Consider the following 60948-nt stretch of genomic DNA (forward strand, 5'->3'; position numbering starts at 1 on the left):
ACCACGAGATCGCAATGGCTAAACCCTAGAAGTCTAGCCTGTATGATTATGATTGTCCTCTCTACGGACTAAGCCCTCTGGTTTATATAGACACCGGAGGAGACTAGGGTTGTACAAAGTCGGTTACAGAGAAAGGAATCTTTATATTTGGACACCAAGCTTGCCTTCCACGCCAAGGAGAGTCCCATCCGAACACGGGAGAGAGTCTTCGGTCTTTGTATCTTCACAGCCCATCAGTCCGGCCCAAGTCCAATAGGCCAAATGCCCGAGGACTGATACGTCTCATCTATAATTTATGAAGTATTCATGCTGTTATATCACATATCTTGGATGTTTAATGGGCTTTATTACACACTTTTATATGATTTTTGGGACTAACCTATTAACCTAGAGCCCAGTGCCAGTTTCTGTTTTCTCCTTGTTAGAGTATCGCAAAAAAGGAAAACCAAAGGGAGTCCAATTGACGTGCAACTTGACGGAGACCATTTTTGGACCAGAAGAAGCCCACGGAGTACCGGAAGTAGGCCAGAAGAGTCCCGGGCTGCCCACGAGGGTGGGGGCGCGCCCACCCCCCCGGGGCGCGCCCCTGCCTCATGGACAGCCCGGAAACCCCCCTGACGTGAAATCAACGCCAACACCTCTCATATATACCAAAACTTCCAGAAAGAAACCTAGATCGGAAGTTCCGCCGCCGCAAGCCTCTGTAGCCATGAGAAATCAATCTAGGCCCTCTCTGGCACCCTACCGGAGGGGGCCATCATCACCGGTGGCCATCGAGGAGGATCCCGGAGGGGCCATCATCACCATGAAGGCCAAGGACGAGAGGGGGGAGGCCATGGAGGAAGAAGCACAAGGGGGAGAACCTCTCCTCCTCTCTCTTGTTGGCACCGAAGTGCCATCGAGAGGGGAATCATCACCGCAGTGATCATCTTCATCAACATCATGCCCTAGAGGCAATAATAAAATGGTTATTATTCTATTTCCTTGTTCATGATAATTGTCTATTGTTCATGCTATAATTGTATTAACTGGAAACCGTAATACATGTGTGAATACATAGACCACAACATGTCCCTAGTAAGCCTCTAGTTGACTAGCTCGTTGATCAATAGATGGTTATGGTTTCCTGACCATGGACATTGGATGTCATTGATAACGAGATCACATCATTAGGAGAATGATGTGATGGACAAGACCCAATCCTAAGCATAGCACAAGATCGTGTAGTTCGTTTGCTAAGAGCTTTTCTAATGTCAAGTATCGTTTCCTTAGACCATGATATTGTGCAACTCTCGGATACCGTAGGAATGCTTTGGGTGTACCAAACATCACAACGTAACTGGGTGGCTATAAAGGTGCACTACATGTATCTCCGAAAGTGTCTGTTGGGTTGGCACGAATCGAGACTGGGATTTGTCACTCCGTATGACGGAGAGGTATCTCTGGGCCCACTCGGTAATGCATCATCATAATGAGCTCAATGTGACTAAGGAGTTAGTCACGGGATCATGCGTTACGGAACGAGTAAAGAGACTTGCCGGTAACGAGATTGAACAAGGTATAGGGATACCGACGATCGAATCTCGGGCAAGTAACATACCGATAGACAAAGGGAATTGTATACGGGATTGATTGAATCCCCGACATCGTGGTTCATCCGATGAGATCATCGTGGAACATGTGGGAGCCAATATGGGTATCCAGATCCCGCTATTGGTTATTGGCCGGAGAGGTGTCTCGGTCATGTCTGCATGGTTCCCGAACCCGTAGGGTCTACACACTTAAGGTTCGGTGACACTAGAGTTGTTATGGGAAATAGTATGTGGTTACCGAAGGTTGTTCGGAGTCCCGGATGAGATCCCGGACATGACGAGGAGCTCCAGAATGGTCCGGAGGTGAAGATCGGTATATTGGACGAAGGGTACTGGAGTCCGGAATTGTTCCGGGGGTACCAGGCTATGGCCAGCATGTCCGAAAGGGGTTTCGGAGGCCCCGGCAAGCGTTGGGGGGCCTTATGGGCCAAGGGGAAGGGGTAAACCAGCCCACTAAGGGGCTGTGCGCCCCTCCCAACCCCTCTCACGTAACCAGGAGAGGTGGGGGCGCCACCCCTAGGGCAGCCGCCCCTCCCGGCTTGGGGGCAAGTTTCCTAGGGGGTGGGGGCGCCCAAACCCATCTAGGGTTTCCTCTGGCCGCCGCCTCCTCTAGATCCATCTAGAGGGGCCGGCCCCCTCTCCCCTTCCCCCTATATATAGTGAGGGGGTGGGAGGGCAGCCGCACCCCTTGCCTGGCGCAACCCTCTCCTCCTCCAACTCCTCCTCCTCCTTCGTAGTGCTTAGCGAAGCTCTGCCGGAGAACCACGAGCTCCATCGCCACCACGCCGTCGTGCTGCTGGAGTTCTCCCTCAACTTCTCCTCTCCCCTTGCTGGATCAAGAAGGAGGAGATGTCCCCGGGCTGTACATGTGTTGAACGCGGAGGCGCCGTCCGTTCGGCGCTAGATCGGATCTTCCGCGATTTGAATCGCCGCGAGTACGACTCCATCAACCGCGTTCTTGTAATGCTTCCGCTTAGTGATCTTCAAGGGTATGAAGATGCACTCCCTCTCTCTCATTGCTAGCATCTCCTAGATTGATCTTGGTGACACGTATGAAAATTTTGAATTATTGCTACGTTCCCCAACAGTGGCATCATGAGCTAGGTCTATGCGTAGATTCTATGCACGAGTAGAACACAAAGTAGTTGTGGGCGATGATTTGTTCAATTTGCTTGCCGTTACTAGTCTTATCTTGATTCGGCGGCATTGTGGGATGAAGCGGCCCGGACCGACCTTACACGTACTCTTACGTGAGACAGGTTCCACCGACTGACATGCACTTGATGCATAAGGTGGCTAGCGGGTGTCTGTCTCTCCCACTTTAGTCGGATCGGATTCGATGAAGAGGGTCCTTATGAAGGGTAAATAGCAATTGGCATATCACCGTTGTGGCTTTTGCGTAGGTAAGAAACGTTTTTGCTAGAAACCCATAGCAGCCACGTAAAACATGCAACAACAATTAGAGGACGTCTAACTTGTTTTTGCAGGGTATGTTATGTGATGTGATATGGCCAAAAGGATGTGATGAATTATATATATGTGATGTATGAGACTGATCATGTTCTTGTAATAGGAATCACGACTTGCATGTCGATGAGTATGACAACCGGCAGGAGCCATAGGAGTTGTCTTAATTTATTGTATGACCTGCGTGTCAATGAAAAACGCCATGTAATTACTTTACTTTATTGCTAACCGTTAGCCATAGTAGTAGAAGTAATAGTTGGCGAGACAACTTCATGAAGACACGATGATGGAGATCATGGTGATGGAGATCATGGTGTCATGCCGATGACGAAGGTGATCATGCCGCGCCTCGAAGATGGAGATCAAAGGCGCAAGATGATATTGGCCATATCATGTCACTTTATGATTTGCATGTGATGTTTGTCATGTTTACATCTTATTTGCTTAGAACGACGGTAGCATAAATAAGATGATCCCTCACTAAAATTTCAAGAGATGTGTTCCCCCTAACTGTGCACTGTTGCGAAGGTTCGTTGTTTCGAAGCACCACGTGATGATCGGGTGTGATAGATTCTAACGTTCGCATACAACTGGTGTAAGCCAGATTTACACATGCGAAACACTTAGGTTGACTTGACGAGCCTAGCATGTACAGACATGGCCTCGGAACACAAGAGACCGAAAGGTCGAACATGAGTCGTATAGTAGATACGATCAACATGGAGATGTTCACCGTTGATGACTAGTCCGTCTCACGTGATGATCGGACACGGTCTAGTCGATTCGGATCATGTATCACTTAGATGACTAGAGGGATGTCTATCTAAGTGGGAGTTCATTAAATAATCAGATGAACTTAATTATCATGAACATAGTCAAAAGGTCTTTGCAAATTATGTCATAGCTTACGCTTTGGTTCTAATGTTTAAGATATGTTCCTAGAGAAAATTTAGTTGAAAGTTGATAGTAGAAATTATGCGGACTGGGTCCGTAAGCTAAGGATTATCCTCATTGCTGCGCAGAAGGCTTATGTCATTAATGCACCGCTCGGTGTGTGAACCTCGAGCGTCGTCTATGGATGTTGAGAACATCTGACATACATGTTTTGATGACTACGTGATAGTTCAGTGCGTAATGCTAACGGTTTAGAATTGAGGCGCCAAAGACGTTTTTGAAATGTTGCAGAACATATGAGATGTTCCAAAGACTGAAATTGGGATTTCAGTCTGGTGCCCACGTCAAGAGGTATGAGACCTCTGACAAGTTTCTTAAGCCTGCAAACTAAGGGAGAAAAGCTCAATCGTTGAGCATGTGCTCAGATTGTCTGAGTACTACAATCGCTTGAATCGAGTGGGAGTTAATCTTCCAGATGAGATAGTGATGGTTCTCCATAGTCACTGCCACCAAGCTATTAGAGCTTCATGATGAACTATAACATATCAGGGATAGACATGATGATCCTTGAGCAACTCGCGATGTTTGACACCGCGAGAGTAGAAATCAAGTAGGAGCATCAATTGTTGATGGTTAGTAAAACCACTAGTTTCAAGAAGGGCAAGGGAAAGAAGGGATACTTCATGAAACGGCAAATCAGTTGCTGCTCTAGTGAAGAAACCCAAGGTTGAACCCAAACCCGAGACTAAGTGCTTCTGTAATGAGGGGAACGGCCACTGAAGCAGAACTACCATAGATACTTGGTAGATGAGAAGGCAGGCAAGGTCGACAGAAGTATATTGGATATACATTATATGAATGTGTACGTTACTAGTACTCCTAGTAGCACTAGGGTATTAGATACCGGTTCGGTTGCTAAGTGTTGGTAACTTGAAATAAAAGGCTACGGAATAAACGAAGACTAGCTAAAGGTGAGATGACGATATGTGTTGGAAGTGTTTCCAAGGTTGATGTGATCAAGCATCGCATGCTCCCTCTACCATCGAGATTGGTGTTAAACCTAAATAATTGTTATTTGGTGTTTGCGTTGAGCATAGACATGATTGGATTATGTTTATCGCAATACGGTTATTCATTTAAGGAGAATAATGGTTACTCTGTCTATTTGAATAATACCTTCAATGGTCTTGCACCTAAAATGAATGATTTATTGAATCTCGATCGTAGTGATACACATGTTCATGCCAAAAGATATAAGATAGTAATGATAGTACCACATACTTGTGGCACTGCCACTTGAGTCATATTGGTATAAAATGCATGAAGAAGCTCCATGTTGATGGATCTTTGGACTCACTCGTTTTTGAAAAGATTGAGACATGCGAACCATGTCTATTGGTATATATGCATGAAGAAACTCCATACAGATGGATCGTTTGGACTCACTTGATTTTGAATCACTTGAGACATGCAAATCATACCACATGGGCAAGATGACTGAAAGGCCTCGTTTTCAGTGAGATGAAACAAGAGAGCAACTTGTTGGAAGTAATACATTTGATGTGTGCAATCCAATGAGTGCCGAGGCACGCAGTGGATGTCATTATGTTCTTACTTCACAGATGATTTGAGTAGATGCTGAGTATATTTACTTGATGAAACACAAGTCTGAATTATTGAAAGGTTCAAGTAATTTCAGAGTGAAGTTGAAGATCGTCGTGACAAGAGGATAAAATGTCTATGATATGATCATAGAGATGAATATCTGAGTTACGAGTTTGGCACACGATTGAGACATTGTGGAAATTGTTTCACAACTAATACCGCCTGGAACACCATAGTGTGATGGTGTGTCCGAACATCATAACTGCACCCTATTGGATATGGTGCATACCATGATGTCTCTTATCAAATTACCACTATCGTTTATGGGTTAGGCATTAGAGACAACTGCATTCACTTTAAATAGGGCACCACGCAATTCCGTTGAGACGACACCGTATGAACTATGGTTTAGAGAAACCTAAGTTGTCGTTTCTTAAAAGTTTGGGGCTGCGACGCTTATGTGAAAAAGTTTCAGGCTGATAAGCTCGAACCCAAAACGGATAAATGCATCTTCATAGAATACCCAAAACTGTTGGGTATACCACCTATTTCAGATCCGGAAGCAAAAGTGATTGTTTCTAGAAATGGGTCCTTTTTCTCGAGGAAAAGTTTCTCTCGAAAGAATTGAGTGGGAGGATGGTGAAGACTTGATGAGGTTATTGAACCATGACTTCAACTAGTGTGTAGCAGGGCACAGGGAGTTGTTCCTGTGGCACCTACACCAATTGAAGTGGAAGCTTATGATAGTGATCATGAAACTTCGGATCAAGTCACTACCAAACCTCGTAGGTCGACAAGGATGCGTACTACTTCAGAGTGGTACATAATCCTGTCTTGGAAGTCATGTTGCTAGACAACAATGAACCTACGAGCTATGGAGAAGCGATGGTGGGCCTGGATTCCGACGAATGGCTCGAGGCCATAAAATCCGAGAGAGGATCCATGTATAAAAACAAAGTATAGACTTTGGAAGAACTACTTGATGGTCGTAAGGCTGTTGGGTGCAGATGGATTTTAAATGGAAGACGGACAATGATGGTAAGTGTCACCATTAAGAAAGCTCGACTTGTCGTTAAGATGTTTTCCGACAAGTTCAAGGAGTTGACTACGATGAGACTTTCTCACTCGTGGCGATGCTAAGAGTCTGTTGGAATTATATTAGCAGTTACTGCATTATTTATGAAATCTTGCAGATGAGATGTCAAAACATTGTTTCCTCGACGATTTTCTTGAGGAAAGTGTTGGGGAACGTAGCAATAATTCAAAATTTTCCTACGTGTCACCAAGATCAATCTAGGAGACGCTAGCAACGAGAGAGAGGGAGTGCATCTTCATACCCTTGAAGATCGCTAAGCGGAAGCGTTCAAGAGAACGGGGTTGATGGAGTCGTACTCGTCGTGATCCAGCAGCACGACGGCGTGGTGGTGGAAGTAGCGGGATTCCAACAGGGCTTCGCCAAGCGCTGCGGGACAAGGGAGATGTGTCACAGGAGGGAGAGGGAGGCGCCAGGGCTTGGGGTGCTGCTCCCATGCGCCTCCCCACTATATATAGGGGTGGAGGGGGCTGGTTTCTTGCCCTCCAAGTCCATTGGGGCGTTGGCAAAGGTGGGGTAAAGAAATCCCATCATTTCCCTTCCCCACCGATTGTTATCCCCCTTTTTTAGGGATCTTGATCTTATCCCTTCGGGATATGATCTTATTCCTTCTAAGGTGGGATCTTGGTGCGCCTTGACCAGGGGTGTGGGGCCTTGCCCCCACTACCCACGTTCATGTGGGTCCCCCATTGCAGGCGGGCCCCACTTCGGAACCTTCTAGAACCTTCCCGGTACAATACCGAAAAATCCCGAACATTTTCCGGTGGCCAAAATAGGACTTCCCATATATAAATCTTTACCTCCGGACCATTCCGCAACTCCTCGTGACGTCCGGGATCTCATCCGGGACTCCGAACAACTTTCGGTTAACCGCATACTAATATCTCTACAACTCTAGCGTCACCGAACCTTAAGTGTGTAGACCCTACGGGTTCGGGAGACATGCAGACATGACCGAGACGACTCTCCGGTCAATAACCAACAGCGGGATCTGGATACCCATGTTGGCTCCCACATGTTCCACGATGATCTCATCAGATGAACCACGATGTCGATGATTCAATCAATCCCGTATACAATTCCCTTTGTCAATCGGTACGTTACTTGCCCGAAATTCGATCGTCGGTATCCCAATACCTCGTTCAATCTCGTTACCGGCAAGTCACTTTTACTCGTTCCGTAACACATCATCCCGTGATCAACTCTTTGGTCACATTGAGCTCATTATGATGATGTCCTACCGAGTGGGCCCAGAGATACCTCTCCATCACACGGAGTGACAAATCCCAGTCTCGATTCGTGCCAACCCAACAGACACTTTCGGAGATACCCGTAGTGTGCCTTTATAGCCACCCAGTTACGCTGTGACGTTTGGCACACCCAAAGCATTCCTACGGTATCTGGGAGTTGCACAATCTCATGGTCTAAGGAAATGATACTTGACATTAGAAAAGCTTTAGCAGACGAACTACACGATCTTGTGCTATGCTTAGGATTGGGTCTTGTCCATCACATCATTCTCCTAATGATGTGATCCCGTTATCAATGACATCCAATGTCCATGGTCAGGAAACCATAACCATCTATTGATCAACGAGCTAGTCAACTAGAGGCTTACTAGGGACATGTTGTGGTCTATGTATTCACACATGTATTACGGTTTCCAGTTAATACAATTATAGCATGAACAATAGACAATTATCATGAACAAGGAAATACAATAATAACCATTGGAAATATGCCCTAGATGGTTATGGTTTCCTGACCATGGACATTGGATGTCATTGATAACGAGATCACATCATTAGGAGAATGATGTGATGGACAAGACCCAATCCTAAGCATAGCACAAGATCGTGTAGTTCGTTTGCTAAGAGCTTTTCTAATTCCAAGTATCGTTTCCTTAGACCATGAGATTGTGCAACTCCCGGATATCGTAGGAATGCTCTGGGTGTACCAAACGTCACAACGTAACTGGGTGGCTATAAGGGTGCACTACAGGTATCTCCGAAAGTGTCTATTGGGTTGGCACGAATCGAGACTAGGATTTGTCACTCCGTATGACGGAGAGGTATCTCTGGGCCCACTCGGTAATGCATCATCATAATGAGCTCAATGTGACTAAGGAGTTAGTCACGGGATCATGCGTTACGGAACGAGTAAAGAGACTTGCCGGTAACGAGATTGAACAAGGTATAGGGATACCGATGATCGAATCTCGGGCAAGTAACATACCGATAGACAAAGGGAATTGTATACGGGATTGATTGAATCCCCGACATCGTGGTTCATCCGATGAGATCGTCGTGGAACATGTGGGAGCCAATATGGGTATCGAGATCCCGCTATTGGTTAATTGCCGGAGAGGTGTCTCGGTCATGTCTGCATGGTTCCCGAACCCGTAGGGTCTACACACTTAAGGTTCGGTGACGCTAGAGTTGTTATGGGAAATAGTATGTGGTTACCGAAGATTGTTCGGAGTCCCGGATGAGATCCCAGACATGACGAGGAGCTCCGGAATGGTCCGGAGGTGAAGATCGATATATTGGACGAAGGGTATTGGAGTCCGGAATTGTTCCGGGGGTACCAGGGTATGGCCAACATGTCCGAAAGGGGTTTCGGAGGCCCCGGCAAGCGTTGGGGGGCCTTATGGGCCAAGGGGAAGGGGCAAACCAGCCCACTAAGGGGCTGTGCGCCCCTCCCAACCCCTCTCACGTAACCAGGAGAGGTGGGGGCGCCACCCCTAGGGCAGCCGCCCCTCCCGGCTGGGGGGGAGGCAAGTTTCCTAGGGGGTGGGGGCGCCCAAACCCATCTAGGGTTTCCCCTGGCCGCCGCCTCCTCCTCTAGATCCATCTAGAGGGGCCGGCCCCCTCTCCCCTTCCCCCTATATATAGTGAGGGGGTGGGAGGCCAGCCGCACCCCTTTCCTGGCACAGCCCTCTCCTCCTCCAACTCCTCCTCCTCCTCCGTAGTGCTTAGCGAAGCTCTGCCGGAGAACCACGAGCTCCATCGCCACCACGCTGTCGTGCTGCTGGAGTTCTCCCTCAACTTCTCCTCTCCCCTCGCTGGATCATGAAGGAGGAGACGTCCCCGGGCTGTTCGTGTGTCGAACGCGGAGGCGCCGTCCGTTCGGCGCTAGATCGGATCTTCCGCGATTTGAATCGCCGCGAGTACGACTCCATCAACCGCGTTCTTGTAACACTTCCGCTTAGCGATCTTCAAGGGTATGAAGATGCACTCCCTCTCTCTCGTTGCTAGCATCTCCTAGATTGATCTTGGTGACACGTAGGAAATTTTGAATTATTGCTACGTTACCCGACATCTGGCACCCTGCCGGAGGGGGCCATCATCACCGGTGGCCATGGAGGAGGATCCCGGAGGGGCCATCATCACCATGAAGGCCAAGGACCAGAGGGGAGAGGCCATGGAGGAAGAAGCACAAGGGGGAGAACCTCTCCTCCTCTCTCTTATTGGCACCGAAGTGCCATCGAGAGGGGAATCATCGCCGCGGTGATCATCTTCATCAACATCACCATCATCATCACCACCCTCATCTCTTTTACGCGGTCCACTCTCCCGCACCCCGCTGTAATCCCTACTTGAACATGGTGCTTTATGCCAGATATTATGATCCAATAATGTGTTGCCATCTTATGATGTTTTGAGTAGATATCTTTTGTCCTTGGGTTGATTGATGATCTAGATTGGTACGAGTTGTATGTTTTATTATTGGTGCTGTCCTATGGTGCCCTCCGTGTCGCGCAAGGCATGAGGGATTCCCACTGTAGGGTGTTGCAATACGTTCATGATTCGCTTATAGTGGGTTGCTTGAGTGACAGAAGCATAAACCCGAGTAAGGGGGTTGTTGCGTATGGGATAAAGGGGACTTGATGCTTTAATGCTATGGTTGGGTTTTACCTTAATGATCTTTAGTAGTTGCGGATGCTTGCTAGAGTTCCAATCATAAGTGCATATGATCCAAGTAGAGAAAGTATGTTATCTTATGCCTCTCCCTCATATGAAATTGCAATGACGACTATCGGTCTTGTTAAGAATTGTCTAGGACAATTCCGCACACCGATCCACCATTATTCCACACTCGCTATTTATAATATTTAGTATTATATTCTAACTTTGTGATAACAGCACCTACTTTTATGTTTTAGCTCTCCGATTTCATACAAAGTTATCCTCTTCATACCCACAACGTAGTTTTATTTCTCGTTGCTAGTTGGAAGCAAACGTTCGGTGCACGTAGAGTCGTATCAGTGGCAGATAGGGCTTGAGAGAATATTGATCTTACCTTTAGCTCCTTGTGGGTTCGACACTCCATACTTATCACTTCCACCTTTGGGAATTGCTATGATGATTCCCTGCACTTGGGGATTATCAAGCTCTTTTCTGGCGCCGTTGCCGGGGAGCAATAGCGTGGGGTTGATATTCTTGTGTGTGCTTGTTTGCTTTCTTCACTAAGTAGATTTTGATTTTCCTTTTTGTTTCTGTTTAGTTGTCGGTGAAACATACAATTTTTTTTAAAAAATAATGAAAATACAAAAAAATTATTACTTGCCTCTCATGCCTAAAAAGTTTTTCAAAAAGAGAAGTGATTGGAAAGTTATGCATTGAAGAAGTGAGGGTCGACCTTGAGCACTTGTGTTCATGCTCACGGAAACAATGTAGAATTTTTCATGGAAGTTTCTATGTAAATAATTACCCCCTTGTATATATCCGTTGTATTATAAAAATAATGTGCCAAGCTTTGGTTTTAGGATGATTAGATTGCTTGTTTACTATGTGCAAAACAAAAACAGAAACTTTGGCTGTAGTGCATGAATTTACATTTTTTACTAGAGAGTCAAATGGGTCTGAAACTTTTTGCACATTACTTCTGTACAAATTGTTCAAATTGTCAAATTTATTTCATAATTTTAGGAGTTACAGAAGTTTACTATACCTCCAGATTACTACAGACTGTCCTGTTTAAGACAGATTCTGTTTTTGATGCATTGCTTGCTTGTTTTGATGAAAACTATCGATTTCTATCAGTGGATTAAGCCATGGAAAAGTTATATTACAGTAGCTATAATGCAAAAACAAAATGTGAATTGGTTTGCAACAGTACTTATAGTAGTGATTTGCTTTGTTATACTAACGGATCTCACAAAGTTTTTATTAAGTTTTTGTGGATGAAGTGTTCGAAGAACGAGGAGTTACCGATGCGAGAAGAATAAAGAGAGGAAAGAGTTCAAGCTTGGGGATGCCTAAGTCACCCCAGGTAAATATTTCAAAGGATACTCAAGCATCTAAGCTTGGGGATGCCCCGGTTGGCATCCCATCTTTCTTCTTCAACAAATATCGGTATACCTCGGTTTTTGTTTTGTTCACATGATTTGTGTCCTTTGTGTTTTTCTTTTTCTTTAAGAAACATGCTAGTATGAGATTTCCCTTCATCAATTCATAGAATACTTCATGTGCTTCACTTATATCTTTTAAGTATGATCTTATAGAATTGCTCTTTGTGCTTCACTTAAATCTTTTGAGTATGGTTTTATAGAATGCTTCGTGTGCTTCACTTATACTTTTTGAGCTTGGATATTAGTTAGTCTATATGAATTGTAGAATGCTCAAATTTTAGGAATTAGTGAATAATACTATCATTTAAAGTGGGTTTGGAAGAGTGTCAACTTTAGGAATTAGTGATCCCACTATTTTGGAGGGTGTTGAATCTTAGTGTGATAATTATGAAAGTGGATTTGGAAGAGTGTCAACTTTAGCTAGTAATAATTCCACTATTTAGGAAGAGGTTCCAATTGATTATGAGAACAAAGTTGCTATTCATGATGCTACTGAAAATTGTTATGCGGGAGGAATACATGCTTGTAGGAGTTGCAATAATATCAAGTTTCCTCTCTATGTGCTTAAAGTCTTGAAGTTATACTTGTTTTGCCTTCCTATGCTAGTTGATTCTTGTTCCCATAGGTTGTCTTCTCACAAAATCCCTAGGCATAGGAAGTGGGTTAGATTTGAATGTGCTAGTCATATTCTTCAAGATGCTCTTTTTGTGTTTCAATTCTTATCTTTTATGCGAGCATCATTGAAATCATCATGCCTAGCTAAAAGGCATTAAAGAAAAGCGCTTGTTGGGAGACAACCCAATATTTACCCTTACTGTTTTTGTGTGTTTACATGATTAAGCTACTGTATTAATCATGTTTTATAGCTTTTGTTTCAATAAAGTGCCAAGTAAGACCTTTGGGAAGACTTGGGTGAAAGTTAATGTGATCTTGCTGTAAAAAACAGAAACTTTGCGCTCACGGGATTAGCTGTCATTTTTTTACAGAAGAGTGATTTTGAGTTGATTATTTTTTCAGAAGATTAATAGAAAAATTCCTCACGTGCACCAATTTATTTCATAATTTTTGGAGTAGCAGAAGTATGGTTTATGTTCAGATCATTACAGACTGTTCTGTTTCTGACAGATTCTGTTTTCATCGCATAGTTGCTTGTTTTCTAGTTTCTATGACTTATATTCCTCAATATAAATTGTAGAAATGATATGGTGCAGTAGGCATTGTGTGACAACAATTATGAACCTTGTCTTTGACAGTACCAAAGTGAATGGTTTACTCTTTATCATACTAACCTATCTCACGGAGTTTCATTAAGTTTTGTGTGATTGAAGTTTTCAAGCTTTGGGTGAGATATCGATATGAGGAGAACAAGGAGTGGAAAGACCCTAAGCTTGGGGATGCCCAAGGAACCCCAAGGTGATATTCAAGGAAGACTCAAGCGCCTAAGCTTGGGGATGCCCCGGAAGGCATCCCCTCTTTCGTCTTCAAAACTATCGGTATACCTTACTCGGAGCTATATTTTTATTCGTCACATGATATGTGTTTTGCTTGGAGCGTATTTTCAATTTTACTTGCTGTTTGAATAAAATCATTGGATCTGAAATATTGAATGAAAAAGAATCCTCCCATGGCTAGTTAATTATTTGACTACTCAGTGTTCTTCACTCATATCTTTTGGAGTAGTTTGTCATTTACTCATGTGCTTCACGTATATCCTATGAGTAAATGGTTAAATAAATTGAATGTCATAAATCTGAATTTATATATGTTTCATATGCTTATAACATGGGGAGTAATGACTTCACACATAATAAGTATAGGTAGTAAACTTATTGAAAGTTAGCAAACGTAGAATTGGTCACTTGAACAATTCATGAAAGAATATTGAAGGAAGAGGGATTTCACATATAAATATACTATCTTGGATATCTTTTGTAATTGAGCACTCATTAAAATATGACATGCTAAGAGGTTGATGTTGGACAAGGAAGACAACGTAATGGGTTATGTTTTCTTATATCTGAAATAAAGTATATTGTCATGGATCACCCAACACGTTGAGCTTGCCTTTCCCCCTCATGCTAGCCAAATTCTTTGCACTAAGTAGAGATACTACTTGTGCTTCCAAATACCCTTAAACCCGGTTTTGCCATGAGAGTCCACCATACCTACCTATGGATTGAGTAAGATCCTTCAAGTAAGTTGTCATCGGTGCAAGCAATAAAAAATGCTCTCTAAATATGTATGATTGATTAGTGTGGAGGAAATAAGCTGTGTACGATCTTGTGATGTGGAAGAAATAAAGGCGACGGACTGCATAATAAAGGTCCATATCACAAGTGGCAATATAAAGTGACGTTCTCTCGCATTAAGATTTTGTGCATCCAACCCTGAAAGCGCATGGCAACCTCTGCTTCCCTCTGCGAAGGGCCTATCTTTTACTTTTATCTCTTAACCTTATGCAAGAGTCATGGTGATTTTCACCTTTCCTTTTTACATTTTATCCTTTGGCAGGCGCATTGTGTTGGAAAGATTCTGATATATATATCCAATTGGATGTAAGGCATCATGAACTATTATTGTTGACATTACCCTTGAGGTAAAAGGTTGGGAGGCGAATCTATAAGCCCCTATCTTTCTCTGTGTCTGATTAAAACTTTGAACCCATTAATATCGCGTGAGTGTTAGCAATTGTGAAAGATTAAATGATAGTTGAGTATGTGGAGTTTGCTAAATCAAATCTCTGACATAGACACTTCCTGAAAATAAGATGAATTGCAATTGTTTGATGACTGAGAATATTGTTTGTTAGTTTCAAGAAAGTTTATGATCTATACTTTAACATGTGAATAGCTTGTTACTTGATCATGAAAAGTTTTATGAGATGAGCTATTGTTATGACATATAATGATGCTAGAAAAAGTGATTGGAATTATCATTGGTCAAACTTAAGCACTTGCTAGCATTCACACTTCAGAAATTATTTCTTTTACCATTTACCTACTCGAGGACGAGCAGGAATTAAGCTTGGGGATGCTGATACGTCTCCAACGTATCTATAATTTATGAAGAATTCATGCTGTTATATCACCTATCTTGGATGTTTAATGGGCTTTATTACACACTTTTATATGATTTTTGGGACTAACCTATTAACCTAGAGACCAGTGCCAGTTTCTGTTTTCTCCTTGTTAGAGTATCGCAGAAAAGGAAAACCAAACGGAGTCCAATTGACGTGCAACTTGACGTAGATCATTTTTGGACCGGAAGAAGCCCACGGAGTACCGGAAGTAGGCCAGAAGAGTCCCGGGCTGCCCACGAGGGTGGGGAGCGCGCCCACCCCCCTGGGGCGCGCCCCCTGCCTCGTGGACAGCCCAAAAACCACCCTGACGTGAAATCAACGCCAACACCTCTCATATATACCAAAACTTCCAGAAAGAAACCTAGATCCGAAGTTCCGCCGCCGCAAGCCTCTGTAGCCACGAGAAATCAATCTAGGCCCTCTCTGGCACCCTGCCGGAGGGGGCCATCATCACCGGTGGCCATGGAGGAGGATCCCGGAGGGGCCATCATCACCATGAAGGCCAAGGACCAGAGGGGGGAGGCCATGGAGGAAGAAGCACAAGGGGGAGAACCTCTCCTCCTCTCTCTCTTGTTGGCACCGAAGTGCCATCGAGAGGGGAATCATCGCCGCGGTGATCGTCTTCATCAACATCACCATCATGATCACCACCCTCATCTCTTTTACGCGGTCCACTCTCCAGCACCCCGCTGTAATCCCTACTTGAACATGGTGCTTTATGCCACATATTATGATCCAATGATGTGTTGCCATCTTATGATGTTTTGAGTAGATATCTTTTGTCCTTGGGTTGATTGATGATCTAGATTGGTATGAGTTGTGTGTTTTATTATTGGTGCTGTCCTATGGTGCCCTCCATGTCGCGCAAGCGTGAGGGATTCCCGCTGTAGGGTGAAATTGCAATGACGACTATCGGTCTTGTTAACAATTGCCTAGGACAATTCCGCACACCGATCCACCATTATTCCACACTCGCTATTTATAATATTTAGTATTATATTCTAACTTTGTGATAACAACACCTACTTTTATGTTTTAGCTCTTCGATTTCATACAAAGTTATCATCTTCATACCCACAACGTAGTTTTATTTCTCGTTGCTAGTTGGAAGCAAACGTTCGGTGCACGTAGAATCGTATCAGTGGCAGATAGGGCTTGAGAGAATATTGATCTTACCTTTAGCTCCTTGTGGGTTCGACACTCCATACTTATCACTTCCACCTTTGGGAATTGCTACGATGATTCCCTGCACTTGGGGATTATCAAGGACCCCTTAGTCCAGGACTCCCTCAGTAGCCCCTGAACCAGGATTCAATGACGAGGTGTCCGGCGCGCTGATTGCCTTCGGCATTGCAAGGCGGGTTCCTCCTCCAAATACTCCAAAACAGCCTTTGAACACAACGAACGTGTCCGGTTCTGCAACACATGTACCACATACAACCGCAGAGAGTATGATATTTTACAAGTCCAATCTGCTGGCAACTTTTTACAGCGTGACATCACGTCACCACCCGGTCATTATTTCGAACCGTTTTTTGGCCCGTTGCTCCATGTTTCAAGACGCGGTTTTCTTGGCATGTTTTGTCGAAGTAGAGATCGTGTCCCCTTATTTCGGGATTCTCATCAATACGGGCGTGGGTAACCCAACCGTTCTATTGGCATGAGTCCTTGGGAATAGGCAGGTTTTAAGGCCTAGGAGGAGGCGTTTGACATTCATCGCCTTTATAAAGGGGCACACACCCGTCTTTCTCCTCTATGCCAACCCTTCCTTCAACCTTTCCAACCTCGAGTTCCAGTACCCAAGGTTCAATTTAATTGCTCCAAGCCTCCCAGTCATGTCCGGACCCAGTCTTCAAGGCCGGTGGGTGGCCTCCTCTGTCACAGAGGAGGATATCGCGAAGCTCCGGGCAGCAAGATACCTGACCGCGGAAATCCCCCACAGGCTTCCTGCTCAAGGGCAGGTTATTCCTACTCCCAGATCCGGCGAGAGGGTCGTATTCATCTCCCACTTCCTCTGGGGCTAGGGTTTGCTCTCCATCCCTTCGTTCGAGGGCTCATGTTCTATTACGGGCTAGATTTTCACGATCTAGCTCCAGACTCCTTCCTTCATATCTCGTCATTCATCATCATGTGCGAGGCCTTTCTCCGCATTCCCCCCACTTCGGCGTATGGCTCAAGACCTTTAATGTGAAGCCGAAGGTAGTCGAGGGGAAGCAAGCGGAGTGTGGTGGTGCTACGGTGAGCAAACTCACCAATATTCCTTGGCCAAAAGGCTCTTTCACGGAAACTTCCAACCTATGGCAGCGGGAGTGGTTTTACATCACTGAACCCCGTGGTACCAAGTGGGCAGCTACCCCTGCGTTCCGATCTGGCCCTCCATTACGGCTTGCATCATAGATTAATAAGGGGCTGGACTGGGGATCAATTGACGAAGTGCAGACGCTACAAAGCCGCATCCGGAGCCTCATTGAAAAGGACACCAGCCTCATCAACGTAATCCAAGTAATGCTAGTCCGTCGGGTCCTACCGTGCCAGCGACGGCCCCTCCGCATGTGGGAGTTCAATCCGGAAGGACCACGGACCCTTCAGCACTTCTTTGGCACGACACATAGAGGAATGTGGAAGTTATTCTTCGGGACACGAAAACAGTGGCCGGATACCACCGAGGACACGGGCCTCGACTGCAATCATCCGGATACCTCGGCACTCGACTCCCGAACACAGCTTAGTTAAATATCCCGTAATAAGATACTGAGAAAACCACCTTCCCCCAGGGTTGGATAAAGAATGCGGAGCGAATTAGGTGTTCGGCCCCTCTTCCCGAAGACTCAGCTGATCCTGTGCTAACAAGGATGCTGGCCCCGGCAGCATACTAGGTGCCGGTGAAAGAGGACAAGGAGGAGAGCAGGAAGGCCAAAGGTGGCCTCCATTCCAAAGGTACACCAGACACTATGTCCGGGGAGATTAGGGCTCCCTATTCCGAAGACAAAGGAGAAGGAGAAGTTGACATCCTTTCTCCCCATGGTAAGAAAAGGGCCTCCTCCGAAGGTTGGGAGGTAAAGGCTCCTAAGCGAGGTAAGAGTTCGGGCTCGGAAGACGACGTTGTCACACAGTTCCTCCGTAAGGACAAGCCTTCAGCCGAATCGTAAGTGGACAAGGGTGTTTTAAACATATCCCGTTCCTTTTCCTGTTACAAGGGTAACATCTAGAATATATGTTTTGCAGTCCACCACACAGTCTTCCTCAGCAATCCTCTTCCTCAGGGGATCTTCTTCCGGAGATGATGGAAAGCGAGACGTCTCCACAGGCTTCCTCGCTCAATAGGGCGGACGACTTTGAGGTGTCATCCCGGAGGATCTCTCCCGATCAACAAGTGGTGCAGAGGATAATGAAGACAACGCCCGAAGGTAAGACTTCGGTCACCCAGGATCCGGGGTGTGCGGTCCCTACGGGGCCCAACAATAAAGGCCCCGGACTATCCAGTTTACAGCCGGAGACGACTCTAGGGTCGAGCAACATATCCCTTCGAAGGGAGTCCGTACTCCCATAGCTGCTTCCAGGAATCCGGAGGCGCCAGAAACGTTGATGGACATGTTGCGATATGCGTCCGTCTCAGAGGAACATCGTACCTTGATGGGTACGGTGGTTGAGAGGACTCTGTCCGCGAAAAGCGGATTGAATGAAGCCTTCACGGGCCTGCTAAGAGGCTTCGAGGTACGTAATGTAATATTTTCAATTGTGCTCTATACGCAAAATGCACCTGAGTATAGATAGTAGCCCCTGAGACTCTGGTTGGCGTCCAAAGGGAGGCAGTCAGAGGATCGAAAAAGAAATGCCCAGGAAATAATCTAATTAATTGAAACACAGGCTGTTACCTCCATGGCGACTGCCCAAGCTTCAGAAGTTGCAGGTCTGAAGCAGAAACTTGATGTGGCGGATGACGACATCACGCTTATTAACAGGCGGCTCGACGAGGCGCAAGGTATGTTTTGGGGCGGTTAGTATATGTATGTATAATAACATGAGCACGAAGCTAAGAATTATATATTGAGACATGCATAACTGCAGATAGTGCCGCCGCGGTTGAGACACTTCGGGCTGAACTTGCCCGGCCAAGGAGCAAGCCAGGATGAGTAATGTGGCTGCCAAGAAGGCAGCTGATGAGTTAAAGGCCGAACAGGCTGCTCGGCGCCAATGCGAGGAGAAAATGTCTACCATGGCGCGTGAGCTAAATGAAGCCAATGTCCGGTGCGAATTCCTCGAGAAGGATAACAAAGCCAAAACGGTCGATCTCGACAAGGCCTTACAAGAGGCGTGAGAAGCACGATCCGAGTCTAGAGCGGCTCGGGAGGAGATCCGGCAAGCTGGGGAGATAGCAGTCAGTAAGCCTTTCTTATTACAGACTAAATTCGGCGATCCGAAGTATGCTCCGCTTAATCAAATGTGGAGTTCTCCAGACTCATTCTTGGACTTGCCGAAGAGTGTCTCTGATGCGGCGCAATTTTTCCAAGCGAAAGTAGGGCATGCAACGGAGAAGCTTTTCTGGTCGCAATTCAGCACGCCAAAGCGTCCGCTGTTGCTGAATGAGCAGATGGCCCAATGGGCCGAGCTCCACAAGATATCCGGATCTGCCATGAAGGACGTCGTGGTCCGGCTGTGGCCGACTGAGCCAATTCCGAATAGCTATTTCGGTTTGGTGCAGCGACTTGTTGATGCGGTGCCGCGTATCGACGCCATGAAGCGGTCAACGTGCATTGAAGGTGCACGGATGGCCTTTGCCCGCGTCAAGACGTACTGGGCGAAGATGAATGCCACCGATATTGCAGCAAAGAGTCCACCCAAGGGCAAGGACCATCACATGCCAGAGCATTATTTCAAAGATGTCCAAGAGGGTGCCCGCTTGATAGAGGGTCAGTGCTCGAAGGATATGATGTTCGAGTGAATATACCGAAATTGTAAAAACAATATTATGATATATGAAGGCTATGTTTTTTATACTTTTGCTTGAAAGTTTTGGCTCCTCCTGTCCGGCCGTTTTCTGTATAATCTGAAAGTTTACCAGTCGTCGGCTTCAGCCCCGCGCATATAATACGGGGGTGTTCGGAAAAGCACTTGATCACTCTTGCCCCAACGTTTTGGTCCGTGAAGGAGGTGTCAATGCGGCGAACTAGGCAATCAGACTATATGGCTTTAACACTTTCACTTAGCCATAGGAGTTCGACGGTGGGTCTACGATATAACCCCTAGTATGTACGCGGTTATCCGAATACGGTGCGTTACATAGGCGACCAGAAGAACGGTCCTTCGTGTAATATGGAAGGAATCGCAAAAGATTCTGATAAGTCATCGAGTGGTTGACCAGCTCTCGCCGCATCATGACAGTCAGTTTTTGGCTTTCTCTACTGAGGTGCTCGTCCGGATAAACCAGGACACAATCACAGTAGTTCTCCCTTTACTACCCTAGCCGATAGAGCGGAACGTAAGGTAGTATGCACAGGAGCCGGGCAACCCAACTATTGACCAAAGACATGATTCAGAGCTGATGCATATAAGGCCAAACTCATGATGCCGAAGTGTGCTATAAAGCTGTTCGGACTTGCCGGCAATTCATTTGTTCCCATATTGAGCCCCTGGCAATTTGTGCCGAGGTGCGTGTGTGAAACAACCGGAGAAGCAAAATTCAGTTCTTTAGAAAAAGCGAATACTGAATACGGATTATGTTCACTGGAACCTGATTGATATGTCAATTGTCGTCTTACAGATGATAACGCCACAACCCAGGCTATTTGACATGCCGGTGGTCGAAGGCTGAGGGAGAAGGCACTTTACAGGCTCGAAATAGAGAGTGCGGTCTACAAAAAATTATTTGGACCTCTTGTCGCACGTCTGTGCCGCCTTGCCTCGGTGAAAGGACTCCTTAACAGGAATAGCCTTTGGGTTAGTGTACGAAGCCGAACTCCGAAAGAGTCCGTGAGATGACCAGTCTTTGAGTCACCTGTGGTAAAAGATAAAAAATAGTTAGAAAAGAAAAGGAGGCTATGGGAGTGCTTGTAGGCCTGTCCGTATTGTGCCTCCGCCGATGACCGGAGTATTTTAAGTGCATAATTATGTATGCGCGGTACAAACATCGCGGATATATGAGGCGAACGACGGAGGCCAAACTGCTAATCTAGCTCTGAGATTGATCGGTCCCGTTTAATAGAGACCGGCGGCTTAATGGCCGATGGGATACGCGGCTTGATGAGGCCGCTTTGTACTTCGGCTATAGTAGCCGTAGTATGATCCTCTGTACGGAGGGAGTGTTCCGTATTTCCATTTATTGTTATGACGCCGCATGGACCGGGCATCTTAAGTTTTGCATGGGCGTAGTGTGGTACCGCATTAAAACGAGCAAAAGCGGTACGCCCCAGAAGTGCATGATAGCTACTGCAGAACAGGACAATATCGAAGGTCAAGCCTTCGCTTCGGAAGTTGTTCGGCAAACCAAAAACGACTTCCAATGTGATGGAGCCTGTGCAGTGAGCTTCTACGCCGGGTACTCCTCCCCTGAGGGTAGTTGTGGTGGGCTTGATTCTTGAAGGATCGATGCCCATTTTGCGGACAGTGTCTTGGTGGAGTAGATTAAGGCTACTGCCGCCGTCCATAAGGACTTTCATGAGATGGAACCATCGATAATTGGATCGATGATCAGAGGTGCCGAGCCTTCGGGAGGGATATGGCTAAATTTTGTGGTGACCGGCTCTATGGCGTATGCGTCCCGTAGTGCGCGCCTGCGCTCCCTTGTAGGGGTCGTGGCCGTGCGTGGCGGCCATCCCGCGCCCCGCGGCGCCTACAAGACCTCCCTTGATCCCGTGGTCGAACCCTAACCCCACGTTCCCCCTCCGCCCACGCTGCTTCTTCTTCCCCGCGACGTCCCGAGACCTCCGTCGCCATGGTCGCCCTCGCCTGCGTGGCCAGCAACCTCCCCGCCGCCAAGGACTACCCCTGGAAGAACCGCCGTTGCCCGCTTCTTCCTCTCTGACCCCGAGCCCGAGCAGAAGATCGCCACCGCGCCGGGATCGACCGTATCCCCCTCTGCCCTCGTCGGCGTTCGTCTCCAAATCCATCGACCCCTGCTGCTCCCGTTCACTCAACGAGCCTCCATGAGCTCCTAGGTGAGCTCTGCCGTAAATCCCCTCTGCTAATTAAACTCGTCGCCGCCTTTTGCCTCGTCACTGCAGCCACGGCAAGCAGAGCTTGCGTCCGAGCTCTGCGACGAGCTCCTTGGCTCCCCAGGAACCCGCGGCACTCACCAAACCATCTCCCCGTGCCCCGCAGCTCCGATTCCGCGGCATGCCTGAACTCCGGCCGGCCGCCTCTGCCGCGCCCCGGCGCCCCCTGCTCGCCCCGCTGGTGGCTACTGCGATGTTGCTGCCACCGGCCGCCCCCTGACTCGGCCTTGCCTCCCGCGTGCAGCCTCGCCCCGGCCCGCCGCCCTCTGCTATGTGCCCACACCGTCCATGCCCCCTGCTCCCATAGCGGCTGCTCCTGCTGCCGACTTGCGGCTGCGCTGCTGCCGTTCCTCCTCCAGCTGCTGCTTTTAACTGCTGCTCCCGCTGTGTGTTGCCCCTGCTCGCCGGCACCGCTGCCTGCCGCGAACAGCTGCTACCGCTGGCCATGGCCATGGCCAAGCGGCCATGTGTGCGGTGTGTGTGTGTGCGTGCAGCGTGTGTGTGTGTGTTGTGTGTGTGCGTGAGTGTGGGTGCGGCCATGTGTGGGTATGGCCGGCTGGGTCTCTGGATGAGACCGGCCCTGTTTAGGTTAGTAGCTAATTAGTAGTTAGGCAAAGTAGTGGTCAGGTATAGTGTAAATGACATGTGGGACCACCCTGGTTAATTACCATTTTATTAAACTAGAGACAATGACATGCGGGACCCACTTACACTATTCATATGCTGACCAGTCAACCTTTGACCGGGTCAACCCAGCCCCACTGACCCCACCTGTCATACACTATGGCTACAATAGCACTAGGTGACAAAGTTATCTTATTGTTTATTTTCGAAGCATAAATAAATTCCAAAAAATGAATTAAGACTTTGAAAATTAATATAAAATAATCCGTAACTCGGATGAAAATACTTTATACATGAAAGTTGTTCAGAATGACGAGACGAATCCGAATACGTGGTCCGTTCGTCCGCCACGCGTCCCTAGCATAGCGAACATGCAAACTTTCCCCCTCCGGTCCGTCCATCCGAAAATGCCAAACACTGGGAATACTTTCCCGAATGTTTCCTCCCTTCACTGGTATCATCTATCCCTGCGTTAGATCACCCTTAGCACCGCGTATTTCCATGTTATGCTTTGTGTTACTTTGATTGCTCTGTTATTTATTATGTTACCCCTCCGTTACTTCTTTCCGGTAGACCCCGAGACTGTCGGCGACCCATTTCGACTACGGTGTTGACGACCCCTCCTTGCTAGAGCAATCAGGCAAGCCCCCCCCCCTTGATCACAAGATATCGCCTATTCCTCCTCTCTACTGCTTGCATTAGAGTAGTGTAGCATGTTACTGCTTTCGGTTAATCCTATTCTGATGCATAGCCTGTCATTGTTGCTACAGTTGTTACCCTTACCTGCTATCCTACTGCTTAGTATAGGATGCTAGTTTTCCATCAGTGGCCCTACATTCTTGTCCGTCTGCCATGCTATACTATCGGGTCGTGATCACTAGGGAGGTGATCACGGGTATATACTATATACTTTATATACATGACACATGTGGTGACTAAAGTCGGGTCAGCTCGTTGAGTACCCGCAAGTGATTCTGATGAGGGGGCTGAAAGGACAGGTGGCTCCATCCCGGTAGAGGTGGGCCTGGGTTCCTGACGGCCCCCGAATGTTACTTTGTGGCGGAGCGACAGGGCAGGTTGAGACCACCTAGGAGAGAGGTGGGCCTGACCCTGGTCGGTGTCCGTGGTTATTTCATAATAACACGCTTATCGAGATCTTGGTATTTGATTTGAGTTGGGCCGTTGACCTTATACGCACTAACCGCCACGTGGGACAAGATATGGGCAACCGGCGTCGTGGTATCATCCAAAGCTCTTTTTGACGTCAGCGACTGAGCGCCGCGCGCCGCATTGGACCGTAAGCTCGCGCTTGTATTAAGGGGGCTAGGTCTGCTTCCGGCCGCGTACGCAACGTGCAGGTGTGCAATGGGCGATGGGCCCAGACCTCTGCGCGCATAGGATTTAGACCGGCATGCTGACCTCTCTGTTGAGCCTAGGTGGGGCTGCGACGTGTTGATCTCCTGAGGCCGGACATGACCCAGTAAAGTGTGCCCGGCCAGAGGGATCGAGCGTGTCGGGTAATGTGGTGCACCCCTGCAGGGAAGTTGATCTATTCGAATAGCCGTCTCCACGGTAACAGGCAACCCAGAGTTGTACCTTGACCTTATGACAACTAGAACTGGATACTTAATAAAACACACCCTTCCAAGTGCCAGATATAACCCGGTGATCGCTCTCTAACAGGGCAACGAGGAGGGGATCGCCGGGTAGGAGTATGCTATACGATGCTACTTGGTGAACTTACCATCTACTCTCTTCTACATGCTGCAAGATGGAGGCTGCCAGAAGTGTGGTCTTTGACAGGATTAGCTATCCCCCTCTTATTCTGGCTTTCTGCAGTTCAGTCTACTGATATGGCCCTTTACACATATACCCATGCATATGTAGTGTAGCTCCTTGCTTGCGAGTACTTTGGATGAGTACTCACGGTTGCTTTTCTCCCTCTTTTTTCCCCTTTCCCTTCTACCTGGTTGTCGCAACCAGATGCTGGAGCCCAGGAGCCAGACGCTACCGTCGACGATGACTCGTACTACACCGAGGGTGCCTTCTACTACGTGCAGGCCGCTGACGACGACCAAGAGTAGTTTAGGAGGATCCCAGGCAGGAGGCATGCGCCTCTTTCGATCTGTATACCAATTTGTGCTAGCCATCTTATGGCAACTTGTTTAACTTATGTCTGTACTCAGATATTGTTGCTTCCGCTGACGCGTCTATGATCGAGCACTTGTATTCGAGCCCTCGAGGCCCCTGGCTTGTATTATGATGCTTGTATGACTTATTTATGTTTTTAGAGTTGTGTTGTGATATCTTCCCGTGAGTCCCTGATCTTGACCGTACACGTTTGCATGCATGATTAGTGTATGATTGAATCGGGGGCGTCACAGCTGGTGTTCGGCTTGAGTTGCCACTTTGTCCCGGCCACGTGGTGGTCGGTCAGCCGCATTATGCGCTGATGGAACGAGCTCAAGGGCCTCGTCGTCGAATTGAGGTAGTAGTCAGCGCTTCGGGTAAGTTTTGGTTGGGCGCTCGAGGCCGTATTCCTCGGCTGCCAGGACATTAGTCCACCTGTCATTGAGCAGATCCTGATCAGTTTGAAGCTGTTGCTGCCGCTTTTTCAGGCTCCTTGCAGTGGCGATTAGCCGGTGCTTAAAGCGCTCCTGCTCGAGAGGTTCCTTAGATACGATGAAGTCTTCGTCACCGAGGCTCACCTCATCCTCGAAGGGTGGTAGATAATTGCTGTCCTTCGAGTCTTCGTTTATGGCCTGTTCATCAGGGCTAACTTGCCCATCTTCCCGATCGTCCTGTTCGGCAGTTTGCTCGTCGGGGTCTTCTCTGTCTTCGGCACCGTCCGGAGTGTTATCGTCTCCTGTGCCGGTGTTGCTGTCTTTTCTGCGGCGTGATTTAGAGCGGCGCCGCTGACGTTGGCGCTTTGGTTGTATCTCAGGAGGTTCATCCTCTACTGGATCTTCCTTGTCATCGCCGCTATTCTCTTTGGGTGTATCCACCATGTATACGTCGTATGAGGAGGTGGCCGTCCAACGTCCAGTAAACGGCGGGTTTTCGGCCTGCTCTTCTCCAGCATCATCGTCCATACCGTCGATGTCTTTGGAGCCGTAATCAAGCATGTCGGTTAAGTCTTCGACAGTGGCTATTAAGTGGGAGGTGGGTGGGAAGCAAGAGTCCCCGTCATCAGCCTCCAGTTCGAACCGGATATAGTTCGGCTGTGAGTCCCCCGCTAAGGACAGTGTTTTTAATGAGTTTAGCACGTCGCCTAAAGGCGAGTGCCGGAAGATGTCCGCGGAGCTGAATTCGACGACCGATGCCTGATCAATCTCGACGTACGCGGACGCGCATGGTTCGGAACCTGTAGCCGGAAGCGAGTCCGAGGTTCTGGTGACACAGATTCCAATCGAGGTTGGGTCTGTGTGCGGCTCTAACGCCGCTGAGTCTGCGGCTTCCGTGGTGGGGCTGAGCTTCCCGTCCTCGGATGGAGCGATCTGCTCCGGATCTAGGGCCGGAGCAGTTACAGGCGCTATCTCCTAGGTATGGTCCGATGACAGATTTAAGTCATGTTCATCGCGGTGACAGGGAGCGGCTGCCGTGGTCTCTAATCCGTCAAAGATCAAGTCTCCGCGGATATCGGCGACATAGTTCAAGCTTCCAAATCTGACCCGATGGCCAGGGGCGTAGCTGTCAATCTGCTCTAGATGGCCAAGCGAGTTGGCCCGCAGCGCGAAGCCGCCGAATACGAAAATCTGTCCGGGGAGGAAAACTTCCCCATGGACTGCATCATTATAGATGATTGAAGGAGCCATCGAACCTTTTAGTGACGACGCAGCGGAACTCTCAATGAAAGCACCAATGTCGGTGTCAAAACCGGCGGATCTCGGGTAGGGGGTCCCAAACTGTGTGTCTTAGGTTGATGGTAACAGGAGACGGGGGACACGATGTTTACCCAGGTTTGGGCCCTCTCTATGGAGGTAATACCCTACTTCCTGCTTGATTGATCTTGATGAATATGAGTATTACAAGAGTTATTCTACCACGAGATCGCAATGGCTAAACCCTAGAAGTCTAGCCTATATGATTATGACTGTCCTCTCTACGGACTAAGCCCTCCGGTTTATATAGACACCGGAGGGGACTAGGGTTATACAAAGTCGGTTACAGAGAACGAAATCTTTATATTTGGACGCCAAGCTTGCCTTCCACGCGAAGGAGAGTCCCATCCGGACACGGGAGAGAGTCTTCGGTCTTTGTATCTTCACAGCCCATCAGTCCGGCCCAAGTGCAATAGGCCGGATGCCCGAGGACCCCTTAGTCCAGGACTCCTTCAAGGACTTATGAAGGTTTACCCGCTGCCCAGACGCATGCTCATACACTTGTAAGATGCTCCTAAGGGCCTCGAGGTTGCCTTGAGATCCCTCCAAGAAAACAATACTATCGGCGGAGCTGGAGCTAATCTTACCCTGATGCACCACTTAACCATGGGAAAAAATTTCAAGCATGGATGCTGCGTTTCATAGCGTGTAATACGGATTACTAAACATAATAGAAGTCTATTTATAAAAACAAAATGCAACAGTCAAACTGCTTAATATAATGCTAAACAAATGACAGAATTACTTGAAAAGGTCTAGCATTCTCAAATTAAAACACATCATGACATATCAAGGTTCATTAACCTAAAATATAAAAACTGGAATCAAATTTTCAAGTAGAACATAATAAAATGCCCAAATCAAAGTACTTAAATTTGCTAAAATTTTAAAAATTACCTTTAGTATAATCTAGTCCTCCAAGCCATGAAATACCCAACCACGTGATCATTGATGGCATTTTCCGTTTCTTCTTTCTCCACATAACAAATAACATCATCACTTAATACTCTATCAATCTCCCTTTGCCAGGATCACATTGAATCTCCTCCTCCCAATTCATAATAAGGAATAAAATAAGGTTTAATCCACTAGCCATAATTTCACACATACAATTGTCGCAACCTAAAAAATATTTAGGACAAACAACACAGAAAAGAGTTAAATTCGAACCAAGAGATGCCTGTAATCCAGACAAAATAAATAAATAAAAATAAAAGCACATTGCTATGTGAGGAAGAGAAATTTACGACGCGGCACGTGGTCGCTGCAGCATTAAGCGTCAGGCAAGGCGGCTGCTGCTGCGCGTACGTTCGGATCGATTAGGAACAGATCCGTGCTGCCGGCTGCTTCAAATCGTTAGGCCTGGATGCTGCAGCGCGTACGTTCGGATCTATCAGGAACGGATCCGTGTTGTCTCAAATCTTTCGGAACTGATCGATTTGAATCTGATTGATCGTATCGTCGCCGCGCTCGGGACAGAACAGGAGATGAGGAGATGGGATTTGTTTGTTTTTTCGAGTGGAAGACGCGGGATGAATAGCTGGCTTCGTGCGTGCACTTTTTTTCCAGAGAAAGGCTTCGTGCGTGCGTCAAGGCAAGGCCTGCGAGCGTGTATACGTGAGACGTGGGCAGCTGGTTCAAAGGGGGTCCTGTAGCACTCTTGCTGGCCCACCCTGATGCACCGGGCCAAATACCTGATATTTAGCACTATTTTTTTTTCAGACCCTGTAGCCTGTGCCACAGGCTCAGCTCAAAGAGCTCCGCCCCTGATCGGCGAAGAGGAGGTGAGTCACATGGGGGCCAGTGCCACCGAACGAAACACCACTAATCCTCCTCTCCTGCTGGGCTCGCTTAAGGAGAGCAGAAAAACCTTCAACACAAAGCAGAAAAAAATATGACGATAGCGGATCCCCCTGTCTGAGCCCCCGGGAGGGTAGAAAAAGCTTGGAAAGGCCGCCGTTGAGCTTGACTGAGAACCTAGCTGTCCGAACACATCTCATAATCATGTCCACCCATCCCTGAGCAAAACCAAGCCGCCGCATGACCTGCTCCAGAAAAGTCCATTCCACATGATCATACGCTTTCATCATATCTAGTTTGACTGCACATATCGGTTTCTTCCTCCTGCGCCTACGGATCGCATGCACACACTCATAGGCAACCAAAACATTGTCAGTTATGAGCCTCCCAGGCACAAAAGCGCTTTGTTCCTCGGAAATCATTACGGGGAGAATACTCTTAAGTCTGTTTGCAAGCACCTTGGCCGCCACCTTATATAGGACGTTGCAAAGACTGATGGGATGGAACTGGGTTAGCAGCTCCGGGGAAGGAACCTTCGGGATCATGAACAGAATGGTGTCATTGAAAGATTCCGGTGTAGCCCCACCGGCAAGAAAATCGCGAACAGCCCCGCAAACATCTGTCTTCAGGAGAGACCAGTGTCTCTGGTAGAATAAAGCGGGCAGGCCGTCCGGCCCCGGGGCTTTCGTTGCACCCATCTGGAACAAAGCTCGTTCAATCTCCTCGTCCGATATAGCCGCAGTGAGCTCGCCATTCATGTCACTAGTAACCACCTCGTCCATGAGATCAAGGACCCTTTCCGCCCCGGCTGAGCCTTCCGAGGTAAAGAGGTTGGCATAAAAAGACGCTGCCATAGCCCTCATATCCTCGTCAGAGGTGCACCGGCTTCCATCGTCACGACGTAGGGCGCGCACCGTGTTTTTCCGCCTCCGATGACTGGCTCTGTTCTGAAAATATCTAGTATTATGGCCCCCCTCCTTCAACCAGCCAACACGAGATCTCTGTTTGTACATGATCTCTTCCCACTCGTAAAGCTCGCGAAGCTGGCTCTCCAGGTCCCGGACCTCCAGTGAGATACCGGAAACCAGCGCTCGTTGTCTAGCATGTTCAAGGTCAATCTTGAGCTTTTCAATTTGCCGTCGCACCGAGCCAAAAACGGTTCTGCCCCAATGCTGCATATCGGCGGTCACGGCCTTTAGCTTTTCGCACATGCTCACCGCCCCTAGCCCGTTCGCAGCCACTTGATTCCAAGCCTCAATGATCAGTGGATCATAGCCTTCATGCTTGGTCCGCCGCAGGATTCTTGCTCCGTTGATTTCGGCGCGCCGCGTGTTCAGGCACGTACTGTGCTTTTTCATGCCAGCGCAAAGAAAGATTAAACGAAAGCAACAGGACGACTTAACTGAATCGAAAGTTATTCGCAGACAAAAAACTGAATCGAAAGTTTTGCCGAAGCTTGCGGCGGCCTGAAAGATTAGGTGCATGCATGCTAAATTAAGCCATACCTTGGCGTGCAGCAGCGAACAATAAATCGAATTGACGTAGGAGTACAACTGATCCCCGGCTGGTCGAGAGTGCAACATGTGTAGCCCCGGAGTGCGATCGGGTCCCTTTAGGTCTCACGACTGATCCAAGTGGACAACTGAATTTTACTTCACTAGCTTATATAATCAGTAGCTTGGGGAAAGTCCCCAACTAGCTTATGAACAGTAAATTAAAAGAAAATCAAAAAGTTCTCTTTTTTTTTGTGGTAAGCTTTAACAAATGTTTTCAGAGCATGGAAAATTTTCATTTTGTAATGACATTCTTGGAAGTCACGGCAAAAAAATTAGCACCAAAATGCTTTTGAAAATGGCATTTTTGGAGCAACGATTTTGTTTGTATTAACACCGCTTCCACATATGTAATTTCATGATGAAATTTGCTATCTCTTATAACATTTGTCAATGTCTCACACAAAAAAAAAATCATTTTTAAAAAAAAATTCATGTACTTTTTTAGGATTTCGCTGTTCATTTGAGTTCATTTGTGTTCGAGCTAAGAATAGCCGTGTCCGTAGCTTGGCCGGTTCATAGTTTCTTACTATTGTCCCTTGTACTGTTGTTGTTTCCCTTTTATAAAAGCCAGAGTATACATAGATGTACAAGTAGGACTGTATACGAGTCGAGTTCGTGCGAGCTGGAGTAGGCTCAGTTCAACTTATACTAGAATTTTACATGCAAAAAAAACTTATACTGGAATTCAAGCAAGCTCAAACTGAGCGAGACTCAAGGTCGAGCCGTGGAAAGTGGCTCGTGCTCAGGTTGTAATGATCTCGAATCAATCTTGAGCTAGTTTTGAGCTAAATAAGTAGAAAAATGCCTTACTCCGACCGAAGGTACAACAGTCTCGTCATGCTCGCGAGAGCTCTTCTTGAATGGAGAAGTAAGATATTGTGGATGAACTAACAAGAGCTGAAAATGAAAGTGTGTCTACCATTCTTCGTGCTTAATTAATATTGCATGTTTGTTAGTAGATAAAAAACAGATGGTCATAAAGTGTCTTGTTTCTTTTTAATATATATCAGGATTATTTAATATAGTTATATTATATCAAGCTAAAATCGAGCGAGCTAGTGTTAGTTCAAGATCGGCTTATTTATCGATAGAGCTTCATAAATACTCATACTCACCTCAATTCTTTTCGCGTCGATATCAAATCGAGCCAAAAGACTACTCACCTCAATTCTTTTTGAGTCGATCTCGAATCGAGCCAAATGACCGAGTCAATTTGAACCGGTTCACGAGACTTGAGCTTTTCATTTTATGAAAAACTTGGAGGCTCCGACTAGAATTGTTTGTTGGCTCCTAGTTGAACAAAAGTGTCAACTTTAGATGCAATCTGTAGATCTGATTGATTTCGGTCGGTGGATCCGAAGTGAGTAGCTTGGCACTGGTACACTCTCTGTGGTCAATTCCGAAGTTCTGAAAGGTTTCGGTCAGAATTTCTAACCTAATAACAGAACGTTTGCTATGATGCTTAGGTGACTCCGAATGGAGTGTTGGACGTTACAAACAACTATGGTTTGGAAAAGGAATGTCTCGGTGGCTCCGGGAGAAAGTGGTTTAGTCGCACCGTGGTGAAAATGAATAGTAGGTATACTAGATTTTCTTGAAGAAGTTTGATCACTAGCACATGGCATTAGTAGAAAAAGGCTCATCTGTCCCGGTTGGTAAGGGTCTTTTGTCCCGGTTGTTGAACCGGGACTAAAGGGTCGTTACTAATGCCCTAGCCCTTTAGTCCCGGTTCTTACACGAACCGGGACAGATGGGCCTCCACGTGGCCGCTGCGGCCAGCCCAGGCAGGAGGGCCTTTGGTCCCGGTTGGTGACACCAACCGGGACCAAAAGGCATACATGCGTCAGCATTTCAGTGGCTGGAGTTTTTGTTTTTGTTTTTGAAAGGGGGGAGGGTTTAGGGGTAATTTAGGGTGTGTAAGCTAGCTAACAGAGAGAACCGTCCTCTTTTATTTCCGTGCTTGATTTACCAACGCTACTGCTATGCCTAAACATGGCTTAGATTAAAGTGAAGGCAACATGTGGTGCATGTTGAAAATAATATTAATCCTAACTTGATCAAGTTTGGATTAGTACTACTTTCGACACGCACCACATGCTTGTTGCCTTCACTTCATTCCAATCCATGTTCATTTCACCCACTGATATATAATAACTCTTCATGCCCGCATCATGCATCATCATAATAACAAATCCTACTGATCATCATCATACAACTTCTACTCGTTATTAATAACAAGTCATACGATCATCATCCTCATAGTCATCGAACCAACCCTACTTAATTGTTCTTAGAACATGATCATCAGTATTAGGTAGGACCTAAATACCCTCTTTAAGGTAAAATAGCATAAAACAATATAGACCCCGACTCTCCATTATGGAGAATGGAGATCATCCTGTCTCCAATTTTTGCGCTTCGCTTCCTTTTGCTTCCAAGAACCTCCTTGCGACTGTCCATACATTTTTTCCATTCTTTGATTTTCATGTCTCCACTTCTTTTAGAAATCCGGTATGGACAGTTGAGATTCGTAGGATGACCTGGTTATATGTTCAAAACATCAAGGCTACCATTCGGATACATCAAATGAGGCACACAATCCTCTGGGATTATCTGTTGAAAAACATAGTAATAACTTTATAGTTAGCAATGATGTACTAGTTTTAGAAGTATGCAAAAGATGCACGGATGTCGTAATAGTAAGAAATCTTACCAGGGTATCTCCATAGTAGTTACTGTAGTTCAACACGTGCACTAGTGGCACGTATTGACCATAATGTGGAGGAGTTTTACAATAGATATTGTAATTCTGAAGATCAGTACAAAATCCGACCAGATGAGTTTTCTCCTTATAAGTTAACTCAGAGCCATCGGTGTAGTAGGTTCTGTCTACCATGTTCCGCACATTGTTTGAACAATCAAAATAAGCTGTTAATGAAAATAAGCTATCAACTATTTTGAAATGAACAATATAAATTAGCTAATAACTATGTTTGAGAAACTCACATAGCGGTAGAATTGGAGGCGTATCAACAAGGACCCAAATGTCCATATTGTCTTATTCGATGTCAGGATCACCAAGATCCATGGTGACAAGCATACCCTCATCAAAACCATACATCTTGCAAAATGCTTCCCAATTTTTGCAACCAAAATGGGTTATGCTCTCAGAATTATACATATTTACTTCAAAATCTATATCATGATGGGTCCTTAGGTGATTTTTTTTGTTTCCATACTTTCATGGTTTTCAAAACCCATCCTCTCCAAGACGTAGCGTCTTGCATGGCATGGGATAAGCTAGTCGAATTGTAAAAGATGAAAAGTACACATTGCAATACTTGAAGTCGTGCTTAATTACGAAAAAATAACACTTGTCGTCGTTGCGTACCGTTTCAACATCGAAGGTCTCCTCCAGCTTAATACTGAAGCGCTGATCTTCATCCAGGTGAGGCCTGTCGCACAGACCTCGGTCGTCGTGAGACCAGTCGCACTCCCCCGGGAGACTTTCGTCGTCCGAGTACGACATTTCCTATGTTCATAATTCAAATATTAAACGTCTACAATTAAATATATGTACTAAAAAACCTAATTTAGATCATTATTATTCATCATGGGTTGACAATCGGTTTGTCGAGTCTTTTCTTGAAAACTCTCAGCTCACGTGGTGTATACATTCGACCGTTGGTGATGGTCGCTCCTCCTTTCATCCCCGAGTGCATTACACCAAAATGTCTAGCACACGGGAATGAAGGAGAAGCGACCCCCACGACAACAGTCGGGATTCTTCGTCCTCTCATATATATATATGGTGGAACTCTCCCTCACTGATTCCTCTCAGACATTTACGACCGTCGGTGATGGTAGCTCCTTCCTTTCGTTCCTGAGTGCATTACACCAAATTGTCTAGCACATGGGAACGAAGGAGAAGCTACCCCCAAGACAACAGTCGGGATTCTTCGTCCTCTCATATATGGTGGAGACTCAATAGACTTAAAGTCAACCCGAAATATCGTTTAATTATCTTTCTAAAACCGGTTCGTGGCTGGTCTCACCTCGAGGTCGGAGGGGGTCGGTGACGGGGACGACGGCGGGGATGATGGAGGGGGGCTCCTAGATTTCTGTGAAAACAAAAGCCCTATAAGCTATCAACTAATCATATGCATACGCCTTGCATAGTGCTTTCCAATTTTAGCATTCAAAGTAGGAGTAGTTTTCCAATTTGAGCATTCAATAAGCAAAATCAAATCACAAAATAAAGTAGTATTCAAATTAGGATGCATTCAATTATAAGCAAAACTACATCATCTCCATGCGTCCGTACATCGTCGAATATTATCACTAATACACCTCGAATACTATCATACATATAGCATCGCTAGTACAGCTAGAACCGTAGCGCCCGACGGGTATCGGCGCGGGCGGTGGATACCCAAAGAGAAGGAACCATCACATGATCATAGCTCCAGTGAGATCCTTGATGAACCTGCCAGGTATTGTCGAACCTGCACTCCAACGCAACCATGTAGCGACGGACGTGCTCGTCCTCCTCGCTGACACGGTGACGTACCACCTCCGCGGTGTCCGGAAGCCTCAGCACCATCACTGGCCCACGCGACCGCCACCAAACAAGGATCGGGTCAATGACGGGCTGGCTCCTCACCAACCTACGTCCCCCGGAAGGTAGCACCTCCCAAAACCAGCCCGGCGGAGCCCAGTCCCGGACATGGCCCCTCTGATCAAGCCGGCCTCCACCGCCGAGTCGACGACGAGGCTGCGGGATTGCATCGTCGACGTCGATGCGGGAATAATTGCTTTAACTAAAAAAATAAACTAGTTCTATTAATTTTCTTGCTAAAAATAAACTACTTCTATAGTAAAATAAACTAGTTTTATTAAATCAACTAGTTCAACTACTAAGCACTTACTATAAATACAATAAAGTAGTACTTACTAAAAATAAACTAGTTTAACTAGTTCTATTATTTTTCTAACTAATTCTATTAAACACTTTCTCTTCTTATTCTATGAACAAAATTACAACAAAAAAAAACATAAAAATTCTATGAACAAAATTACAACAGAAAAAAATTATAAAAATTCTATGAAAAAATTGGCATATTCTTTGCATATATATGAACACACAAACATTTGCATATTCAACAATAATATCACAAAAAAAATCTATGAACAGAAAAAATTCTAACTTTTGCATATTCATTTATGAACAAATTACAACAACTCAATTAACTACACATCTAAATTAGGAAAATTCATATGAGCTCACTAAGGGGGCGGCGATCGACAAGGAGGCAGGGCACGGGGGCGAAGGTGAGGGGCGCGGCCACGGGCGACGAGGAGGCAGGGGGCGGCGACGGTGAGGGGCGCGATGACGGGCGACGAGGAGGCAGGGGGCGGAGGTGAGGGGCACGGCGACGGGCGACGAGGAGGCAGGGGGCGCGGGGCGGCGCGGGACGACGTCGGAGGCAGGGCGACGACGACGACGGCGAGGCGCAGAGGGGCAGCCTGGCGGCGTCGTCGGGGCGGGGAAGACGAATTGAATGAAAAATTTCACAAGTGCTAGTTATATAGACGAAGCATTGGTCCCGGTTCGTGACAGCAACCGGGACGAATGCGACCTTTAGTCCCGGTTGGTGCCACCAACCGGGACCAAAGGCCTCTTTTCAGCAGCCCAAAGGGCGGGAAGCGGCGGCCTTTGGTCCCGGTTGGTGTCATCAATCGGGACTAAAGGAGGGGCATTGGTACCGGTTAGTGCCACGAACCGGTACCAATGCACACCTTTAGTCTCGGTTGGTGCCACCAACCGGGACCAAAGGCCTTGTGCTGCTGTGCCCGCGTCGAAAGTTTAGTCCCACCTCGCTAGTTGAGAGGGGCGCGCAGTGGTTTATAAGCCCCACTGCCGCACCCCTCTCGAGCTCCTCTCCATTGCAGGCATACGGGCCTAATTATCACTGCTATGCTGATGGGCTTACTAGGCCTTCTGCGGGCCTGAATCCTGGCCCATCGATGGGTTTCTAGTCGTATTCAGGCCGTGGTGGCCTAGTAGGTGGCATATTTTTTTTATTTTTTGCCTGTTTTTTGTTTTCTTTTTTGCTTTATTTATTTTGTTTTGTTTCTACTTACAACAAAAAACTTATTTATTTTATTTTATTTTGTTTCTAATTACCTATTTATTTTACTTTATGATAATTCTTTTTGCTATTAAAGTTTCTAACAAAAAAAGTTCTTTATGAAAATTCTTTTTGCTTTTAATGATTTTGAACAGAAAATACTTCGATAATTTTAGTTGCATCAATTTTATATAATTTTAGTTCAATAATACTAGAGGTTTCTTATAATGTTTTGAACAGAAAATACTTTGTTACTTTTAGTTTCATAAATTTTATTAAAGTTTATTTTATTTTGTTTCTACTTATATATTTTAATAAAGTTTATATTATTTTGTTTCTAATTACTTATTTATTTTATTTGTTATTTTTCATGAACCATTTTTCATGCATACTGATTATTTTGAGCTATAAGACCTTAAAATTGAAAAGCATTTCAAATGAACTCTGAAAAGGTTTAAAGTTGGCATGGTATCATCATTTCATCCACATAGAATGTGCAAGAAAGTTGAGAGGTTACGGCAAAAACTGGATGCTCTTCGTGTACAAAACGAGCAATCTCTTTCAAAGTATCAGGATTTCATACGGAGACTCGTCTGTTACAAAGGGATTTCATTTTTTTAAACTTATTTGAACTCCTGACTTTTTGTGTGTTCAAAATGCACCATTCAAAGCCACATTTCTTGCATTTACTAATTATTTTGAGCTATAAGGCCCTAAAATTGAAAAGCATTTCAAATGAACCTGAAATTGAAAAACCCTACAAATGAACTCTGAAAAGGTTGAAAGTTGGCATGGTATCATCATTTCACCCACGTAGCATGTGCTAAAAAGTTGAGAGGGTCCCGGCAAAAGCTGGATGCACTTCGTGAACAAAATGGACAATCTCTTTCGAAGTATCAGGGTTTCGGAGGAAAACTCATCTGTTACAAAGGAATTTCATTTTCTTGAACTTATTTAAACTCCAGACTTTTTGTGTGTTCAAAATGCACCATTCAAAGCCACATCATGAATTTTCAACCCTTTCTGACTTCATTTGTTATTTTTCATGCAGTGACGGATTTTTTGAGCTAAATGACCCTGAAATTGAAAAGCCCTACAAATGAGCTCTGAAAAGGTTGAAAGTTGGCATGGTATCATCATTTCACCCACATAGCATGTGCTAAAAAGTTGAGAGGGTTACGGCAAAAGCTGGATGCACTTCGTGAACAAAATGGATAATCTCTTTCGAAGTATCAGGGTTTCGGACGAAAACTCATCTGTTACAAAGGGATTTCATTTTCTTGAAGTTATTTGAACTCCAGACTTTTTGTGTGTTCAAAATGAACCATTCAAAGCAGAGACTGATTTTGAATGGTGCATATTCAACACACAAAAAGTCTGTAAAGATCGCCAACCCCAACATAAAAAAATGAGCATAGATGCGCCTATAGAGAGAATTCAACCTAAATTCATAATAAATTTCTATGAATTTCAAAGAAATTTACTCTGAATTTAGGTCAAATTCCCTGTATAAGGGCATCTATTTTCACTTTGAGAGGAGCTCAACAAGGCAGAGAGGGACGGGATTATAAACCGGTGTGAGCGCCCTTCGGTTGGCGAGGTGGGACTGAACTCTGACCGCAACGAGGACCAACCCTTTAGTCCCGGTTTGTGGCACAAACCGGGACTAATGGTCATGGGCCAGGGGCGAGGCGCATTGGTCTCGGTTCGTGCGTGGAACCGGGACCAAAAGGTCCAGACGAACCGGGACCAATGGCCCACGTGGTCCGGCCGGCCCCCTGGGCTCACGAACCGGGACAGTTGCCTCCTTTGGTCCCGGTTCGTGAGCGAACCGGGATTAATGGTATTACGAGGGCCGAACCAATGCCCTGTTTTCTACTAGTGTGGAGCAACGAACTCATTGCCACATCCTAATTCATTTTTGATGGTATCAGCATGCCTATGGACTGAATGTGAACCTGGATCACTAAAATGAAAATTAAGAATCCCATGGCTTGTCCAACACTTGTCTTTGAGTATTTTTAGGGGTCACCTTCCATTTCAATGTTGTTCCTCTGAAGAACTTTTCCTGAAATAAACTTAAAAAAATAGTTAGTTCTCCAAAATCCATCTTGGGGATTAGATGCACTTTAAAATAAAATTACAGATAGCCCCTCCCATAATTAATATACCACAAATTGGCATGGGAAATTAAATACATATGACTAAACCATAATTTCATAAGATAACACTAATTAGGGTGCTGGTAGTAGGTTTGATCTATTTTAAACAATGGTAAATTACAATACATATCAGTGCAAATGTTACAAAACAGCTTACCTTTTTATAGCTAATCTGAGTCGTTGCGCCAAATGACGCAAATACCCGATTTAAATCAAGATTTATTTGCATACCCCGCATTTCCCTTATAGCAAAGTTTAGATAACATTTGGTACAGTAGAAATATTTCAAGGGTAATCACACATAAGAAATTCATATATAAAGGCAATTGCACATATCACAGTTCGTCATCAGAAATTAAATACATATGACCGAACCATAATTTTATAGAATAACACTAGTTAGCGTGCTGGTAATAGGTTCGATCTATTTTAAACAGTGATAAATTACAATACATATTAGTGTGAATGTGACAAAAGAGTTTCTTTTCTTGGAACATGATACAATGGTAATTTTCTCCATGGTCCGTACAAGTTTTCTTCCTTTGTCTTTGGCATACTATTTTAGTCCGAAGGGAAGTGAGTGACCTGCTTTTTCATCGATATTTTTAGTTCTTCATCAAGATCTTCACGATGATCCTAAGAAACCAACACAGAACACATTTTAATTCTTTAGCAAGCTCTTAATGCGGGATAACCAAACAGGTAGGAGCTACCTCCGCCAATCGTGTGTTTTGCATGTCGTGGTCTGATGAAAGCGGCATTGGCGCTAGCACAACCACATATGTTTTCATAATTGATAGATCTAATCACAAGAAACATCAAGCATCTTGTAATAGCATGGTTTGTCACAGACTATTACACCCTGTGTTTTGTATGACATCACCTAAGTCAATAAAGCTCAAGAGATTGGACCCGGAAAAACCTTTTGTGGTTTTAGCATGTTATTGGACCTTTTCTTTGCTTCTTGTTTGAGTACTCATAATCCTATATACCAAAGAGAGTCATTCCCACTAAGTTATTTATCTCAACATGAAAGCATGTCACCTCACCATACAATTATGAATGGGATAATGGCCACCTCAACAGGCAATCATGCATGGGAAAATACCGACCACAACATTCAACCATGCATGGGAAAATGTGTTACATTTAATTATTCTACATATATTCACCAAATATTGTTACAACTATACATAATCAAATATGATAAGTCATGTGTATTTATAATTTTGGTTATCATGTTATTAACCAATTCCTGCAGCAACACGCGGTGTATTCTCTAGTTTAAATAAATCCCTATAGTCATTCTATTACAATCATATGCTTCCAATTCCTCCCAATGATCATACCATGTGGGTAAACCCTAAAAATATTTTAATTACATATTTTTGGCCAAAAACAAATTACATCCATTTTCTTTCCCAAAACTTCAAAATAGAGCTTTGAACTAAAAGTACTTATGTTTCCAAAATAAAAATTTATTAAAATCATTTTTGAGGTCTATTATACATAGAACCACCATTCCTAATATTAGTTTGAAAGTTATTTAAATTGTTATAAAAAGGTGGGAAATGACTTCTAAATAGGAAAAAAAAATACTTATGCATCGTATGACCATTTTTGGTCTCCACATGAACTTCTCACCACATGTTACTATGGATCATCTTACTCAAACATGCAGCAAACACCTAGTGGTTCAAAACTAGAGTTTGATTTTTTTTCTACATTCAAACTCCTACTAAAATCTCCATAAAATTACCAAATCATGACCTTCATTCCCTCTTCACCCCAAGTCAAGTTTCACTGAGAAGTGCTTGGTAGAGATAAGGTGAAATCCATCAAACACCTTATGCATATTTCTAGTGTTTGAGCTTAGCCATATTTAATAATCTCCAAAGTTCACCAAATTTTACTAGAGCCTCTCCTTTCACCTCACTTCACTCCAGTAAATCACCGAGATCAATCTTTCGAGGGTAAAACCCGCCATTTCTACTTCTACCATAAGCTTGGCATCCCCCTCTCTCTTGCTATATCTTGTTTTGCCTAGCCCCATAGTCCCTATCCTTCCCTTAGACCAATATTTAACATCAAGAATCAAGTGGACAAGCTTCCTTGCATTTTCTATGGCGATGCCGGCCATTTCATGCTCCAGAAGGAGCCACAATGAACCAATGCATTGTAACGACCCCCACTCCGAGCACCCAGAGCTCCTCGAGCCACCTTCACTCGTCACTAACCTCTCCTCGGCATCTGCGGCACTCCACCATGTCAGCCCCCTCCTTCCTCCCTTTCTCCTTCCCGCTCTCAAGCGTGCTCTGCCACCAATGGAAAAAGCCATCACATGCGCCTCCCTAACCTGCCTAGCCTCATTCCTCGCACTCGCCGACACAATGTAGATGTGGTAAGGCTTCCCATGCAAGATCGTGTGCACTCTCTCTAGCAGCGGAGTTCCTCCAATGGCTGATGACGGTGCATTGGCCCGCCCTCCTTGCCTCGCGCGCTTTGTGTCTCACAAGCCCGTAGACACCCGATTCCTTATCCAAGGTTTCAGGGCAATATAAAGGTGGCGGAAGAAAGGGGCGATGGAGAGGCGCCCTGGGGGGGCATGCGACCACCCCTGGCCACGCCACCTAGCCGTGTGGGGCCCACACCACCCTGGCAGGGCCAAGTGCCTCCGGAAGCTTCCCGACTCAAAACGTTTTCAGGGATTTTTTTGGTCTTCGTAAAATTGATTTTCCTAAAAATTCACCAAGCAGCAGAAAACAACATCTCGCATTGGGCACTAAATTAATATGTTAGTCTAAAAAGATAACAAAAATTGGTGCCAAAACTCTGCCAAAGTAATATAATTGTAGCATGAAACAAACAAAAATTATAAATACATTTAGAACGTATCAGTATGCAGGCATCAACAACGACCTTCTGCATCCCAACGAGGCCTTCACTTGGGCGTGTGGATGTCATTGTGGTCCTGCGCTGCTTGGCGGTTGTTGCAATAGGCCGCAGGGTCGTGGAGCTTCATATATGGTGGCAACGACAAGTATGTTTTGTCAACCGATTCTACCACCATAGTCGTGGATGATCAAGCATGAGGACGGTGCAGGACTGTCGGAGTGTCCCCAATTGGGATTTTGGCGATGCCGATGGCCTTCCTACCTCACCAATTTTGGTCCCATGTGCGACGGTGACCTTCGTTGTTCTAAAGCTTTGGTGGCAATTGGCACTTCTTGCAGCTTCACCGTGTGCTTATGCTGGCATGATCTTCACTTGTGTGGTATCTCACGTCAAGATCATGCTACACATCTAGCTGTTGGGATAGCGGAAAGTGGTGGTGACTACACATGATGACTTCGATTTTGGTGGCGCTTCTTGAGTACCTGGTCTCGAGCTCCGGGGTGAAAACCATAGGTCTGACCCTAATTGATTATACCTAGCAATTTTGGTGTTTTTGCATCATTATCTTGTTGAAGGCATTGTTCGTATTTGCGAACCAACCTATGGTTGGATGGTTAGAGGGACTGTGGTATCCCCAGCCCACCAGGGTTCAAGTCCTGGTACTCACATTTATTCCTGAATTTATTTCAGGATTTTCGGCGATGCACATTCAGTGGAAGGAGACGTTCCCGTCGACAACGAGGTGCCTACGGTGACTTCATAAATTTCAAGATGATATGCCGGCTCAGTCTTTTGGAGGTGCTCATCAGGGCCCTGGTGCTCATAGGGGTAGGGTGTTGTAAATTTTAAGTTGATATGTCGGCTCAGTCTTTCGGAGGTGCTCATAGGGGTAGTGGTGTGCCTATGTGCGTTCATAGGGGTGAGTGTATGCGCGTGTATATGAGCGCTTTCGTCTGTACTGTGTTCAAAAAAAGGCATTGTTCGTATTTGCTCGGTCCTTGTCTTTAGGATGAAACCCAGGATTTGACCGACGATGGCTGGATCCGGCAACGGTAGCGCTTCATCAGCGTTCTCTTACAGGAGGTGTTGCTGCTGGAGAACCTTTCTCGTTATTTTGTTATGTCAAAATATGGTTGGTGCAAATGGTCATCGTTGTTTGTATCAATTTATAATTTTTTTCCTCACGTTTGTAGAGCTTGGGATTTGTATGACTTTGCTCCTTGCCGATCTCTCTCTCTCTCTCTCTCTCTCTCAATGTTGGTTGTGTGCCTCCTCGTCATGGAGAGGCCAGGTGTGTGCTTATTGTGTTTGCATCACCTGGATGCTTCAGTTTGAGTTAATAAAATGTACCCTTTATAAATTAATCAAGTCCAACATTTCTGGTAATTTGTCTCAAAGAGAGAATATTCAATGCTCCCAACCCTTACGTGCTCTCATGCTTCAATGTCTAAAAGTCAAATTCGAATGTTCCAAAAAAAAACTGAAAACATTTATGAATGTTCACAAGACATGTGTCCATGACCTCTACAAAATTCAGATCCAAACTTGAAATACACACTTAGACACAAAAAAGACAAATTCAAAATAAAATAAATAGTGTCACAGGAAGACAAAAGCTAAAATGTCGCTATTCACATAATGATTTCTCTTTTTTTTTTGTTTCTCATGGCATATTTCAAGTTAGGGTCTGAAATTTATAGGGGTTGCACATATCTTGTGAACATTCATGATTTTTTCAATTTTTTCTAAAAATATTTAAAATTCACTTTTTAGGCATTTGGGAGCACCTTAATATTTTTTTTCCCTGTCTCAAAGCTCCCTGTTTTGCAGGGATTAGGTTCTTTTTAACAAAGTAGTACTCCCTGTGTGCCAAAAAACGTCTTATATAAAGTTGGGCTGTACTACTAACGACCCCTAACAAAACCAAAACAAGTAGTCCTAACAAATTACAGTTAAGTCAGTGTTAACACGAGGACTGTGGTTCTAGTGTGTGTGAGAGTTGTGAACTCTGTCAGTTTCTGTGTACCGTGAGTGGGGTTGTCGTGCTGGTGGTGTGGTGTATATAAGCCGTCGTCAGGCACAAGGATCCTCCTCCTCCGTCTCTCATCTTCTCTCAACTTGAAGCCACTTGCTCTGCTCGGAAGAAAAGGAAAGCAAGATGGACGTCTCTCCCTCATCCATTCTTCTGCTCCCGCTCCTCTTCCTCTTCCTCTGCTCCCTCCCGTCGCCCGCCTCCGCCTGCGACCGCTGCGCTCACCGCTCCACAGCCGCCTACTACACCTCCTCGCTCACCCTCGCCGGTACGTGCCCGCGCGCCCATCGATCGATTCAGTTTTCTTCTTCACACCGATGGATCGATTGATTCATACAACTGCATATAGTACTATGATTCTGATTGTTCGATTGTCTTGTTCTGCAGCCGGTTCCTGCGGGTACGGCGCGGCGGCCGCGTCCCTCAACGGCGGCCTGCTCGCCGCGGCGGGCCCGGCCCTGTACAGGCAAGGCGTCGGCTGCGGCGCGTGCTTCCAGGTGCGCTGCAAGGACGAGGAGCTCTGCGGCGCCGCCGGCGTGAGGGTCGTCGTCACGGACCGCGCGAGGACCAAGGAGAACGGCACGGACCTCGTGCTCAGCAGCCCGGCGTTCGCCGCCATGGCCCGCCCCGGCATGGCCGCGCGGCTCGCCAAGCTCGGCGCCGTCGACGTCGAGTACAAGAGGTAATCCGTCGCGCCCCTCTCGTTTTCTCTTTCACCAACCGCGCGCACGGGTACGGCGCACGCGCCATGTGCGGCATAAGAACAAAAATAGCGCCGGCCGAGCATGCCTGGCCTAGTACAGGACTCCAGTTGTCTCGAAGCTGTTAGAATTTGGAAGCTAGGCTCACGATTGTCAACGCATGTGCAGGGTGCCCTGCGAGTACAAGGGCAAGAACCTCTCGCTGCGTGTGGAGCAGAGGAGCCGCGCGCCCAGCGAGCTGGCCGTCACGATCCTCTACCAGGGCGGCCAGACTGACATCGTCGCGGTCGACGTCGCGCAGGTCGGTGCGTCGTCGAGCTGGAGGTCCCTGACACGCGACCACGGGCCGGCGTGGAGCACGAGCCTGGCGCCGCCGGGGCCGCTGCAGCTCCGGGCGGTGGTGACCGGCGGGTACGACGGGAAGTGGGTCTGGGCCGATCGCGAGGTCCTGCCGCGCCAGTGGCGCGCCGGCGAGGTCTACGACACCGGCGTCCAGACCACCGACATCGCCCAAGAAGCCTGCTTCCCCTGCGACACGCAGGAGTGGAGGTGACCACCGACGAGGCAAGCGGCAAGCCAAGAGGAGGAGCTAAGCTCCAAAATCGTGGCCGGGCGTCGAACCAACGGTCAGAGGCTCCTCGTCACCGCTGGTGCCAGTTTCGGCTGGGCATGGAATTGGAAGGATAGATAGAGATTAGTAACTGACGCAGCGGCACGTAGAGCCCTCGTTGCTTATCCAACTCCTGTGGACAAACATGCATGAGCTGCAGCTGACGTGTGAGATACTAGTATGTACAGTAGCAACCATGAAGCGATAACGGGTAGCGGACGGCGGCGAGGCCGTGGCCTGAATCCCTGGACAAAATACAAAATCCGGTGACTTTTCTCAGTGGGTAGCGTCGCAAGTCGCCGCGCCGCAGGGTTCATGCTCCGTTGCTTTCGGCTCGATGGCAAACGATTTTCATTCATGGGCGCCGAGCTCGACCGTTTGAATGGGTTGGTGGCGAGATTAATAATCTGTTGGACGACGGACGAAACGAAACTAGTCGCTGGTCTTCCAGGATTCACTGAATGAGACGGTCAGGAAATTAAGGGCGTAGTGCAATACAATACTGTAATCAGGAGTAGAAAGCACGTCGAATTCAGACATGTATGCACTGAGCTGAGCATACATGATTGGTGATTACTCCTTCGGTCTCATAATGCAAGGCATTTTTTGACACTACACTAATGTTAAAAAAACATCTTACATTATAGGACGGAGGGAGTAGGTCGTAGCTGGGTGCGCCATAAACGGCAGCCACTCATCATCAGTGCAACGGCAACCATCTACTCCTCCAGGCCTCACGAAACCATTGCTTGTCAATGATGATAACGATGGTCAGTGGAGCTAGTTGTGTGTCTACTGGCCAATATGCAGGTGGTGCTGGCCGGTGAAAGCCGGCCGAGATTCTAGCGGAGTGCACTGTACGTCTGTCCGCCACCACTCACGCCGACCCGTGTAAATTATCCATGCAATCTGTCGAACACAGTGCTCAAAATTCAGGCACAGCACAGGGGTGACGCACACGAGCAAAACGTGCGTGTCCATGTACCCTGAACTCCATGTAGATATGTCTGCAAATCTGCATCCTGCGGCTAAATCGCGAGCAGAAATGCTGAAGTAGCTGGTGTAGTTAGGGGGTGTTTGGTTACAGGGATTTATTGGTATAGGGACTTAAATAAGTCCCTTTAAATCCCATCTAAACCAAACATGAGGGATTTATAGGGACTTAAAGTGGGCATTTGGGACTTATGAAATAAGACTCTCAAGGAGGGACTTATAGTTGTAATATGGTCTTTTAGTCCCAGGAACCAAACAAGTAGGGACTTATTAGGGACTTGAGACTTATAAATTGGGACTAAAAAAAGTCTTAGGACTTATGAACCAAACAGGGCCTTAATTAGCCACAACATCAGGCCATTGTGAGCCTGATCGGCGCGCGTACCCTGCTTTTCTCAGGAGAGCACAAAGATTAATGCGTAACGAAAGCAACATGGCGCTTAACTGAAACGAAAGCTCTGCCACAAGCTTGCAGCGGCCTGAAAGATTAGGTCAGGACTTTGGTGCATGCTAAATTAAGCCCTACCTTGGCGTGCAGCATCAAGCGATCAATCCATGCTAATTGAGGGTGCAACATGTGTAGCCGCGCAGTGCGATCGATCGATCGGCGCGGTGCGGTGCTGACTGATTATTAAAGCCGGACGAAACGAGTCTGCAGGACCGGAGTGCGAGTGAGACGCCGAACCGGCCCAGCGGCGTAATTCGCTGTCGCTTCACGGCCGATGTTTCAGTTACGAGTTGAGTATTATCCTTCGCCTGGACTTTTGCTGCCGTGTGTTCTATACTTCTACTATATTACCGTGTGCGCCGTGGACGACAGTGACTCCACCGGGTCGCTGCACTTCTCGCGAGTGATCCAAATGGACAACTCAAGTTTAATCCACCACGAACTTATATATGGCTGGTTCTTACTATCTCCGTTCCAAAATATATGACGTTTTCGTAGGCTTCATATATTCTCGAAACGGAGGTAGTAGTTTCTTACTACTATATCTTTGTACTCTTGCTGTTCCCATTCCCAGACGCACGCAGGGTATATGCTGATGTACAAGTGCAGCTCCGGTAGGTATTCCAGCGAAATGGTTAGCGCATGCAAACTGCTAAATTAAGAGCAGTTGCAAAGCATTTTCCTTGGTCACATCACGAGTTCAGACTCCAGACATTCGACAAGATGGTGCCAGGGCAAAAACTAATCGAGGGCGTACGTACGTGTCTGCGGGTTCGCTGCAACCAACTGCACAGCTGATCAATGCCCTGATTCGAGTTTTTTTTCATTAGATTAGATGAGCAGATATGCTTAAGGTCGTAGTCGTGTGTGTATTTTATGTAGACTTATTATATCTCCCAGCCTCTTATCCGTTGGGCTTGGGACAGGTCAGCTAACTAAACGGAGGGGTCAGCCTCGATGATGGGTTGATTTATTTGTTTGAGAGACGTGAGCTCCATCATCTTGGTGAGTCACCAACCCTGAACCCAACGGTCTTGCCATCGTGCGTCAGGCTTAGCAGCAGAAATCAAATGAGTTAAGTACTAACAGACATAGCAAGACAGTAACATAGTTCCAAGATCTTTTGGATTGTTGGCTGTTCACTTTCTCTGGGCAGACGAGTCACAACGCATCCACAGGCAATCTGTATATACTTTACTGTGTACAATCATCTCTGCCTGCCAACGTGGTTTAGTATTCGGGCATAAGTTTGCCCAGATGCTAAATAATGTAAGGATAGGATAGCAACATAATACTATTAGGCTACAGAAACGATAGATGCTTCGCGGGAAGAAGAAGAAAAATAATCGTCATGTCACTTTCCGAAGGATGCGGTGTACTTACATAACGCAGGAGTCATCGCCTTTTTCTTTCGTATAAGGAGATGATGATGGTGTACTTACATAACCCACGAGACATTACTGAATACTTCTGAAATGCGCTCATCGCAAAGCTCCCAAGAGACTAGCATGATGTGGAGAGGTATCGCTTTAATCCGCCATGGCCGTCGTGCACCATGTCGATCCGCCAAGTTTTGACGTCCTTGAAGCCATGCCAAGAATTTGGTGCAATGGCTTTGCCGCTATCCGTTGCTTGTTTCGGTCCCTTCAATAAAGTGGGAATTGTGGAGGCTTGCTCCGGTGCACCCCCTAACTCAATTTCCTAGGGGTATTCTTGACCCCCGCCATCTATTTTTTCTCCGGCCCGCCGCTGCCCATATCCAAGCCACGTAGCCCATATCCAAGCCCTGTATAACCCGTATGGCCCATACGTATGTATACGGTGACATCCCGAAAAAAAAGGATGACACGACCCCACGACCAGGTAAGACCTGCCGACGGCCGATCCATCAATCACGCAGCTCAATCAATCACGCAGATCCATCATTCACGCAGCTCCTCCATCATTCTGGTGAGGTTCTCTAGGAATATCGGCGGCAGCGATCTTATCGCCAGCCATCTCGTCCGAGAGCGCGCGCGGCACCGTCGTCAACCTCCAGCGCTCGCAGGTACCGCATCCCGTTTCCCCACGTTTGTCTCGCTCGCGGCAGCATCAAACGAACTGCCGTTGTTTTCGTCGTAGTGGTTAACCTAGTGGGGCGGGCAACCTAGCTTTCTGGCGGTCCAGGCCATCGCAGATCTTGTTCTGGTAGTGCTGCTCGTCGTGATATACACAGTGATCACGCGGGCTAAAGTGGGTTTCTTCTTTCTAGGGTTAACCTAGCGACGGTTGCCGTTGGTTGTGTGCACGATGACTCCGTTATTTGATGCGGCGGCTTACCTAGGTATCCGGCGATCCAAAGTAATCACGGCTGGTGCCGTGGGCTAGGAATCTAGCGGCGCATGTTATCACGGGTAGCGCTGCTTCTCGCGATCCAAAGTGATCACGTACTGGATTCGTGGGACGTACCTTAACGCCGCTCGGTGTGGAGAGGGGGAGGATCCATGGGCGATCAGAGGTCGTTGGCATTGGTTGTGTGCACGATCTGAACGCCTTCGGTTGGGGCGCTCTCCGGTTGGTGTAGTTTATTTAACATCCGTGATCGTGCGCTAGGTGTTGTATATGTCAGCATTGATAATGTTTGCACATGTGACGATACATATTAATTGTTGTAGGAAATGGCGGACGATGAGTTAACTGATATGATGTATGACATGGAGTTTGGAGAACTGATGAAAGACTGGATAGAAGATTGGTCAGATGATGAAAATTCAGATCGTGGAGATAGTTCAGAGAATGGGAACGTATTGGAAGATCTTAATGTGAGTGGCATTATCATGTTGTAATTTTTTGGTGGCATCCGACAATATTATATTTTGAAAATTTATAGATGGATGAACATGATGATGGTCAGGAAAACAATGAGCATGATGATGGTGAGGAAAACAACTCGGAGATCTCGAATGAAGATTACATTAGTCAGGTATGGAAGTGGAATTTTTTGTTGGCATGCATGCAAATTGAATTAATCCTGGAATATTATATGATAAGTACTTATGTATTTGTGTTATATTTTTCAGCTCATTTCCGAATGTCATAATGCGTACGACTATTACGGTGAATCCGACGCGGAGACAGGCCTTGATGTCGAATCATTAGCTGCATCTGATTTTGGGGAGTCGCAATCGTCGGTCATCATGAGTGAGGTATGTATGTAATCAATGTTGTATGGAAGTAATGTTATACCATAGAAAACTGTTTTCATGGCTATGTTATGATTGTGTAGGTGACAGAAGTTGAGGGTAAAAAGAATGTCCAAGATACTGCTAGTGCAGATGATAAGAGGGATATGTTCATGCAGATAATACAAATGACTTTTACGTCTCACGAGGCTGCGTATGATTCTACAACAGCTATGCTAGAGATAATGGTTTCAGCATTAGAAAGAATAGGGTCAGGTATAGCAAAACCGAGTCACGTCATATGCGTTATAGGCGGTTTGTTTGTTCCAGACAAGGAAAACGTGACAGCAGGTTGCTAACCGAGGAAGGACACAGCCGTAGGCTCAGACCCGAGACACGCTGCCACTGCGAAGCGCACCTGACCGTGAAGCTTGACCAAAAGCGTGGGGTTTGGTATGTTGATAGTTTTGAGGACAAGCATAGCCATATCTTGGCAGGACCGGACGGGGTACCTTTTCTTTGGTCCCACAGAAAAATCAAAGAGTACCAGAAGCATGAGATAATGTCCATGGGAGCTGCAGGGATTAGAATTCACGACATGATGGATTGCTTCATCAGCAAACATGTATGGTACGGCGGTGTTGGTTTTACCAGGCGTGAAATATACAACCTTTGCGCCAGGGAGAAGAGGAAGCTGCTTTCAAAAGGTGATGCTGCCACAGTCATAGGCATCATGGTCAGTAGGAAACAGAGGGATCCTAGCTTCTTTTTCGAGTACAAGCTAGACAAGGAAGGACATATGAATAGGATGTTCTGGTGTGACTCCCAGTCTCGTCATGACTATGAGGACTTCGGCGACGTGCTTGTATTTGACAGCACGTACAAGATGAATCGGTATGGTATGCCATTCATACCCTTTGTTGGTCTTAACAATCACCGGAAGACCACTGTTTTTGCTTGTGCCATAGTTTCGGACGAGACCGAAGAGACATATGTGTGGCTGCTGGAGACTTTTTTGAGGTCCATGTGTCAAAAGATGCCTATGAGTGTTATCACGGATGCCGACGCTGCGATGATCAAGGCAATTCGCCAAGTCTTCCGAGACGTGTGGCACCGTATATGTACGTGGCATATAGAAAAAAATATGAAGATTCACCTCAGTCACAAGTCCTTGAAGGAGTTCCGAACTCTTCTGTACTACAGCACGTCCACGGCCACGTTTGAGGAGAGATGGCACGCGTTTTCCAAAAGATGGCAGTCGGAAAAAACAGTAACATGGTTGAGACGGATGTATAAGAAGAGGAGACTGTGGGCCGCGGCTTATCTGACAGAGGGTTTTTGGCTTGGCATGAAAAGCAACCAGAGGAGTGAAAGTCTAAACTCATGCCTTCACCTCCACCTAGACGGTGAAATGACCCTGGTGGATATGATTTTGCACTATGAGAACGCCGTTGTACGTATCCGTGAGAATGAGGCACGAGATGATTGCACGGCCTCACAGAGTTTACCGGTGCACGTTACTAGCTCGAGGGAACTTGAGATAGCTGCTTGTCACGTCTTCACTCCAGCAAACTTCTATATGTTGCAAGCTGATCTTAGGAAAATTTGTGGCATGGAGATTGTAGAAATAAAGCTCGGAGACGGATCACAGCAGTACATCGTGGCCTGGAAGAATAACCAGAAGAGCCGTTTTTGGGTGGAGTACACTCCAGTAAATTCCGCAGAAACTATAAGGTGCAGCTGCAGAAGAATGATTCGAAAGGGTCTACCTTGCAAGCACATATTCCATGTACTGAAGTACTTGAATATATCTGAAATACCAAAGTGTTTAGTTCTTGTGCGGTTCATGAAAGACTCAAGGTTGGGACTGCCCGCCAGGCGCACAAGCGATCTGTTGGGATTTGGATGGACTGGAGCAGCTGAAAGAATGAAATATAGCCATGTCAGTGTGTTGGCTTCAGAAGCTATGCATGCAGCATGCAAACACCCAACTTTGTGGGATCAGTTACAGGAGAGTTTGAAGGCCGTGATAGCTAAGAGCCATGAGTATGATCAGCTAAAGGAAAATTTGAGTAAGAAAACGGCTGATCTTAGTACTTGTGCAATTGAATATGTAGATGATGGTGAAGGCAACATAGTTGAAGTTCATGATCCTATTAAAGTATCAACGAAAGGTGCAACTAAGGTAGATGAGAACCGCCCTATGTCGAAAAATGGTAGGCCACTTTCGTACGACGAGATCAGAATCAGGTGCGGCGCATGCAAATTGCTAGGGCACACTAAACGCAGCAAGAAATGCAAACTAAATAAGAAGTAAGTTTTTGTATGCATTGTAGGTTATAATTGTTTTTAACTTGTCATTCATTAACTTTTCCTGTTATCGTGTGCAGAAGCGTGGTGGGCGAAGAAGAGTAGAACAGTTGCTAAAGTTATGTTAGGATGAATCCAGTGATCTAATAGTGAGGTGTTTACAATGTATTACTGCATACATGATACATGATATATACTATTGCAAGAGGCCAGTACCTTGAGATAGTGCTTGTAGCATATATGGACTAAACAGGAGGCGGTCACTAGGGACTTCAATCATGGAAAATGGATAGCATTTTAGCCATTGTAATGATGGCATCTTTTGTGTTGTCCACTGTAGTTATATTATATTAGAAAACTAGACGATACCCGGCATGTTGTTGCGGGAATGCTCCCTTTGCAATATATTCATAGAGAAATGGTTACGTGTAACATGTATATGTTGTTGCGGGAATATTTTGTTTGCATGTTGTGGTGGACCTTTCTCCGTACATGTTGAATGACGAGGTGGCAAACTTGCATGTTAAGAGAAATAGGTTAGTGGTGGCTAGTTGTTTAGATATAGAAGATGTAATTATGTGTGATAATAATTAAATTTTTTTCACTCCTTTGGTTCACCACCATTTAGATATAGAAGATACCAGCTCACTTTGGTCTATAGTATAGACTTCATACCAAAAACCCACCATTTTCCCCTCATAAAGAAAAGAAAAACCCATCATTTTATGGCTTGTAGTGTAACTCGGGCCGCTTGTCGCGATGACGTGGAGGGGGTGTGACGGATGCCGTAAGACGGCGCGACACACGACCGCTCCCATTGCCGAGCCCATTTAACAATTTTTATTTTGATTACAGCCCGTTTAAATGGGCCGCGCTGGCCACCTGGTCGGGGCGGTTCTTCCCTCGCGATCTCCACGCGCGTTCTATCTATCCACTGCAACCGCCGCCGCCGCTGCCGCCACCGATCCACGTCGTGCCGCCGGTCACGTTACGCCATGGTTTCATGGAGCGACGAGTCGAGCTCTTCTTCGGATGGCGAATCCGTGACTAGCCTGCAGGTACGCTCCTACTATATAATCTCCAAATAGTGCTAGGCTTAGGGTTAGAGTTCTTCATTTCCGGTATTTAACGCAGGGCGTTGATTTGTGCATTATCTCTGTTGTTTCGTTTAGCTTCCTACGACTATCCCTTGCTATGAATGGAGTGGGATTGCTCACGATCTGTCTTCTCGTTGTCTGCATCGAGAACCTTGCGTCAGGCTAGTTGCTTTTGATTCCTTGGACACTGGCAGACGTTTTCTTGTCTGTGGTCAGAAGGTATGTTGTTCCGTACTGTAAATATATGTTTAAATTACCTCGTGCTCGATTTACTTCGCGGTAATCCATTGTTCTGCCCAAAATTGCATACATTTCAATTAATTTGTGCATTTACAAAGTCCGTATTTATGTTGTTTTTTACGGTCTAATATTTGTTTTAGCACATAATAGCATATACTTGTAGTTAATTGATCCATATATATATATATATGTATATCATTGCATGCTACATTTTGTGTTTATATGATTGAGACCATATTTTTAGTGCATTGCATGTAATTGTATTGCATTTGTGCATATATGATTGAGACCATATTTTTCATACTGTAGGAAGAAGTGAAATGTAACTATGTGGAATGGGTAGACCCGGAGTGGTCAATGGCTACGAAGTTCTGCTTGAGAGAACTGTGGAGCATGTATGACGAGAAGCTGAGACAGAATATTAAGAATGCTGAAGAAAAATGCATGTTAATTGGAGAAAAGAGGAGGACGGAGGAAGAGCTGAGATTTTTCAAAATGGACTTTGCTAAACTGGTGGCTGATAAGGAGGATGCTCTCACGCAGTTGGGCAATGCAAGATTGTCACTTAGCGATCTCAAAGAGGAGCTGGAGAAGAATAAGATGGCAGATCATGGTTGTGCCAATCTACATCAGGTCCTGAGGGTAAAGGCTGAGAAAGACCGGGACCGGGTGGTGCTAGAGAGAGACCAAGTGATGAGAGAGAGGGACCAGCTGAAGCAAGAGAAGAAAAAACTTGAGTATATTATTGCAGATTTTCTCAAACAGAAACATGGGTACGTTGAGAAGATCAAGAAGCTGAAGGAGATTTGTGATGAATTTTAAGTATGTTTTGTGCTTTATTGTTGAACATAATGATCAAGTCCTATCTGCATTGTGGCCAGTTCATTTGTGTAAGGTCTAAGTATATTATATTAACCAATAAATTATATCACTTTCGAAATAGTTCTTGGCTAAGCACTGAAATTATTTTGCTTCCACCGGAGCTCTAAATCATACTGATCAAGGGGGCGAAATAGTAGTTGATCATGTGATTGATGGTGCTACTGATCCTGATCTTCATGATGCAGAAAAGGAAAAGGCTAACAAAAATGCAGCAAAAAAACTGTGCAACGAGATTTGAAGCAACACATAACGCCAAGGGAGTCTGGCGCAAGACACGAGGAAGATCCACCTGTGGACGCCGATCCCGAGAGATCCAGCGGCAGTCATGCGCACGGGATCCCAGGTGGATCTGCCTACTCCACCAACCGCAGGATCCACGGGTGGTCCGTCTGCGTCCGACACGCGGGCTGTCTCCACCGAGCGGTCGGGCGGGACCGGACCTGGCGCGTCCCCCCGCGCCAACTGGCGCTCGTCGACTGGGTCGCCCGCGCTGGGACCGGATCTGTCGTTGTCTCGGGCGCGGGATCCCACACCGGATGGCACGACAGCCGAGGTTGATTCTCAGGCAAACAAAAAGGAATTTATCAACTTTTTTTCTTATTGTTGAATAATGCCAAATCAAATAAAAATATATGCAAAAGTAAAAAGGAAATGAATTACTCTTCCATGGAAGAAAAGAATGAACACAGCAGCAAAAAACATTAAGGTAGAACTAATGAAGGGAAGCAAAAATTTATTGGTACGAAACGTATAGTCTGACTGCATTACACATACACAAGTATGTGTGAGCGACCAAAAATCCACACAAAATCCATGGTATCGTGCTTATTACATGAATGATAGAAAATCAAAGTTGCCCATGCCGGGAAACATGCTTCCGGACTTAAAACAAACGACTGAAACTAGAATCTTGAATCATGTATGATGTCTTCACGCCTTGCTTTTCTTTGCGATGTCGCGGATTTTGTTCTTCACACATTCGAGCGTGTTGGTAGGTGAGAGAACCAACTCGGCGATGAGACGCCTTCTCCTTGCATTAACCGTGCCCTGCAATTTTTAGAACAAGGTTTAATGAATAGAAGTTGGTATTATACGACAATTGTACAAGTGTACGAGCAGAGAGGACAAATTACCTGGGTAAAATCGGCGGTCCATCGATCCCCGTCCCAATGCTCCATAACTTCAATCACAAAAAGGCCACAAGAGTTCCTAATATATATGCAAACATTAGTCACCGTGCACACGAACATGTCTTTCGTAAGTAGAAAATGATGAACCATAACTCACCCGTCCTCTTGTGGTGGCATGTCGATCTAAGGTATGATAGGCCACTTAGTGACGTCTGGATATTTGCCAGGTGTAATACGGTTTGCTTCTTCCATATCAATTGCTATTGCTAGTCGCTATTTGAAAGAAAGTAGTAGTGAGAAACCATATGACATTTCATATGAAGAATGCTCAATGTCGGGGAGAGTACCAGTGCTTTCACAGTGTCGAGAGAGAACTCGAGAGTATAGAGCGAATCAAAAACTCGGAATTCTTTCTTGCGGTTGTGCATCACCACGGTGATCCAGTGTGTATTGCCGACGTTCAACGGGATAAATGACTGAAATGTGGAACACATTTGTAATCAGATGCAATTATGCTTGTTGAAATGAGTGTTAATGAACTAGTAAGAACATATCATACCTTATCACGGACGGTATACTCGTCCAGAACCCTACGTACTGCTCCAGCTCTGCTCAGCGCACTATCCATGTTGTATTTCGACGGTTTAGGGTTGTCTCGTGCCTTAGCACGATCAACAAGGTATTTGGACCTCCAGGCTGGACAGAGGTGCCGATCATGACCAACGCGCAGAGCCAAATGTGTCTGATAAGCATCGATAACCTGCGTAAAATAATAGAACATTTTATTTTCATAGGTGACACCTAGATTATGCACTTAAATAGCAGGACATGGTAATAGATCTTACGTCATCCGCCAGCCATGTATGCTCAAGTACCGGTCGTATTCTCTCCACAGTCACAGAGGTGCCACGTTCATTGTAGTAAACTCTTTTTGTCATATTCTTCTCAGACCGAGCAGCTGCCTCCACAAACGCAACAGCAGCATCGATGAGTTCCGGTGTCAAATCGTCCTTAACAGAGCCTTCCATGTCATTGTCACTAAACAGAGCTGCATGATAAATTACGAACGTCACGAACGGTGAGTACATGAAATGGTAGTAAATTAAGCACTAAGATAGCTACTAACGGTACCTCTAGGTGCGGTAGTGTTGCCGGATGGCTTAGTACCGCGAGCGCTTCGCTTGCCGGGCTTGTCAAGTTTAAAGGGGGATTCAAATTTCTTGGGAACAGTCCGTCGGCGCTTCCCGGATATAAAATCGTCTTCTTTTGCGGTTGCTGCAGACTTTTTCCCCTTGCTCTTACCCACCATCCTGTCGATAGAACATGCAGAAATGTCAATGTCGGACGATTCTGCTCGAGGAGAATTACCTACAATCCAAGGGTTCTCCGGTGTTGCGCCGCACTCATCAGTAGGCTTCGTTGTCTTGTCAACATTTAACTTGGCAGGTGTTTTCTAGTTAACAAAAAAATAATGTGATAGGTTCAGTTAACAAAAATGAAGATGCATATTTGAGATAAATGAAGACAAATAAATGAAAATATACTTCCTCATCATCGTTGTTCTGGTTTACAACAGGCTCGCCAGGCTGTGTCAAATCAATCACCGGCTCTAGACCGTCAGAGTCATCCTTGTACACGAATTCTTTTTTTTTCTGGCGGACCATTCTCAAAGGAATCCACTTCTAGGTTGGCATCGTTGTTGCCGGAAGCCGCAGCAGCCGCTGGCTTGTACATCACACCATTTTGGTTCAACTTCTCTAACAATCTCTGCATTACATAAAAAATATTAATTAATGTCGGCACGGTTTTGCAACTTCAAAAATGTTGTAAACATAGAATTAAGGGTGTGTCACCTCGGCTACTTGTTCTGGTATTTCCTTCATTTCGCTGCGTATGTAATCCATACACCGCTTCATGATGAGGTTCATCATCTCGTCCGCGGTTGAGGCTAACTTGGACTTCTTTGCCGCACCAACGGCGGGCTTCATTTTTGGCTTTTCTAGTTCGGGTACTTTGCGCTCCTGCGCCCTATACTCCTTGGTTATGTTGTCTTCAATCTGCATGTGAAATACAAGTATATGTGATCAATAAAAATATGAATACAACTAATTATGTTATATAAAAGTTAAGAAGTACCCAACGTAATGAATTACCTTGATGTTACCATGGCCACGGCCTTGGTCATAATCAAACTTGTCTCTCCTTGAGGCTGCAGCTTCAGTCCAATTCCTCATTAGAAGTTCCATGGACAAGCTAGGATTGAATGCGCATTCACCTTCCAGAGGCTGAACCTTCTCCCAGTACAGGTACTGCATAAATATGAAAAATTACAATTAGTACTATACAGCAGGTAAATTAGCAATCATATTTTTTTTGCAATGGTACAAGTCTGAAAGGTGTACCTGCAGGAGAGCTAAGTTCCCTCTCGGCCATTTGCGGAGGTGTTTGCCTTTCCTCACGTTGCAAAGGCAGTCCAGCAGAACCCGGAGGGTGAATGCATTCCAATTAATCTTGGATATACGCTTCACATCGTCCACCAATGCGTAATATTGCTTTGGTATAGTCTTGCTCGACATGGGAGCAAGAACTGTTCCAAGCAACATGAGGACAACTCTCCGAAGGAAATCGTCGTCGGCAGATTTATTTTTTGTGATGTCCACAATCAGATCATCGATGACTATGTTACCTGTGGTCTTGCTCAGGAATTGAGGCGGCACTCGATCTTTAACATCCTCACCTTCCTCACCGAGAATACCTTCTGCCGACAGTCCGTGGTTCTCCAAGGCCAAGATGCACTCAACATCCACGGCACCGAGAGACACTTCGCCAACCAAGTCTTGTACAATGAATCTGCCCTTGCTAGGATCAAATATCTCAACCATGTACCGGATCAACAGTGTACGCATCTTCAGCGAAGGTATCTGAAGCATGCTACGGAGTGGTGTTTCGGCAAGTGCGGCCCGTTGACCGGACGATAGACCGGCAATAAGTTTGCACCATTTTTCTACGGCGCAAACAATTTCTCCGTTGAGTTCATCCATCCTGTTAAAAAATATACTTGGTTATAGTACCATAAATTATGTAATCAACTTTTTTCCTAACATATTGTTGCATAAAACATAATAATGGAATACACTATCCCACATAGAAAACTATACAACATAATTTATTCATACAGAAACATTCAGCAGAGACACGTGCAGCACATAAAATGACAGTTTAACAAGTACTTATTTAACCAATTAGTTTCATAATAAAAAGCAACATAATTTATCTAATCATTTATTTTCATATGGTATTGTACAAATAGATATAAGAATCAGTGACAGTGCCTAATTAACAGTAAATTGAAAAGAAAAAAACAAAATTATGCATACTGGAACATGCATCAAACAAACGTGCATCACATACAATATTAGTCGGCGTCTCATAGTTGCAACATGCATGTCTTAGGGCATTGCTATAACTAACACTGATAAAAAATTGTTGTTTATTCATCAATCCAACCTACAAGTGAAAGACAACAAACAACATGCAGAAACTAATTTGTAATCGTAGGGCTATCTAATCAAATACATGCACAAACAAATCTAGTGTCATAGGCCTATCTAATCAAATACACGCACAAACAAAAAACATCTACTCCAACAGATGTAATGCGAAGATTATGCGCTAATTAATCTTAGTCCTATCGAATCTAACAGACGCACAAAGAAAAGCATCATGGATGCGGTACGGTTGCCAACATACTGGATCGCTCGATGAAGATGGAAGTTGTCGGCGTTGTAACGTGGACGCAGTTCGTCCACGACGGCCAGCACGCGCTGACGACCTGGATGTTCTCGACGATCTTGCTGGGGTTGGGCCGATGCTAGGGACGCAGCTGTCGTCGACTCGGCGGTAGGAGCCGTCATAGACGACATGAAAGACGATGCCGAGACTAAATAGGAGGAGGAGGATCTCCTAGGTCGTCGTAACCACCAGGGATAGAACGCCCGTGATCTTTGCCTTCCTTAGTTGAGGAGAGGCAGTACGTGCTCCTAAATTAAAGGGATAGGCTTCCCACGCTCGAGTTTTTTTTGTAGATTCCGATCCGGGAATTGTGTAACAAATCGCAGCTGCTCCTCTCTTTGAGCGATGAGGGCTCGTTTTATGTATTTTTTTCTTTTCTTTTTCATATTAGAAAATTTTGATATCAAATAATCATTTCAACTCAACCAAATGGCCCCAAAAAAATTTCACACAATGGGATGACCATGGACATCATGCATGCCAATTCTCATCGATTTCCGACACTCGATGCATTTACTAGGATTTTGCCGGCGAAAAGAACCCGAAACGTTGCCCGGACGTGACGCAAGGTTCGTTCGGTGTCAGGAATGGCTCACATGTTGCATGGGGGCCTACATTGGGCATCCTCACATGGTGCGAAAGTTTGGTGTCATTTCATGCAGGCCAGCACATAGCACATGTGCAATCACCATCATTCGGGTCTGCCGTAGGGGGAGCCCGAAGGACGTTGTTTTTCTGGACTCAACCAAATGGCCCCAATTTTTTTTCACACAACGGGATGACCATGGACATCATGCATGCCAATTATCATCGATTTCCGACACTCGATGCATTTACTAGGATTTTGCCGGCGAAAAGAACCCAAAACGCTGCCCGGACGTGACGCAATGTTCGTTCGGTGTCAGGAATGGCTCAGATGTTGCATGGGGGCCTACATTGGGCATCCTCACATGGTGCCAAAGTTTGGTGTCATTTCATGCAGGCCAGCACATAGCACATGTGCAATCACCATCATTCGGGTCTGCCGTAGGGGGAGCCCGAAGGACGTTGTTTTTCTGGACTCAACCAAATGGCCCCAATTTTTTTTCACACAACGGGATGACCATGGACATCATGCATGCCAATTCTCATCAATTTCCGACACTCGATGCATTTACTAGGATTTTAAAAAACAATTCAAATGTAAAAAAGATAAGATCTATTAGAATGAAGAAGTGAAATAAAAGATAACATATTATCTTACATTTTGAAAATATTTCAAATATAAAGAAGAGAGCAAATATTAGAATCAAGAAGTGAAATAAAACAGAACATTTTATTTTACAAACTACAAACATTTCAAATATAATAAAGATAAGAAATATTAGAATGAAGAATTGAAATAAAACACACCATTTTAGTTTATATTTCGTAAATATTATCAATATAAAAACGAGAACGAACAAATGAAATAAAACACAACAAAATTTGGCATATTTTTTTAATTTTAGTAAACACTGTTAGAAATAATATAGAAAAAAGAGATTTGATTTTAAATATTAGAAATATAAACAAGAAAAGAAATTTTGGAGTTAAGAAGTGAAAAACAAAGAGAATATAAAACAGATCAGTGCGCGGGTAAGGCTGCCCTGGGCCAGCCCGCCCGAATTGGGCCCAAGGCAGAGCCGCGCAAGGCACAGCGCAGTGCACAGCCGTGGGGTGGTGAGTTTAGTCCCACCTCGCCAAGCGAGAGAGCGCCGCACCGGTTTATATACCCGGCTGCGACTCCCCTCCCAAGCTCCTATCATATGCAGGCAGTACATTGCCTAACTCTCGGCCCCTCTGCCCCGTGGGGCCTACTAGCAGCAGAGATATTCTGCACCACGGGCCTGCATCCTGGCCCATGAACGGCTGGGTTCCTAGTCGTAGGCAGGCCGTGGTGTATGAATTCTCCTGCTCTGGTAGGTGGGCACTTTTTTTTGGCATATTGTTCAGGGTACATGCCACATTGTTCACATTGTCCAATTAACACTTTGTATAGATTTTTTGGGTAAAAAATGAACGAAATAATGCAACTAATCTGAACGTAACGTTTGGCATGTATCAAACCAAGTAGCCACTATTCTTAAAAAAACCAGTTAGCCACTAATTGCGCCAAACATATCACGTAATTACCAACGAAAATGGGTTGACAATTATTTCTGGAAATTTTTGGAAGGAATTTATTGCT

At 45.7% G+C, this 60948-nt stretch overlaps 2 protein-coding genes across 2 annotated transcripts; both read left to right on the top strand.

Moving 5' to 3' along the window:
* The first annotated feature begins 43423 nt into the window (after positions 1–43423).
* On the top strand, positions 43424–44965 carry LOC109750385 (expansin-like A1). Its single transcript, XM_020309348.4, has 3 exons — positions 43424–43643; positions 43763–44057; positions 44245–44965. Exons 1-3 carry the CDS (start codon positions 43502–43504, stop codon positions 44627–44629), a joined length of 822 nt encoding a protein of 273 aa, XP_020164937.1. The 5' UTR covers positions 43424–43501; the 3' UTR covers positions 44630–44965.
* Positions 44966–48785: 3820 nt separating this feature from the next.
* Positions 48786–52306, top strand: LOC120963553 (protein FAR1-RELATED SEQUENCE 5-like). Its single transcript, XM_073497391.1, has 2 exons — positions 48786–49089; positions 49187–52306. The coding sequence occupies exon 2, from the start codon at positions 49590–49592 to the stop codon at positions 51603–51605; it is 2016 nt and encodes a 671-aa protein (XP_073353492.1). The 5' UTR covers positions 48786–49089; positions 49187–49589; the 3' UTR covers positions 51606–52306.
* Positions 52307–60948: the final 8642 nt, after the last annotated feature.

Source organism: Aegilops tauschii, chromosome 4, assembly GCF_002575655.3.
Source record: "Aegilops tauschii subsp. strangulata cultivar AL8/78 chromosome 4, Aet v6.0, whole genome shotgun sequence".
NCBI classification, from domain to species: domain Eukaryota; kingdom Viridiplantae; phylum Streptophyta; class Magnoliopsida; order Poales; family Poaceae; genus Aegilops; species Aegilops tauschii.

Bases quoted from the DNA above. Each gene is read 5' to 3' on its own strand.
- LOC109750385 (XM_020309348.4), top strand. From the start codon at position 43,502: ATGGACGTCTCTCCCTCATCCATTCTTCTGCTCCCGCTCCTCTTCCTC. The intron at 43,644-43,762 runs GTACGTGCCCGC...CTTGTTCTGCAG, and splicing joins CTCCTCGCTCACCCTCGCCG to CCGGTTCCTGCGGGTACGGC. The intron at 44,058-44,244 runs GTAATCCGTCGC...ACGCATGTGCAG, and splicing joins GTCGACGTCGAGTACAAGAG to GGTGCCCTGCGAGTACAAGG.
- LOC120963553 (XM_073497391.1), top strand. From the start codon at position 49,590: ATGCGTTATAGGCGGTTTGTTTGTTCCAGACAAGGAAAACGTGACAGC.